General features: G+C 41.9%; 3 protein-coding genes across 3 annotated transcripts; all 3 read left to right on the forward strand.

Annotated features, from left to right (window-relative positions):
- The first annotated feature begins 1712 nt into the window (after positions 1–1712).
- On the forward strand, positions 1713–11028 carry LOC307109641 (tripartite motif-containing protein 64-like). The gene is made up of 7 exons (XM_079788463.1): positions 1713–1792; positions 3988–4408; positions 4981–5076; positions 6658–6888; positions 7616–7638; positions 8565–8662; positions 10367–11028. The coding sequence occupies exons 2-7, from the start codon at positions 3998–4000 to the stop codon at positions 10858–10860; spliced, it is 1353 nt and encodes a 450-aa protein (XP_079644589.1). The 5' UTR covers positions 1713–1792; positions 3988–3997; the 3' UTR covers positions 10861–11028.
- A 16722-nt stretch (positions 11029–27750) lies between these two features.
- LOC307109642 (tripartite motif-containing protein 64-like) lies at positions 27751–34372 on the forward strand. The gene is made up of 7 exons (XM_079788464.1): positions 27751–27852; positions 28869–29280; positions 29856–29951; positions 30257–30487; positions 31243–31265; positions 32142–32239; positions 33704–34372. Exons 2-7 carry the CDS (start codon positions 28873–28875, stop codon positions 34195–34197), a joined length of 1350 nt encoding a protein of 449 aa, XP_079644590.1. The 5' UTR covers positions 27751–27852; positions 28869–28872; the 3' UTR covers positions 34198–34372.
- Positions 34373–52953: 18581 nt separating this feature from the next.
- Positions 52954–54051, forward strand: LOC307110160 (speckle-type POZ protein-like; the record flags this gene model as incomplete). Its single annotated transcript, XM_079789178.1, has 1 exon — positions 52954–54051. One exon carries the CDS (start codon positions 52954–52956, stop codon positions 54049–54051), a length of 1098 nt encoding a protein of 365 aa, XP_079645304.1.
- Positions 54052–72089: the final 18038 nt, after the last annotated feature.

The following is a 72089-nucleotide window of genomic DNA, read 5'->3' on the forward strand; positions in this document are numbered from 1 at the left end:
CCCACCTAAATGGGCAGTCGGACATCCCTCTCAAAATCCAGGACTGCTGGCTCCCAACTGCTTGCCTGTCTGCCTTCCTGATTGCCCCTAACCGCTTCTGCCTGCCAGCCTGATCACCCCCTAACCACTCTGCTGCCAGCCTGTTTGCCCCCAACTTCCCTCCTCTGCCGGCCTGGTTACCCCTAACTGCCCTCTCCTGCAGGGTTGATCACCTCCAACTGCCCTCCCTTTCAGGCCTGGTCCTTCTCAACTGCCCTCCCTTGCAGGCCGGGTGCCTCCCAACTGCCCTCTCCTGCTGGCCATCTTGTGGTGGCCATCTTGTGTCCACATGGGGGCAGGATCTTTGACCACATGGGGGCAGCTATATTGTGTGTTGCAGTGATGATCAATCTGTATATTACTCTTTTATTAGATAGGATAGAGGCCTGGTACAGGGGTGGGGGCCAGCTGGTTTGCCCTGAAGGGTGTCCCTGATCAGGGTGGGGTTCCCTTGGGGCGTGGGGCGGCCTGAGCGAGGGGCCTCTGGTGGTTTGCAGGCAGGCCACGCCCCCTGGCACCGCAAGCAGAGGCCCTGGTATCTGGAATTTATTTTCCTTCTACAATTGAAACTTTGTAGCCTGGAGCAGAGCCAAGCCAGGGGCTCCCTCCGAGGCCTGCAGCCATTTGTGTTGGGGTTATAATTGAAACTTTGTTGCCTTAAGCGGGTGGGCCCGGCCAGGGTGTGTGGAAAGCTTTGCTTCCCCTGTTGCCAGCAGCAACCCTGGCCTGCTCTCTCAAGCTCCATTCTGCTGCCATTTGTTTGAATTTGTTTACCTTCTATAATTGAAACTTTGTAGCTGGAGTGGAGGCTTAGGCTTGCAACTGCTGGCAGAAAGCTTGGCTTCCTCTGTTACCTAGGAAACCTTGCTCGCTGTGGCTGTAGCCATCTTGGTTTGGGTTAATTTGCATACTCGCTCTGATTGGATGGTGGGTGTGGCTTGTGGGCGTGGCTTGCGGGTGTGTTGGGGGTGTAGTCAATTTGCATATTTCTCTATTATTAGATAGGATTTACTTTTCCTGTTTCTTGCTAGGTCAGATTACTTTCATAAAATCAGAGCTAAATTCCCAAAGATTTGATCATTTAGGGAAATAAATTACATGACCAGGGCATCACTGATTTGCTAACTTATGATAGGTATCAACAAAATACAAATAACATGGCACCTCTGTTAAAAATGATTTTCTAGCCCTAACCAGTTTGGCTCAATGGATAGAGCATCAGACTTCGAACAGAAGGGTCCCAGGTTCGATTCTGGTCAAGGGCATGTCCTTGGTTTCAGGTACATCCCCAGTGGGGAGTGTGCAGGAGGCAGCTGATTGATGTTTCTAACTCTCCATTCCTCTCCCTTCCTCTCTGTAAAAAATCAATAAAATATATTTAAAAAATATGATTTTCTACAGCATCTATAAAATGGTGACTATAGTTAATAATACTTTATTGCCTAATTGAAAGTTTCATGAATCTTATCACAAAACACATTTACATTCTTTTAGGGTGTAGCCCTAAGGATAGTTTTCTATAAGTTCTAAATTTATCCAGCCAACCTACTATTGGTGTAATCCATTCAATTGGTTAATCCCTTTTGAAGCCATAATCTAATATCAGCAAGTGGGTGTGGCCTTAGGTGAGTATAAAAGGCGCATATTTTCAGAGCTCCTTCATTTCTTCTCCAGGATAGACTGAGTGACGTTGGAGCCGCCAGTTGATCGCAGAGAGTTCCTACTAACCCTGACATCCACAGAACTTTCAGAGGTGAGACCATTCATAAACTCTGATGAGGATGGAATTTAAAGTAAATACCTTCATGCCTACGTTCTCATATACAAATACTATTAATTTACCTGTTGGCGTGCTTGGATGTACTTCAAGCAAACAAGTAGATTTCTTAGTTAATATAAATGATATCAATATTTAAAGTATCTGAGATTTGAAAACTTATAATATATTGATATTTGCTATAACAGATTACTTGATTATTTTTATTTTATTACCATTTGCTACTGGAACTTTATTTCGGTCTTAAAAGAGATTTCTCTATTTTTCGTGTGAAAATGTGGAAATCTAAAACCACCAATAATGTTCAACACAATGCACACATACAAGTTTGCATATATATTAATCTACAAGTACGTGTGCAATTAATTAGAAATACCTTGTTAAGGTCCTATTTGCTCTTTCCTTAAAACCTAAGGTTTCCAAGCTCCATTTGGAAACTTTGAAATAGATCTGAACAACTGTAGGGCTTCCCAGGAAGTGGAGATGGATATAATGGGAGAAATCAGAAATAAAGATGAACCAGTCATGCTTCCATTAACTGCATCTCTGGATTTTCTAGTGTAGAGACAATATCCAATGTTGTTTATTTTCTCATGTTTTTTTTTTTTAAATTGATTGCAGAGAGATTTAAGAGGATAGATCGAGATAAAGAGAGGGAGAGAAACACAGATGTGAGATAAATATGGATCAGCTGCCTCTAGCATGCACCCTAACTGGTTATAGAACCCACCACCTGCTCATCCACTAGGTCTAGGAATCAAACCCACCACCCTCTTGTATATGAAACAACACTCCAACCAATTGAGCCTCACCCATTGGGGCATTATTTAAAAACAGAAAAACTAAAAACAAGTGATTACTTTTTGATGATTATTACTGTAGCTTGCACATTGACCAATTCAAAATGTGAAGGTGCTAGGATGGATTAAATCAACAGACTTGGAAAATTTTGTTTTCTTGAACAAGATATAACAGAAAATTTTATGTTTTCTTGTTTAAAAGGTAGAGTTTTGTTATTAAAGTCAAGGAATAAATTCAACTGTTTATAGTTTAAGGAGTTCAAAGTTAAAGTCAACACTTTGACTAAACTGAACCAGTAGAGTTTAACCGAGTAGATTTGACTGGGGTACATAGAGACTATTAGTATAGATATTAAGGGTGTGTTTATTTAAAGTCATGGAATCAGAGAGACAAAAAGAGAGAAACTGGTTCATCTTACCTTATAATAGACAAATATGCAAATTGACCACACCTTCGCTATGCCCAAGCCATGCCCACCAACCAAGCCACGCCCACCAGGAAACCGTTGCAGGGACGTTGGGGTATGGCAGAGCCCAAGGCCGGGAAAGCCTCGGGCGGAGGCTTTCCCGGCCTTGGGCACCAGCGGGGAGCCTGCACAGATCGCAGGAAACCACTGGGGGTCGGCTCCTGCGATCCTTAGCAGGGATGCTGGGTGTGGCCGAGCCCAAGGCCACCGCCCGGGGCCAAGCCCTGACCCTGAAAGAAGGCAGAAGGCGGTGGCCAGAGCCAAGGCCTGGGTCCCCGGTGCCGGCAGAAAACTGGTGCAGGCAGCCAGGTGAATGAAGGTCTATTGCACGAATCTTCGTGCAAACGGGCTACTAGTTAATTTATAGTCTGTATATGCACTAGTGAACCAAACAATAAGTGAGGTATGATTGAGATCATGGTTCATTTTATTTTATTTTTAAAAATTCATCGATTTTAGAGAAAGAGAGGCAGAGGGATAGAGAAAGTGAAACATCGATTTGTTGTTCTACTTATTTATCCATTCCTTGGTTGATTCTTGTATATACCCTGACCAGGAACCAAACCCCAAACCTTGGCATGTCGGGATGGCGCTCTAACTAATTGAGCCTACCAGACAGGGCCCAGATCATTGTTCATTTTAAACAAAAAGCACGATGAGGACTCTCTTATCTCATTTTCTCATTTATATCTTAGCATAAACCCAACATGTCTAGATTTGTTATGTCTAGGATTTTATTGGAGTTAAATTAAATGGTAGATTAGATACCAAGTTAATTGGTAGATAGAACTCAAGCAGACATACTTTTATCCAAAGGTCTTTTTTTTTTTTTTTTCTCATCTGGGAGGAAGAATAACTTTATGTATCTCCCTTTCTCATTCTGTCTGTCTTTCTTTTATTTCAGTTTCAGAAACATGGAGTCACACACCTTGCAAGGCTTACTGAGGGAACTCATCTGCTCCATCTGTATGAACTACTTCCTAGATCCGGTCACCTTAGACTGTGGGCACAGCTTTTGCCGTCCCTGCCTGTGCCTCAGCTGGGATGCGGCCCAGATTCCAATGCGCTGCCCTTATTGCAGACAAGTGTCAGAGAAGCCAGATTTCAAAACCAGCATCCCACTCAGGAGCCTGGCTTCCCTAGCGAGACAGGCCGGAGCTGACTCTGTCAACAGCTCTGAGGAGCAGTTCTGTGTGGCACACAAAGCAGCAAAGCGGCTCTTCTGTGACTTTGAAAAGAAACTATTCTGTAGGCACTGCTCTGATTCCCCGAATCATGTGGCTCACAGCCACAGTCCGACACAACAGGCTGCTGAGGAATACAGGGTAAGTGGTGCCTTTCATGCAATTTGGTAGATGTAGGCTCCTAAGTGAGAGAAAGAAGATAATAATGAAAAGGAAATTGATTGATGATAATGGAGCTGGTGGAGCTGGTAATGTTTCAATGCAAAATTCAAAATTATAAGTGTATCCTGGCAATGCTGTTGTTCAACTTGGACAATATAATCAGAACTGTGTTGAGCTTTTACTAAGGTAGATTTCTATAGATCTTCTGTCCAAATATATAGAATTGGTGCTATTGTGGGAGAGGTGGCAAGCACCAGGAACACTGGCTTCTGATGCAAGTCGGACTTCTTCATAGTCAGGATACATGAAAATCTGGGTGCCAGTTTCTCAAGAAATGATCTGTAAGGTCTCCCCAAACTTCTGATTATATGTCTCTGTCACTTCTGATGATCCAAATTTGGGAATCAAATCAGATGAATGTGAAAAGATCAGGCCTCCTCATTCTAACTCAAGGTGACAGTGCTTTCAACATCTGCCTTTAACCATAAAAAAGAGGATAAAATTCACAATAACCATCTTAGGTGTCAGTAAAGCTCCTGGTTATTTTGCAGGAGGAACTTCTCAAGAGAATGGGCTCCTTATGGAATATGGCTCAAGAAATGCAAAACAATGTGAAGATAGAAGATGAGAAAGCCGGGTCATTGCAGGTAAGAATGAACATGTTCTGCTTAGTTTTACTATTATATATTTATGCAGATTGAGAAATGCTGCCTTATAGTTTTAGGTACATTGGAGTTAAAGAATATTGGTTAAAGAATAATAGCTTCTGCCCAGGAAAAAGCAGTGGTTTAAAAAATATATCAGCAATCACAAATATAATGACCAAATATACAGTATATATGGTTTAAAACAATGCATGCAGTCCACCCTCTGCACTCAGGGAAGCTAGTGGAAAGAATGCTAATACAGTTGAGTGTGAGGAGTGTGGGAGGCTAGGGTTCTAACTGTTTGCAGTCAAATATCCACATATAACCTTATACTTGCCCACAATTTTCTTATTCTTTCTTATATATAAGGCATTGTTTGGTGGATCCCCTGGATACCAAATTCTGGGGGTGTTCAAATTATTTTGTAAAATGTTGTAAAACAAAGCATAAAGTTGACCCTTTGCATTCATAAATTCCAACATCAGATCAAAAATATGGTCTTGGATCTGCCAAGGGATTAATATTTGAATAGGAAATATGCAGCCATAGATGGTCAACTGAGTATTTATTGAAAAAAATCACAGTCCATATGGATGCTGTTCAAGAGTCAATCAACTGTGTGTATGCAGGCTTTGAGAGGTATTCCCAGTTCAACTTCAAAGGTTTGATGAATTTTTTCAGAAATGGAGTAAAAGACAATACCACACTAAGTTTAACTGTGGAAAAGATGAGAGAAATAAAGTAGCACCAAGAAAAAAAAATAGAGTATTTTTTAAAAATCTGTATAATAAGGTGTATAGTTAAATCTTTAAAATACCTAACACAATCAAGCAAAGGAGCAATAGAAAAAGAAGGTAGTGAAGAAGAAATGATTGATGGAGTAAGAACTGGGAAGCAACATCACAGGGACTCTTTATTTTTTAATTTTTAAAATATTTTTATTGATTTCAAAGAAGAAGGGAGAAAGAGATAAAAATATCAATGATGAGAGGGAATCATTGATCAGCTGCCTTCCTTATATCCCCTCAGGGGATTCAGCCCTAAAGCCCAGTATGTGTCCTGACCTGGAATTGAACCTGAACTTCTGGTTCAGAGGTGGACACCCAACCACTGAGTAACATCAGGTGTGCTAGTCTGAGACCCTGTAGAGGGCTTGATTTAACAGAAAAAGGGACCAGGAACATAGGGTCAGGATGTACAGAAGGGCTTGCAAATACTCAAGACACTTTGAGGTATGAGGCAAAAAGTTTCTCAAATATTTTCTTTTTTTAAAAAAATATATTTTATTGATTTTTTACTGAGAGGAAGGTAGAGAGATAGATAGCTAGAAACATCAATGAGAGAAACATTGATCAGTTGCCTCCTGCACACCCTTGCACTGGGGATGTGCCCGCAACCAAGGTACATGCCCCTGACCGGACTCGAACCTGGGACTCTTCAGTCCACAGGCTGACGCCCTATCCACTGAGCCAAACTGGTCAGGGCTAAAATATTTTCTTGATGAAACTAAGGAAAAAATGGAAATTTGACAATCTCTTTAGAGTGAGAATGTGTAATCCCTTTGATCCTCTATCTGTGCAGGAGTACGTGGCCCTTAGGAAGGTAATGATCAGAGCTGAATATCAGAAGATTCATCAATTTCTCTATGAGGAGGAGTGCCTCTATGTGGACACAATGGAGAGAGAAGCAAATGAGATCTTCCAACAACTGCAGGAAAGCAAAGTCAGAATGACCCAACAGACAGAAAGCCTGAAAGAAATGTTTAGAGAGCAGATGGGCATGTGCCACAAGCCAGATATGGAGATGCTCCAGGTGAGAGGGGAGGGTCCATCCTCAGAGAGAGGAATCCTATTATGGACAATGTGGTTATGATTCCTGCATACACCATTACCTTCAACTGAATGATTATGCTCCTGGTCTTCATCATCGTGCCTGTCCAGTCAGTTACTTATTTTCTTTAAGAGCTTTTTGCCTAAGTAGCTGACGTAGGATAAAGTGATTTCAGTGTAATGTGAAGCTTGACCTCCACAGACAGATTGTCCAAATTCAGTCAATCCCTGAGCAAGGCAACATTAACTTTGCTGTGATCACTCATTATTTACATTCCCCTAATCCACTGTCACTCTCTGTTATTGCCATAAAAGCAACTTGCTAAAGACATTGAGGTTTTGACACTAGCCTAGGCAAGATTTCTAGAATTTGGCAATCAATTCTAAAGCTCTCTGTGTTTTTCATTGGATCCCCTGTTTTGCTTTCATTGTTGTAAATGGTCAGATCTCTCCTTGGGAATAACAGGGCAATGAGTGATATTGGAAACCTAGACCTGGTTGCATCACTTCACTTCCCTGCCTGACCTCCTTCCATCCTCGGAACACCTTGAGGAAGGTCTGCGTGTTTTAGTTTAAGTGGTATTATTAAGATGACCTCTGATTGTTCCTTAAAGGGGAATAGGAAAATGTACATTAAGAAAACAAATTCTAGAAAATATATAAAAGGACATAATTTGCTCGTTTACCTTCTTTTTCTGTTTGTTTTGCAGGATTTGGGAACTGTGTTGGAAAGGTGAGTTTACACTAATATTTTATGAGAAAGTCATTTTCTTCTTGATGAGGGTGCTGTACATGTTTTGAGCTAGAAGTCTTTTCCTCTGTAGCTATTTTCCGTTTTCTTTCAAAAGTGACCCTGAGGCCTTCTCGTCTCAGAAGTTTCCTTTCCATGTGACTGAATTCATATGTACCTGAAAACATCTGAGTTTCTGAGTTTTCTTCCAGCTCCTCTCCCCTATCCTCTCCCTATTTAGCACAATAAACATTACTGGAGTGATTTTTGAAGGTATCACAGAAAAGGTACCTTACACTGCACAGTTGGAAGGTGAAAAGGGCAGGAAATCAGGAACTTTGCTATAAATGTGTGAAGGTTGATTTTGTTCCCAGGACTAGCAATGACTCAGCATGTTCCCTCACTGCAGGTCAGACCTCAGGGGGAATGACCTCCTGGTGCCCCCTAAGAAGTTAGACCTTCAGGAGCAAAGCTGCCAGGTGGGAGTTAGGTGTTCCTGCTTGAGAAAAAAAAAAAAAGCGCAGAGCTGTCTGGCTCTGTGGACTCTTCCCCTCTCATAAGCTGAATGCCTCATTGGTGACAACTCTGAGACTCAAGTCCCAAAGTCTCTGCCTGGATGTTCTGCTCCCTGTCAGATACCCAGGGGTTTGCTTTCCCTGAGGTGGAGTAGATGGAGGAAATGATTCTCAATCATTTTAGAAATGCAATAATATCTGAGAAGAATGGGGAAATAGGTATTGAAAATAGTTTATAAATTTAGAAAAGAAGGTAACATTTCTTATATTTCCACAAGGGTAGATTATAATGTGTACTTCATTAACTCAGAAAGAGAGGATCCTGATGAAATATATTGGATGAAAAGCTATGATATTTAGACTTTTTTGTGAGTAACATTTTCCTCCAAATGCCACTGATGTCATTCTTCACAGGACCGAATTGGTGCAGAATCAAAAGCCTCAACCAGTGAATCTGGACCTCACTTCCTGGTGCTGCACTGGACTCCTGGAGTTGCTAAACAGGTTCAGAGGTAGGAGCTTGCTCTGTGGCATTAGGCCTCAATTTCTTTCTGGTTCTTAGTTTTATAGGTTCTTGTTCTATTTTAACTTTATGTTTTCTGTCATGAAGGCAGTCCATCACTTTCCAAAATTGTATCTTCTTTTCTTGTGTAGTCATATCACAATGAACTTTGCAACTTATATTGAAAATAAAAGCAAGATACCTATTTTTATTGACATTTGGTATACATAGAGGAAGAGAAGAGCAATGAGGTTGACCATGTGGTCATGAGGAGATAGAATATTTAGTACTGAGAGTAGCCATCAATATTATATGTTTAATCAGTTACCCCACTTTTGAATGTTTAAATATGGCACTGATGGATTTAAATCTGTTGTATTTTGTAAGTGCATTCATCATGCATTGCACTAAGAATATTTATTACTTATAAAATCAGAAAGTCCAAAAAAGGACTGAAAATGTCATAAGCAGAATAATTTTAGTGCTGTTAGAACAATGTCAGAACCACTGACAGAGAAGAATCTGTGACCACGGTCCAATCATATTAGGCTCATAGTAGAGAGCAGGTCTAAACCCCAGAACTGAGATTGAGATTAGACTTAATGCAGGGTCTGAACAGATAATGAAAATCCACAGCACTCTCTTCAGAAATTACTAATTTATCCATAATATGTATTTCAATCAAATATTCTTGAAAAAGTAACAGGTGCCACTTATACTCCAATAACAACTCACATAATAGCAAAGTGCTTTCTATATATTAAATAGGACAATCAACACAAAATGAGATTTCTAAAGGAAAGAAAAGGTTTTATGTGTGACCTGAAACAAATTACCCAGAGGTTGACATTAAATCTCTGCTTCACACTGTCACACTCTTCGTGACATGTGTGGAGGTTTTGTTTTTTTCTACTGTGTACTGTGAAGGACTTCTGTGTAAAGGTAGTGATAACACTTGTTCTTTGTAGATGAGAAATCTGCACTCTCTTTGCTGTCTTTATTTTGTACTAGAGGCCTAGTACACAAAACTCCTGGAAGGTGGGGGGAGTGTCCCTCAGCCCAGCCTGCACCATCTCCAATATGGAACCCTTCAAGTGATGTCCAACTGCCCGTTTAAGCCCGATCCTACAGGGCAGTCGGACATCCCCCTCACAATCCAGGACTGCTGGCTCCAAATGCTTGCCTGCTTGCCTTCCTGATTGCCCCTACCTGCTTCTACCTGCTGGCCCGATCACCCCCTAACCACTCCCCTTCCAGACTGATTGATGTCTAACTGCTCCCCTGCCACCCTGATTGTCCCTAACTGCTCTCCCCTACAGGCCTGGTCACCCCTAAATGCCATCCCCTGAAGGCCTGGTCACCCCTAACTTCCCACCCCTACAAGTCTGGTTCCCCCCAACTGCTCTTCCTGAGTCCTCCCCAACTGCCCTTCCCTGCAGACCTGGTCAAACCTAACTTCCTTCCTCTGCCAGCCTGGTCATCACTAACTGCCCTCCCAGAAGGCTTGATTGCCCCCAACTGCCCTCCCCTGCTGGCCATCTTGTTGCAGCCATCTTGTGTCCACATGGGGGCAGCCATGATATAGTGATGGTCAATTTGCATATTACTATTTTATTAGATAGGATTTCCCTGGAGGAGGGGCAAATGAAGAGACTCTGCCCCCCAGGCCATGGAAATTCCATTTACTGACATTTTTTTTTGCCTCTCTTTGCAGTGGATAATGTCCTGAGTGATGGAAACATCAGTCTCTTCATGTGTATTTCTGAGGATGTGAGGAGTGTGTTGTTTCCAGCTTACCATTACAACATGTCCAGGGAGCCCCAGAGACTGCGGAGTTTTGTGATTTGGGGAACTCATACCTTCACCTCTGGTAGACATTACTGGGAGGTTGATGTGCCACACTCCTCGTGTTGGATTCTGGGAGTCTGCAAAGATATCCTCATAATGGAAAACCTTTTCTTTATTGACTGGAGGGAAGCATCTGTTCTATTTTCCTTGAAGATGAATGATCATTATTATCTCTACACTAACCGCCCACTCATAGTTCATCATGTGAAAATGCCTGTGGGTAAGATTGGAGTGTTTCTGGACTATGACAAAGGAATTGTGAGCTTCCATAATGCTAGCAATGGTTCCCTCTTATGTAGTTTAGCTTCTTCCTCCTTCTCTTCCCCTCTGAAGCCTTTCCTTTGCTTGGAAGCTTCATGAAAAGTTAACTTTTGGCCATTTATTTGATGATTTCCATAACTGTGTACACTATTTTCAGGAAATGTCCTGTGAGGTATCAGGGTGATACCTAGCACATTGTAATTTAAGGGTACATAATTATTGTATGTTTATAAAAATGGCATAACCACAGTAAATTTATAAATATGTTTATAAATTGTCTTTTATTTTATATATATATTATTGTTGATAGTATTAAAGATGTCTCCTATTTTCCCCTATACATCCTGCCTCTCACCCCTACCCATTCCCCATTCTGCAGGTCTTCACCACCATATTCCACCTCTGCATGGGCTATGCATATAAGTTATTTTGTTTTCTCTTCTCATTCCCCAATCCCCTCATCAATGAATGTCAGCCTGTTCCATTCTTTTATGCTTCTGACCTTATTTTATTGGTGAATTCATTTTTTTTGATTCCACACAAAAAGTGAGATCATGTGATACTTGTTTTTCTCAGATTTGCTTATTTCACATAGCATAATACTCTCCAGGTCCACCCACGCTATCCCAAAGGGTAAGACATACCTGTTTTTCACAGCTGCATAATATTCCATTGTGTAAATACCACACAGCTTTTTAGCTATACATCTACTGATGGGGACGTGGGTTTTTTCCAAAGCTTAGCTATTGGGCAAAGGCAACTTGGGCCAAAATACACAAATGAGATTACATCAAAATAAAAAGATATTGCACAGCAGAAACCACCATCAAAATGAAAAAGGAACCCACTGTATGGGAGAACATATTTGCCAATGATACACCTGATATGGGGTTACTCTCTAAAATATATAAAATATTCATACAACTCTCAAAGGTAGACAAACAATCCACTTAAAAATTTGGCAGAAGGCCTGATTAGATATTTCTCCAAAGACGACATACAAATGGCTAAGAGATATGAAAACTTTCCCAAAGTCACTAATCATCCGAGATTCAAATTAAAACCACAATGAGATATCACCTCCCACCTGTCAGAATGCGTATCATCAAAAACTCAACAAACAGTAAGTGCTGGCAAGGGTGTGGAGAAAAGGGAACACTAATTCACTGCTGTTGGGAATGGGCATTGGTGTAACCACTATGGAAAACATTACAAAGTTTCCTCTAAAAATTAAAAATAGAATTTCCATTTGAGCAGACCATCCCACTTCTGGGAATATAGCCTTAAAACCCGTAATACCAATCAGAAATAATATATGCACCCCTATGTTTATAAATTTTCTTTTAGTAAAAATGTTTATGATGGAACATTTATTCCTATATATAATTAATGAATCAATGGCTTTTAAGAAAAAACACAATCATACTAAGGTAAAAGGTCAATACTATAATAGTCATCCCTTTACTGTATTTAATTCAGTAATTTTAGTAATATCAGAGGGTTTTGTAACAACCAAAACTATCTAATTTCAGGACAGTTCCATTACCCCAAAAGGAACAATTAATTATTAATATTCACTTCCTGTTCACTCTTTTGCCCTCCTTGTCAACCCAGAATTGACTCTCAATCTTTGTGGACTTGTCTAGTATATACATTTCAAGTATAGGGAATCACACAATGTGTGTTTGTTTTGCATCTGGTTCCTTTCACTTGCCATAATATTTTCTGATGTGTGTTACTTGACTATCTGAACCAGATTTGATAGCAAAATAAAGAGGTGTATATTTCAGGTTAATAAACAAAAGAAATGGTGCTAAATCTCTTCTTCAATCTGACCTAGTTGGGTAGATCCCACTGCCTGAGGTACTTTATAATTTCCCTAAATCTAGTTACTTATGACTTTTCAGCTTAAATAATAGTTTTTTAAAAATATATATTTCTTTATTGATTTCAGAGAGGAAGGAAGTGATAGAAACATCAATGATGAGAGAGAATCATTGATGGGCTGCCTCCTGCTCGCCCCCCACCGGGGATGAAGCCCGCAAACTGGGCATGTGCCCTTGTCCAGAATCGAACCTGGGGCCCTTCAGTCCACAGGCCAACACTCGATCCACTGAGCCAAACCATCCAGGGCTTAAATAACAGTTTTTGAAGGACGTCCTCCTTGACTCCACAGACCTGTGTAGTTTCTCTTAACCCAAACTTTCTGAGCATGTTATACTTATCATAATAGTCAACAAACTTTCATCAAATTGGTAGTTATTTATTGCTACTAGACTGAAATTCCTAAGAGTAAAGACAGTATTTGTGTCTTTTCCCACTATTCAATGCAACACTTAGAAAATAAATCACAATAAATATAAGGTGAAAAAATGAATAAATAAATCTGTAGTATGCTTACTCCCATGTAACTGTGAATATTTTCCTAAATGGGGCACATAATTTACTAATCATAAACTGGAATGTATTCCTATTTTAGTAGCTTGTATGCATTGAGACACCATTGAAAATGCATGGCAATAATGGGAGAAGATATTTGACATATCTGTATTCAACAAATGACTCTACAGAACGAACAGAAAGAATTCTAAAAGTCAATAAGAAAAAGACAAGTCAACTAGACCTAAAAATATTGGAAGGGGTAATTTGAACAGGCATTTTACTTAAAAAAAAAAAAAAAAAGGCATCCATGGGTTTGTACCGGTAGTCCTATGAAAAGTGTTCAAATGCATTTGTCATTAGGTAAATGCAAATGAAAACCACACTGTCAAACACAAAATGACACAGATATTAAAATAGGTAAGGAACTGTGGTAACAGAAGAATAGAGGAAGCAAAGCTACCATCTATTGCTTAAAGTAAACTGACATAGTCACTTTGGCAAACTCTTTGTTAGTACAATACACTATAATCCAATGATTTCAGTCCATGTTACACACCCGATAGCAATGCATGTGTATGACCACAAAGTGGATATGTGTACTGCCTTCATGGAAGCACTTTTCATGCTTACCCAGTTGGAAATGAGCAAGTTCACCAACAGTAGCATGAACAAATTGTGGTACACTCATATAGTGGAATACTCTGAGACAAAACAATAAAAACAATTGTTATATACAGGGAAATATAGCAATATTACCAGCATACTTTTAAACAAAAAGAATCATACACAGAGGGCATATACCATATGATTTTATTTATATAAATATCAAGATATGATCATTAGAATCAGGGCTTATTAATCACCAAGATATGATTACCTTACAGGAGAGGGAGTTAGACGGGGGACAAGGTAGGCAATCCTGGGAGCTAGATGTAGGAGTATGTTACTTTTGTGTTATGCAATAGAACACTCTCTTGACAATTTATTCATCATTATTTCATAACTAGACGCCCAGTGCACGAATTCTTGCATGGGTGGGGTCCCCTGGCCTGGCCAGCATTCAGGGCTGATGGGGGTCGTCTCACCCATTCCTAATCGGGCCAATCGAGGCTGGGTGGTTGGCTGGCCAAGGGGAGGGACCATGGGAGGTTGGCTGGCAGCAGGAGGTTGGCTGTGGGAGCACACGGACCACTAGTGGGCAGATCCTGCATTGAGCATTTGGCCCCAGGGAGTCAGTGCATGTCATAGAGACCAGACAAAGGATTGTTCACTTGGCTGGTTGTAATGGTTGCTTAGGCTTTTATATATATAGATGTTTAGAGATCTGTGGACAGGATAGATGTACTTTTGGGTCAGTAACGTGAAATGTACCCTTTCACTGTGTTTCTAAACATTATTTCAGTTATGGTTTCCTACATTATGGATTCCAGGGAGATTTCAGAGCATCATCTTCCTCATGTCATCTATAAAAATGTTCATGGATTAGTAGAATCAGCATCATTAAAATGTCCATACTACCCAAAGCAATCTATAGATTCAATGCACTCTCCATTAAAATACCAACAGCATATTTCACAAACCTAGAATGAACTCTCCAAAAATTCACCTGTAATAAAAAAAAGACCCCAAATAGCTGCAGCAATCCTGTGAAAGTTGATCAATGTAGAAGGGATCTCAATACTAGACATCAAACTGTATTACAAAGTCACTGTTCTCAAAACTGCCTGGTACTGGCATAAGAACAGACATATAGACCAATGGAATAGAATAGAGAACCCAGAAATTGACCCAAACCACTAAGCTCAATTAATATTTGATAGAGGAGTTAAGAACATACAATGGAGTCAAGACAGTCTCTTCAATAAATGGTGTTGGGCCCTAACTGGTTTGGCTCAGTGGATAGAACATTGACCTGCGGACTGAATGGTCCCAGGTTTGATTCCAGTCAAGGGCATGTACCTCAGTTGTGGGCACATCCCCAGTATGGGGTGTGCAGGAGGCAGCTGATTGAGTTTATCTCTTATCCATGTTTCTAGCTCTCTATCCCTTTCCCTTCCTCTCTATAAAATAATCAGTAAAATATATTTAAAAAAATAAATGGTGTTCGGAAAATTGGACAGATACATGCAAAAAAATAAAACTAGACCACCAACTTACATCATGCACAAAAATAAACTAAAAATGGATAAAGGGCTTAAATGTAAGACGGGAAACCATAAAAATATTAGAGCAATCCACAGGCAGCAAAATCTCAGACATATGCTGAAGATACAGCTCCTAGGGCAATGGAAACTAAAAAGAAAATAAACAAATGGGACTACATCAAAATAAAAAGCTTGTGCACAACAAAAGAAACCCTCAACAAAACAACAAGAAAGCCTATTTGCCAATGTTATCTCCGATAAGGGTTTAATCTCCAACATTTAAAGGGAACTCATACAACTTAACAAAAGGAAGATAAGCAATCCAATCAAAAAATGGGCAATGGACCTAAATAGATATTTTTCAAAAGAGGACACAAGGAAGGCCAAGAGACATATGAAAACATGCTCAAAGTTACTAATCATTGGAGAGATGCAAATCAAAAGGACAATGAAGTACCATCTCACACCTGTCAGAATGCCTATCAACAAATCAACAAAGGACAAGTGCTGGAGAGGATGCAGAGAAAAAGAAACCCTAGTGCAGTGCTGGTGGGAATGCAGACTGGTGCAGCCCCTGTGGGGAACAGTTTGGAGTTTCCTCATAAAACTAAAAATGGAACTCCCATTTGACCCAGTGATTCCCCTTCTAGCAATATATCCCAAGAAACTAGAAATACCAATTAGAAAGGATCTATGCACCCCTATGTTCATAGCAGCACAATTTACAATAACTAAGAATTGGAAACAGCCTAAGTGCCCATCAGCAGATGATTGGATTAAAAACTGTGGTACATCTACACAATGGAATGCTATGCTGCTGTGAAAGGAAGGAACTCCTACCATTTGCAACAGCATGGATGGAGCTGGAGAACATTATGCTAAGTGAAATAAGTCAGTCAGAGAAATGAGTCAGGATCTCACTCATTTATGGATTATAATGAACAACATAAACTGATGAACAAAAACAGATCTAGAGACAAAGAAGCATCAATCAGATGCTCAAACATCAGAGAGAAGGTAGGGAAGGGTGGGGATAAAGGGGAGAGATCAACCAAAGACTTGCATGCATGCATATAAGCATAACCAATTGACAGAGACTGCAGGGGAATGAGGGCATGTATGGGAGTAGGGTGGGGGAGGCAATGGGAGGATATGGACACATATATAATACCTTAAGCAACAACAACAACAACAAAATAAATAGAAAAATGTAAAAAATTGACATAAAACTGCTTTAAATGATGTGAGAAGTCAACTCAAATAACCTCTTAATTTTTAAATTACTTTGTGAAATACATTTATTTCCCCGATTGAACATGAAGCTTTCAGTACAATGTTACAAATATGCTCATTTTCAAAGGACACTCATCTCTTTTGTTGTGTCGCCTAGCATTAGCTACAGTTTGTGACTTGCTTTTCTACACAACTCTACAGGTTATTCAAAACTTATCACATCATACAATTAAAGCTGGTAAGTCTATCAAAACAGCTAAATAGAAAGCATGTTACCATTGTAAAAAATGTAGAGAAAGATGAAAATAAAGAGAAAGGGGAATAAAAGAATAAGAGAAAATGGAAAGAACAGATCACAGATATCATAGAGTTTTGGGGTTTGTACCTGATTCTGGGCTTTCTGTATTTTTCACGCTGATAAAATCACACACACACACACACACACACACACACACACACACACACACAGAATAAAAACCAGGCTACAGCTAGGGCCTCTGTAGCATGGCCACCACGAGGGGGTTCAGATGCTCCTGCAAGTGGAGCAGGGGGAAGGGACACCATTCCAGGTGTTCAGACACATCACCAAGGGCTCCTCCTGGATCCACTCTGAGCCCTGGAGAGTCCGAAGGCACTTCACCTGGAGGGGTGGCTAGTGGAAGTGAAGTCTGGCCACGGAGGTGGAGAGCATATTCCACAAGTTGTGTGTGTTGCAGAACCTGCTTCAGGTCAGTCAGGAGGACCCTGAAGGTGAGGCTGAGATCTTGGTATTTGGGCAGCCTTCTTACCAAAAGGATGTGACCAAGATGATCCTGACCTTGGCTTACTAACACAGCCAACTCAGGGTGCAAAGCTGAGAGAACAAGGCTGTCCAGGAGACAGAGGCCCAGAGCTCCCCTGGCTGCTGTCCTGGAGGCACAACCCAGAGAGCTCCCAGACACTACCCAGCCAGGTTCCCAGGTTATGAAGGCATTTATGGGCCCTGGAGTGAGAACCAGGCAAGGTTCAAGAGGAAACCCCTATCTAGAGCCCTATTGTTCTAGGTCCTGCTTCTGCAGCAGAAACTGGGGAAGGATGGTATGAGTTGTTCTGGTCTCCCCTCCTGAATTCTATTCCTACCAGGATCAGCACGTTGGGATGTGGTAGTGTTTTTGAGATGTTCTGAAACTAAAGACTCAGAATTACTTTAGGCAAAGCACGATGTACTAAAAATTGGGTAAGTCTATCCATAAGTACTTCAGGATTATTTAGAATATACTTTAGTTAAACAAATCATTCTGAATCAAGAAAAGTGACTAGAGGAATTTGAATCAGATGGATGAAGTCTCAATGGTTAAAATGGTGCTACTACTGGGGACAGTTCCTGCATCTGGTGTCCTGAGCCTTGTAACTTAAACTTCCATGTACTCCCTTAAATATTTCTTTCATTTCATTTAGTGGTATTTCATTCACTGAGCTATTTAAACAAGAAATGTATGAATTGTCTTTGGTTCCTCTCATCCCATTGTCATTCAAAACCAATCTCATATCAAGACCTGCATACATTTGAATTTTTATTTAATTTTTTGCTGCTTCTGTCCCTTCACTCTAAGCATATGGGCTGCCATATCGCTCAAAGAAAGACCCACTTCTGACATCCTGAGTGGCAACTGTGCTGCTGAGAAATGCTGATGCTCCTTCCCTGCCAACTCATTAGTGCAAAATCCCCATCTGACCATTGTCGGGCCTTCACAATGTGACCAAAGCCTCCTCCAGCTTTCTCTCTTGTGCTTTCAGTATCTCTCCATCAGACTTCAGGCAGACTCTTATTCCTGAACACACCTTCTTTCTCCCACTCCTTAAAGTCATTACCTCCACAAAGAATTCTTTTCTTCACTTCCATGTGGGAAAATTCTATTTATCTGGAATAACAAATATTGTAAAACCATCATTTTAGGATTATTTCTGTATAAAGTCACACAAATAAAACATAATTTGAACATATTTTTAAGATGAGGAAAAGTAATATTTAAACATGAAGGATTTTTTTAAGGTACAATTTTGTGGGTGAACATCTGTGTTATCTTAAACACCTTATGATCACACAAATATCAAATCCTTGGGGATCAGTGCACAATTACATAGAAAGAGCTCTGCATTGAAAGGTTGCTGGTTTGATACCCAATCAGGGCACATGCCTGGGTTTCAGGCTCCATTCCAGGTAGCAGCTGACAGAATATCTGTTTCCCTCTTTCTCTCCCCTCTCTCTAAAAAATCAATAAAAATATTTTAAAAACTACATGGAAATATAAGAATAGATGGTCTGGAAAATTAGCTAGTGCTCTATAAGGATGTATTTGTAATGAAGGATACATAAAAGATCAATGGGGAAAGAAAGACATATTCAAACATAATGTTGTATAAGTTTCTTTAGCAACTGATAGAAAAGTGAATTCCAATCTCACTTCACATTGCATCCAAACATAAGCAACAAGTGTGGAAGAACTCTTTGGTCAAATTTTAAAAATTGGAAGTAAAATTTCAAGTTTAGAAGTCACAGGGAAATGACAGTACAACCAGACTTGAGCACAAAGCAGTGGTTAATTATATGAAAACTAATGATCAAATACAAAGATAAAAGAGTGGGAAACCTCTTCTGAAGTCCCTGATGGACAGTCTGTCTCCTCACTAATGCCAGAGGATGGGAGAGGGGGAGCTCACATTCTCCTAAGCGTCCCTGCTCCTTCCCCTACCCCAAAGACAGGAAACCTCCTTTTCAGCAAATGTGGTTACAATAAAACCATTACAAAAACATTTTTTTTGGAAAATCAATAAAAAAATCCAAAAGCTCAAGGTTCGAAATACTACTGGCCATGACCATTACCAATATAAACAAATCTAAAACAGGATGCCACCAGTATAGAAACAGGTATTAAAAATATTCAAATTCATTAATAATTCAAAAATACAAATGAAAATAATGTTCTATTATGTGGATTTCAAATTAGTAACTATTTTAAAAATATATATATTTGTATTGATTTCAGAGAGGAAGGGAGAGGGAGAGAGAGAGATAGGAACATCAATGATGAGAGAGAATCATTGATTGCTGCCTCCTGCATGCTCCCTTCTGGGCATCAAGACCACAACCCAGGTATGTGCCCTTGACTGGAATTGAACCCAGGACCCTTCAGTCTACAAGCTGACACTCTAACAACTGAGTCAAACCAGCTAAGGCTAAAGTCTTAATATTAACTTCAGAAACACAAGAATTCAATTTCAAAGGCTTTAGAAAAAATTCCTTATGAAGGTGTTACTATTACATTCTTTGTTAGACTGGTAATTAGAGCACTTTTGATATCATTTCATCATTTCACCCCGGACCCAGTGCCTGGATAATTGGACAGAAGTAGCACATGGGATTGTGGATAAATGAGAGTCTCATACTCATATTAATCCAAACGTAGTAAGTAAATAGCACTTATTTCCCGTTTAATGAAATGCAGGTTCTTTTACTATTCATGGGAGCAATAAGCCTTTAGATTCCCATTTTCCCCAGACAGAGAAGAGCCACTCTAGTGCCTTTGTCCTAACACCTTTGAGTTTTTGTCAGGAGCTAAAACACTGGCTGCAGTATCACCACAGGACTCCTTATCCCATGCCCATAAAAAGGTCTCAGAAGGTGCTTTAACCCTATATTTGGCTCAGTGGATAGAGCATCAGCCTGCAGACTGAAGGGTCCCTGGGTTCAATTCTGGTCAAGGGCACCTGCCTGGGCTGTGGGCTTGATACCCAGCAGCAGGTGTACAGGAGGCATCCCATCAATGATTCTCTCTGACCATTGATATTTCTCTCTCTCTCTCTCCTTCTCTTTCATCCCTGAAATCAATAATATATATATATATATATATATATATATATATATATATATATATATATATATATATAAAAGAAGGTTCTTTACTCTGTTCTTTCACGTACCAAATTTACTTGGCTGGTCACAGGTAGGCGGGTAGAAATGGGGTAAAAATTTTGCAACTCATAATAATTTTACACCCAAGTAGGCTAAGATTGTTAGTGTAAGGCAAGGCAGAAGCACCCGAGCCAGCAGTCTGCTCCAAGGAGGCCTTGCACTCTGAAGTCCTGGCAAAAGCCATCCCAGCGGCCTTGTGTCTCCAGCCAGGTGTGGGACTGCCCCATGAGCCAAGCTCACAGCAAGGTCACCAGGCTCTGGCAGTCTTTGTCAATGGTGGCTCCCCACTCCTTCAGTGCCCACATCTGGCATGGCCACTGTCTCTCCAGCAGGAACCCTGTGAAAGTCAGGAGCGCCAGCACTGGGCCCCAGTTGGGGCCTGGGCAGTGTTGACATAGCTCCTGCATGGCCTGTGCCACCAGCTCCACATGGTTTCTCTGATTTGGGAGATACTGGGTCCAGGAGAACTGTACCTGGGAGGCGATGGGGCACATCAGGGCAGTCACAGGCCTGCACAGCAGCCCCGGGGCAGGGGCAGGCCTCCAGGGACAGTCTCCAGGTAGTGGGTCATCTGCCAGAGGGTGCGTAACCTCAGCTAGTTCTCCATAGCCTGGTGTCTAATCAGCTCAATATTCATAATTCAATTCCAACTCCCTCCCCTAAGGGTGAGAGTGTGGTGTGTGTGTGTGTGTGTGTGTGTGTGTGTGTGTGTGTGTGTGTTCACATTAGGAGATAAAAACAACAGGAATAAGAACATAAAGCCAAGCCACAAAGAAGTATAGAATGAAAATGCAGACTGTTAAGACCTCTACCCTTGAAATTCAGTCCCAGCCATTCTAGTAAGATAGAATTATATCTATTACCAGGGGATGCAAAAACTATCATAATAATTAGATTAAGACAATAAGATTGCCAGCTTAGATGCAGAGTCAAGAGGATTATGGAACAAGAATAAATTAGGAGGATGAGAGGATCAGGTCACAGAAAGGGTTAATGTAGTGACCCAGAGTTGAAAGGACACCTTTACCAAGAGACACTACTCAGCCTGACCCATCTCATCGAAAATGTTTTGATTGCTTCTTGTTTTTCATAGTTAAGGAAGTTTAGATAATCTTCAGGGAAGCTCATCAGCCCTCTGTAAACTTTTGATCTATGAAATCATTGTGCTCTGCGATTTCAGAATTTTTCTAACTCACTACAACTAATTTATGCTTCAAGATACAGGTCCCATGACCCACAATGGTTGTAGTTTCAGACCAATAACTCAGCACCCATAAATGGTACTGCTATTGAGTAGTAAACATGTCATCAAAGTCATTCAAACTCTTCTTGTTTTGTGACATGTTTCTAACATTAAAAATATTCACAAACTAAAACAGTTCTTTTAAATAAAACTTATAATTCCAAGTGCTTACAAACCACTTCAACTTAAAGGACTATTTTTTGAGAGAACTCAGAGTTTTTTATTTTCATAAGAAAATATTTATTTTTAATTGCCTTATAAAAATATTCTCCACTATAAAAATATTTATAATCAAATAATGAATTCAAATGCAGCAGAGAGGATTTTTAGGGTAGTGAAATTATTCTGTATGATACATTATGGTGACTATATTTCATTATAAATTGTCTAAACCAATAGAATGTATATTGCCAAGTGTGAAACCTAAGGTAAACTATGGGTTCATCTATGGGACTCTGGGTGATAAAGATGTGTCATGGTAGATTCACCAATTATAACAAATATACCACTCTAATGGGGGATATTCAGAATAGGGTGGTCAGTGGGCATATGGCAAAACTGTATTTTCCCCTCAATTTTACTGTGAATATAAAACTGTTCTAAAACGTCTATTTGAAAAAAAAAATCTATGCAAAAGACCTATTGTAGTTAATATATTTTATGTTTAGAGTGAAAGGTCATTGAAAGTCATACATGGTCACCTTATGTGGGTCTAAAAAATGTAAGATCAAGCAATGGAATGAAACCATCTGATCTCATTATCTACCGCCCGCAGGTATCTGTTCTTTCCATTTTAAAAAGAGAAAAAGATTACGCAAATCCCATCATATTGAGAAACTCCTGTTTGCACCTATCATAACTTCATCTCTGCTTAAGAATGTAGTTCAAAACATTAAGAAAATTATCTAGTCTTTGGAAATTCTACAGAAGAACCAAGGAATGAAATTCAGTCCTCCACATTTTCCAGAAAACAAAGACCCTCACTGGGGGTTATTAGGATGCAGAGTTACATCGTCCCATGAATCATGCTCTATATAGCAACCATGCTGGCTAACTGTGACAAAGTTTCCTCCAAAACTATTACCATAAGACCATTTATATTGGCCTTCTGTGGAATTTAGAGAGTGTGGGTTTCTACCTACCCTCCCTTACTCAGAGTACTTGAAGTTGTTCTGTCAGCTAAGGATTTGACAACCAGGTGTCCCCATGTGGATGGGTGATTTGCCTAAGTTGGTTTTGTCTAGTTGGGTGGTCACAGCAGATCTTGAGCACTTGAAATGTGAGTAGTCTGAATTGAGTTCTGTTGTAGGAGTAAAATAAATGCAGAATATCAAAAACTGTAGGAAAAAAGGTAAAATATCTCATTAATATTTTTAATAGTAATGATATGCTGAAATGATAATGTTTTGGATGTATTGGGTTAAGTATATTATTAAAATTTATTTTAAATGGTTTTGTTATGTGGCAACTAGAAAATTAAAAAATACATATGGGATTCAGAATATATTTTTATAATAAATTTCATTATTTCAATATTTAAATGAATTAAGCATTAAGTTCTATTTTATTAAATCTTGTCATTAAATCCACCATGTCTCCCAAATGATTTGGTGTTTGCCTCATCCTTCTTATTATACAATTATTCTCCTTGGGAGAGACCCCAGTTATCCTATTTTGGTTCACCCCAGATGCATAGAACCATGCTAAGATGAAAACAAGTGTTTCATATAAATGGGTTGATTGTGTTAAATCAACTGGGAATACAGGTAGTGAAATGAAATTCTTCATATATCTTTAAAAAATTTAGTTTGTAGATATAGGTTAAAAAAGACTTTCAAACTTACTGATTCAAAGCTCACAGTTATGCATAAATCAAATCTCTGACAAGCCCTATCTGGTTTGGCTCAGAGCCTCAGGCTGAAGGTCCCAGGTTCAGTTCAGGTCAAGAACAAGGTATCTCATTTCAGGCTCCATACCCAGCTCCTGTTGGGGCATGTGTGGGAGGCAACCAATTGATGTATCTCTCTCACATCCATGTTTTTCTCTGTTTCTGCCCCTTCCTTGCACTTTCTATAAAAATCAATTGAAAAAATATCCTCAGGTAGGTATTACAAAAAAAGTGACAACAAAAAAAAAGAGGAGAAACAAAATATGTTTTCATCTTGGAAATACAAATAGGGTACACTGAATTTACTTTTGAACAGATTATAGCTCAGCATTTATTTTATTCTTTAAGGTATAATTTGTTACACAGTGCTGTATTTCATTATAATTTGTCTTGAGACTTAAAAATATGGAAGGGAGCCGAAACCGGTTTGGCTCAGTGGATAGAGCTTCGGCCTGTGGACTGAAAGGTACCAGGTTCGATTCCGGTCAAGTGCATGTACCTTGGTTGCAGGCACATCCCCAGTAGGGGGTGTGCAGGAGGCAGCTGATCAATGTTTCTCTCTCATCAATGTTTCTAACTCTCTATCCTTCTTCCTTCCTCTCTATAAAAAATCAATAAAATACATTTAAAAAAATATGGAAGGGGGCTAGATTCTCTAAGAATCTAAACAACAAAAAGAAAATTAATCAGGACATTTAAAAGAGGGGATATAATGCAAGGAATTGGTTATACTGGTGAAGGAAGAGTTGAGAAGCCAAACAAGAGACAGGGAAACAACCAGACACTAGCAAAAGCAGGGAGACACTACCATCCCAGAACATGGAATAAGAGTGTAAATGTGTTACCAGCCCTCAGGGCCAAAATCCAGGAAGGAACCAGGAACTTTGAAGGAGATGGTGCTCCAGGTAGAGAGGGAGTGGAGAAATACAGTGCCTCTCTCTTCCTCTCGTCCTCTAATGTCCTTCCAGTGTCTGCTAGAAACCACTTGGTGAAAAGCTTGGGAGTCTCAGCCTGTACTGTGGGACTACCTGTGGTAAGGAGCAATGGAGGTGAGGAGAGAGGCTGAGCTCATACAAGTCCCAGCCTGGCACAGTCCATCCTTGTTGGCACAACATTTATTCTATGTGGTTCTCATGGAACTGCATGGATTAAAGGAAAAACAATGATGCAAATATATGTTGGAAATATTTTTAATTGAGTAAAATTAAGGATGATCCAAACAAAATTTTGAGTTGCAATTAAAGCAATGCTTAGAAAAAAATGTGGGGTACTAAATGAATCCTATCTAATAAAAGAGTAATATGCAAATTGACTGTCACTCCAACACACAAGATGGCTGCCCCCATGTGGACACAAGATGGCTGCCACAAGAAGGCCCGCAAGGGATGGCAATTGGGAGGGACCAGGCCTGCAAGGGAGGGCAGTTGGGGGCTATCAAACCTGAAAGGGAGGACAGTTAGGGGTGACCAGGCCAGCAAAGGAGGGAAGTTGGGGGTGACCGGGCCTGCATGGAAGGGCAGTTGGGGGGATCACACTTACAGGGGAGGGCAATTGGGGGGGACCAAGCCTGCAGGAGAGGGAGGTTGGGGGTGACCAGGCCTGCAGGTGAGGGCAGTTGAGGGGACCAGGTCTGCAGAGGAGGGCAGTTTGTGGTGACCAGGCTAGCAGGGTAGGGCAGTTAGGGGTGACCAGGCTGGCAAGAGAGGGCAGTTATGGGCAATCAGGCTGGCAGGGGAGCAGTTAGGCATTAATCAGGCTGGCAGGCAGAAGCAGTTAGGGGCAATCAGGAAGGCAGGCAGGCAAGTAGTTGGGAGCCAGCAGTCCCGGATTGTGGGAGGGGTCCCAGATTGGAGAGGGTACAGGCAGGGCTGAGGGACACAACCCCCATGCACGAATTTCATGCACCGGGCCTCTAGTATATTATAAAAGAAGAAAAGCCTCTCTCAAGGAGGTGCGGAAAAGCAAAATTGCCTGGCCAGCATGGCTCATTGGTTGAGCGTCAGGCTATGAACCAGGAGGTCACAGTTTGATTCTAGATCAGGGCACATGCCCCGTTGCAGGCTTAATCCCCGCCAGCAGGGCATACAGAAAGCAGAAAATTAATGATTCTCTCTCATCATTGATGTCTATCTCTCTCTCCCTCTCCTTTCCTCTCTGAAATCAATTAAAAGAAAAAAAGGAAAGGAAACCCATGCCAAATAAATTAGGAATAAAATTATAATAATAACCACAGAAAATACTGAAATTGAAAAAAAATGTGATAGTTAAAATGAACAACTTAAGAAATTGGCTCTTTGTATAGATAAGTTAAATTAATAAACATCAGAGAAAAAGGAGGTGTTCAAATAAAGAACCTAAGATCAATAATAAGAAAGCAAATATTAATGAGGTAATATGAGGATTTTATGAACAATATTTTGCCTATGCAATTGACAATTTAGATGATTATAAGCATATTCCTTGAAAAACATATCTTACAAAAGCTATCATTAGTTGGGGTTTTTGAGTACCTCTGAAATATACATCTATATATAAATTTGTTATTGTTGAAAGTATTACATATGTCCCTTTTTTCCCTTATTGTCCTCTCCCAGCCTGCACCTGCTCCCCAGCCCTGGCCTTCACCCCTACACATTGTCTGTGTCCATTGGTTATGCTTACCATATATGCATACAAGTTCTTTGGTTGATCTCTTCCTCTCCTCCTCAACTGCCCCCTCGCCCTCTGCCTAATCTCCCTGCCTTCCCTCTGAGGTTTGATGGTCTGTTCAATGTTTCTGTGACTCTGGATCTATATTTGTTTATCAGTATATGTTGTTCATTATATTCCACAAATGAGTAAGATCATGTGATACTGATCCTACTCTGGCTGGCTTATTTCATTTAGCATAATGCTCTCCAGGTCCATCCGTGCTGTTGCAAATGGTAGGAGTTCTTTCTATTGTACAACAGCATACTATTCCATTGTGTAGGTGTACCATGGTTTTCTAGTCCACCCATCTGCTGATGGGCACTTAGGCTGTTTCCAAATCTTAGCTATTGTAAATTGCACTGCTATGAACATAGTGGTACATATGTTCTTTCTGATTAGTGTTTCATGTTTCTTGGGATATATTCCTAAGAGTGGAGTTACTGGAGTTTCCACAAACAAATTAAAAATTGACCTCCCATTTGACCCAGTAAAACCTCTGAAATATGTTCAATTGAATCCCAAGTATGCTAGTGAGCAGTAAGTATTTGCATAACTGATCTGTTAAGAGATATGCTAGGATTTACTGTGCTCTGAAGAGATATGAAATAGCATCTGAAGGTGCCGTAACATACTTTCCAATGTTCAACTGAAACCCAGTCCTGATAGAGCTTGAAGCTCCTGCCTTCAGGCTGTTGCTACCAGCATATTGAGGACGCCAGGTTCATAACTGGCTTAAGGTCTGTTCTGGATCTTCCAGTCAACAGTGGCTCCTATCAGCTGAAAATCAGATGACCAGGTGAACCTGATGGGGGCTGTTTTTCCTAAGTATCTGTTCATGTCTCTCTATTTTCCCAAGGAGTCCTGAGAGCAATTTTATAACTTGTTCACTCATCCCTCCAATCACGCTAATATCAACTGGAATTCATCAATGGTTGTTAATAGCAAAGTCAAGCGGCTCTGCTCAGGGTGTGCGGGTGAAGAATGTGAAGGGAGCCTTGCATTGGACATGTTAAAATCCTTGTTCTAGTTCAAAGGGCTGTGTTGCTGCTTCTGCCCTGGGTTCTCAGAGCACTCCCCACCTGTCCCCTCCCTGCCATGTGAGGTGAACTGAAGGTCCCTTTTTATTGACCTGGTGCCATGGAGCTTGGTTCTTCTGTTAAAAATGATTTTCTAGAGCATCTATAAGATAGTGACTATAGTTAATAATACTGTATTGCATAATTGGAGTTTCATGGATATTATCTCAAAACACATTTACATTCTGTTAGGGTGTCAGCCCCCAAGTGTTGTTTTCTGTAAGTTCTAGACTTAATCAGTTATCCTAATATCCCCGTAATCATACTAACCCAGTAACCCTACTATCCCAGTAATCATACTATCCCATTACCTTTTGAAGACATAACCAATCTCAGCAAGTGGGTGTGGCCTTAGGTGGTTATAAGAGGTTAGTCTTTCCAGAGGCCACTTCACTTCTTCTCCAGGGTAGACTGACTATCGTTGGAGCTGCAAGTTGAGCGCAGAGTTTCTACTGACTCTGATTTCAAAAGAACTCCCAAAGGTAAGTCCACTAATTTTAAAATCTGGTGAGTATGGAATTTAAAGTAAATATCTTCATGCCTATGTTCTCTCATGAAAATACTTCCAATTTATCTGTTGGAAAGCATGGATTTTCTCCCAGCTAACAAGTAGATTTCCTAGTTAATTGAATTGACATCAATATTTAAAATATCTGTGATTAGAGCATTGCAATATATTGATATTTGCTATAATAGATTGCTTAATTATTTTTTATTTTAGTACCATATGGCTACTGGATTTTTTTTTAGGACCTAAAAGAGATTTCTTTAGTTTTTATGCATTTATGGAAATCATAAACTACCTAAAATATTCAACATAATGTATGCATGTAAAAGTCTTCATATAAATTAACCTAAAAAATGTGTTCAAATAGTTAGAGAAACCTTGTTAAGCTCCTATTTGCTATTTCTTTAAAACCTAAAGTTTCCAGGCTCCATTTGAAAACTGTGAAATAGATCTGAACAACTGTAGGGCTTCCCAGGTAGTGGAAATGGGCACATGGAAGAATATCAGAAATAAAGATGAACCAGTCATGCTTCCATTAACTGCATCTCTGGATTTTTTAGTGTAGAGACAACATCACAATGTTTTTTGTTTTTTTCATTTTGAAAAAAAAAAAAAAGATTCCAGAGAGATTGAAGGAGAGAGAGAAACAGACAGAAACATAGATGAGAGAGAAACATGGATTGGCTGCTTCCAACATGCACCCTAACTGGGTATCAAACCCACCACCTGAGCACGTACCCTGATTGGGAATCAAACCTGCCACCTTCTGGTGTTTGGGACAATGCTCCAACCAACTGATCCTCACCAATCAAGGCGATATTTTTTTTTAAATCAATTGATTAATTTTTGCTGATTATCAGTATAGTTTGAACATTCACCAACTCAAAAGGTGAAGGTGCTATGACGAACTAAATAAACTGACTTGGAAAAAAATATTTTCCTGAACTAGAAATAATAGTTCATTTTGTCTGCCTTTTATTTTAATTTTAGAAACATGAATCCAGACACCTTGCAAGTCTTGCAGAAGGAACTCACCTGCTCCATCTGCATGAACTACTTCCTAGATCCGGTCACCTTAGACTGCGGGCACAGCTTTTGCCGTTCCTGCCTATGGCTCTACTGGGAGGGGTCCCCATCTCCAATGTGCTGTCCTAATTGCAAACACGTGTCTGAGAAGCCAAATTTCAAAACCAACATCCAACTCAGGAACATGGCTTCCCTACGCAGGCAGGCCAGAGCTGACTCCATCAACAGCTCTGAGGAGATCTGTGTGGCACATGATGCAGCAAATATGGTCTTTTGTGACGCTGAAAGGAACCTGCTCTGTTGGAACTGCTCTGATTCCCCGGAGCACATGCTTCACAACCACCGCCCAACAGAATGGGCTGCTGTGGAATACAGGGTAAGTGGTGCCTCTCATGCAATTTGGTAGTTGTATGCTCCTAAGTGAGAGAGAAAGATGAGGATGATGATAAAAAAATATTGATGAGAATGGAGCTGGAGGAGGTGGTGATGTTTCAATGTAAATTGCAAAATATAAGTATATCCGGGCAATGCTGTTGGTCAACTTGGACACTATAATCATAGTGGTGTTTTCCCTTTGCTAAGGTAGATTTCCTTAGATATGTTGTCCAAATATGTAGAATTGGTGCTATTGTGGGGCAGGTGGCTAGCACAAAGAATACTGGCTTCTGATGCAAGTTTGACTTCTTCATAGTCAGGATAGATGAAAATCTGGGTGCCAATTTCTCAAGAAATGGTTATTTTCTGTAAGGTCTCCCCAAACTCATTGTTATGTTTCTGTCACTGCTGATATTCCAAATATAAGAATAAAATTAGATTAATATGAAAAGATCAGACCTCTCCATTTTAACTTAAGGTGACAGTGCTATCAACATCTGTCTTTAACCATAAAAAAGACGATAAAATTTACAATAACCATCTTAGGTGTCACTAAATCTCATGGTTATTTTGCAGGAGGAACTTCGCAAGAGAATGGGCTTCTTATGGAATATGGCTCAAGAAATGCAAAACAATGTGAAGATAGAAGCTAGCAAAGCTGAGTCATTGAAGGTAGGAATGACCATGTTCACAATCCTGGACTGCTGGTTCCTAATCGCTCACCTGCCTGTCTGCCTGATCATCCTTAACTGCCCCTCCCCCTCCATTGGCCTGATCATCCCTCATTGCCTCTGCATGCTGGCCTAATCTCCCCTTACTGCTCCCCTGCCAGCCTGGTTTCCCTCAACTGCCCCCTTGATGGCCTGGTTGCCCCTAACTGCCCCCCCATAGGCCTTAATGCCCCTCATAGCCCCCCACTGGCTTGGTCGTCCCACCCAGCATGCTTGTGTAATCCCTTTGAGTCTCTATCGGTGCAGGAGTATGTGGCCCTTAGGAAGGTGATGATCAGAGCTGAATATCAGAAGATTCATAAGTTTCTATATGAGGAGGAGCGCCTCCAGCTGGACACGACAGAGAGAGAATCAAAGGAGATCTACCAGCAACTGGAGGAAAGCAAAATCAGAATGACCCAACAGACAGAAAGCCTGAGAGAAATGTTCAGAGAGCTGTTGGAAATATTTCAAAAGCCAGATGTCGAAATGCTCCAGGTGAGAGGGGAGGGTCCATCAGTTGAGTCTGGAATCCTTTTCTGGACAATGTGGCCATGACACCAAAATGATATCTGCATATACCATTACCTGCAGCTAAGTGATTATGCTCCTTGACGCTCATAACCATGTCTGTCCAGTCAGTCACTTATTTTCTTGTATCCTGGTAATCTTTGGGAACTCTTTGGCCCAAGTAGCTGACGTAGGAGAAAGTGATGTCAGTGTAATCTGAAGCACCTCCTCCACAGACAGATTGTCCAAATTCAGGCAATCTCTGAGCAGGGCAACATTAACTTTTCTGTGGTAATTTTCTATTTACCTTCTCCTAATCCACTGTCACTCTCTGCGATTGCCATAAAGCAACTTGCTAAAAACATTGAGGTTTTGACCCTTGCCTAGACAAGATTTCTAGAATTTGGCAATCAATTTTACAGATCTCTCTGTTTTTCATTGGATTCCCTGTTTTGCTTTCATTGTTATAAATGGTCAGATCTCTCCTTGGGAATAACAGGGCAATGAGTGACATTGGAAACCTAGACCTGGTTGCATCACTTCACTTCCCTGCCTGACCTCCTTCCATCCTCGGAACACCTTGAGGAAGGTCTGCGTGTTTTAGTTTAAGTGCTATTATTACGATGGCCTCTGATTGTTCCTTAAAGGGGAATAGGAAAAAGTACATGATAAAAACAAACTCTAGAAAATATGTAAAAGGACATAATTTGAACGTTTACCTTCTTTTTCTGTTTGTTTTGCAGGATTTGGGAACTGTGTTGGAAAGGTGAGTTTACACTAATATTTTATGAGAAAGTCATTTTCTTCTTGATGAGGGTGCTGTACATGTTTTGACCTAGAAAATTATCCTCTGTAGCTATTTTCTGTTTTCTTTCAAAAATACCTAAAACATCTGCCCTTCTGGGTTTTCTTACAGCACGTCACTCCCATCCTCTCCCTATTTAGCACAATAAACATTACAGGAGTGATTTTTTAAGGTATCACAAAAAAAAGTACCTACACTGCAGAGTTGGAAGGTGAAAAAGGCCGGAAAGAGGGAGTATTCCTATGAATGGATTGGGGTGGCTTTTGTTCCCAGGACTAGCAATGACTCAGCCTGTTCCATTACTGCATGTCCCCCTTGTAGGCAGAGCTCAGGGGAATGACCTCCTGGTGCCCCCTAAGAAGTTAGACCTTCAGGAACAGAGCTGCCAGGCAGGAGTTAGGTTTCCTTGTTTGAGAAAAAAAAGAGCAAACCTATATGGCTCTGTGGACACTCCCCTTTCAGACTCTGAATGTCTCATTGGTGAGGACTCTGAGACTCAAGTCCCAAAGGCTTTGCCTGGATATTCTGCTCCCTGTCAGATACCCAGGGGTTTGATTCCTTGAGGTGGAGTAGATGGAGGAAATTATTCTCAATCATTTTAGAAATGCAATAAAATCTTAGAAGAATGGGGAGGTAGGCACATGATATAATTTATAAATTTAGAAAAGAAGTAAGGTAACATTTCTTATATCCCCAAGAGGGTAGACTATAATGTATACTCCATTAGCACAGAATGAGAGGATCCTGATGAAATATCTTGGATGAAAAGCTGTGATTTTTAGACTGGTTTTGTGACTAACCTTTGCCTCCAAATGTCACTGATGTCATTCTTCACAGGACCGAATTGGTGCGGAATCAAAAGCCTCAACCAGTGAATCCGGACCTCACTTCCTGGTGCTGCAATGGACTCCTGGAGTTGCTGAACAAGTTCAGAGGTAAGAGCTTGCCCTGTGGCATTAGGCCTCAATTTATTTTTGGTTCTTAGGTTTATAAGGTTGTTTTTTTCTATTTTAACTTTATCTTTTCTGTCATGAAGGCAGTCCATCACTTTCCGAAATTACATCTTCTTCCCTTGTGTAGTCATATCGCAATGAACTTTGTAACTTATATTGATATTTTCAATATAAGCAAGATACCTATTTTTATTGGTGTTTGGTATACATAGAGGAAGAGAAGAGCAATGAGGTTGACCATGTGGTCACAAGGAGATAGAATATTTAGTTCTCAGAGTAGCCATCAATATTGTATGTTTACTCAGTTACCCCACTTTTGAATGTTTTAATATGACACTGATGGATTTAACCTGTTGTATATTATCAATGCATTTATCATGCATTGCACTAAGAATATGTATTACTTATAAAATCAGAAAGTCCAAAAAAGGACTGAAAATGTCACAAGCAGAATAATTTTAGTGCTGTTAGAACAATTTCAAAACCACTGACAGAGAAGGATCTGTGACCATGGTGCAATCATATTAGGCTCATAGTAGAGAGCAGGTCTAAACCTCAGAACTGAGATTGAGATTAGACTTAATGCAGGGTCTGAACAGATAATAAAAATCCAAAGCATTCTCTTCAGGAATTACTAACTTATGCCTAATATGTATTTCAATCAAATACTTATATTCTTGAAAATGTAACAGATTCCACTAATATTCCAACTAGAGGCCCAATGCATGAAATTCCTGCAAGGGGCTTGGCCCTCCCAGCCCTAGCTTTGTTTGGAAGGTCGTCTGGATGGTTGTTCTGCTGTTCAGTCTAATTAGCATATTAGCTCTTTATTATATAGGACTAGAGGCTGGATGTGTGAAATTAGTGCAAGACTAAGGTTTCCTTCCCCTGGCTGCTGGCACCAGCTTTCCTCTGGCACCAGGGACCGAGGCTTCCCTCTGGCCACTGGCAGGCACCTAGGACCCGGGCTTTCTTTGCAGCCCCAGCTTCGTCTGGAAGGTTGTCTGGAAGGACGGCGGAAAGACGTCTGGTCTAATAGCATATTACTCTTTTATTATTAAAGATAACCCACATAATAGCAAAGTGCTGTCTATTTCTTAAATAGTGTCAAGGACAATTAACACAAGAAGAGTTTTCTAAAGGAAAGAAAAGGTTTTATGTGTGACCTGAAACAAACTACCCAGAGGTTGACATTAAATCTCTGCTTCACACTGTCACACCCTTTGTGATATGTGTGGAGGTATTGTTTTCTTCTTCTGTGTACTGTGAAGGACTTCTGTGTGCTGTAGACATAGTGATAACCCTTGTTCTTTGTAGATGAGCCAATCTGCACTCTCTTTGCTGTCTTTATTTTGTAATTTTTTGGAGGAGGGACAAATGAAGAGACTCTGCCCCTCAGGCCATGGAAATTCCACTTATTGACCTGATTTTTGCCTCTCTCTGCAGTGGATAATGTCCTGAGTCATGGAACCATCAGTATGTGCATGAACCTTTCTGAGGATGTGAGGGGTATGCTGTTTGGAAATGGCAATCCCAACCCGTCCGGGGAGCCCCAGAGAGTGCGGAGCTTTGCGACATGGGGAACGCATACCTTCACCTTTGGTAGACATTACTGGGAGGTGGATGTGCCACGCAATTTGTGTTGGGTTCTTGGAGTCTGTAAAGATATCATCAAAAGAGATACCAATTTCATTATTGATTTTGAAGAAGCTTCTTTTCTATTTTCATTGAAGCTGAATGGTCATTATTATCTCTCCACTAACCGCCCACTCTTAGTTCATCATGTGAAAATGCCTGTGGGTAAGATTGGAGTGTACCTGGATTATGACAAAGGAATTGTGAGCTTCCATGATGCTGGCAATGGCTCCCTCTTATGTAGTTTAGCTACTTCCTCCTTCTCTTCCCCTCTGAAGCCTTTCCTCTGCTTTGAAGCTTCATAAAAAGTTACGTTTTGGCCATTTATTTGATGAATTTCCATGTCTCTGGAAACTACTTTTATGAAATGTCCTGTGAGGCACCAGGGTGATACCTAACACATTGTACTTTAAGGGAACATAATCACTGTATGTTTATAAAATGGCATAACCAGAATAAAGGCATAAGTGTGCTCATAAACTGTCTTTTCTGTTGTTTTTTTTTAAACATATATATAATAAATTAATTATATTGTTGACTAAAGGCCCTGTGCACGAAATTCATGCACGGAGGGGGGGTTGTCCCTCAGCCCAGCCTGCACCTTCTCCAATCTGGGATCCCTCTCACAATCCAGGACTGCTGGCTCCCAACTGCTCGCCTGCCTGCCAGCCTGATCACCCCCTAACCACTCTGCTGCCAGCCTTATTGATGCCTAACTGCTCCCCTGCCAGCCTGTTTGCCCCCAACTTCCATCATCTCAGGCCTGGTCACCCCTAACTGCCCTCCCCTGCAGGGTTAATAGCCTCCAACTGCCCTCCCTTGCAGGCCTGGTGCCTCCCAATTGCCCTCTCTTGCTGGCCATCTTGTGGTGGCCATCTTGTGTCCACATGGGGCAGGATCTTTGACCACATGGGGGCAGCCATATTGTGTGTTGGAGTGATGGTCAATTTGCACATTACTCTTTTATTAGATAGGATAGAGGCCTGGTGCACGGGTGGGGGCCAGCTGGTTTGCCCTGAAGGGTGTCCCGGATCAGGGTGGGGGTTTCCTTGGGGCATGGGGCAGCCTGAGCGAGGGGCCTGTGGTGGTTTGCAGGCCAGCCACACCCCCTGGCAACCCAAGTGGAGGCCCCGGTATCTGGAATTTATTTACCTTCTACAATTGAAACTTTGTATCCTGGAGTGGAGCCAAGCCTCCTGCTCACTCTATGGCCGGCAGCCATTTCTGTTGGAGTTTATTATCTTACCTAATGATAGACAAATATGTAAATTGACCGTACCTTCGCTATGCCCACAGTCAATCAGAGTGAGTGAGTATGCAAATTAATGCACCAAAGATGGCGGTTAATTTGCATATGAAAGCAGGGCGGGCAGCACCATGGCCTGCTTCCGGGGGTATGGGTCCATCGGGGCCAGAGGAAGCCCTGTGGGCAGCGCCAGACACCACCCACAAGGTACCAGTCCATTGGCTGGGGAGGCGGTGGAGTGGGCAGCGCCAGACGGCACAGGAAGGGTCCGGGTTCATCGCAGGCCCCAGGAGGGACAGCGGCCTGCCTAGCCGCTCCCCGGGGTCCCTGGGAACATCACCGCCCCGGGAAGGCGAGGCCGGCCCCGCCTAGCCGCTTCCAGGGGTCCCTGGGAACATTGCAGGCATGTGGTTGCTGAGACCCAGACCTGGCCTCTGGCCACAGATTCATAGCTTCACGGAGACCGAGGGGATCTCTCTCATCTGCAGAGAGATAGAGGTTCTGCAGTGCCCCCAAGACACGGGTTGGCCCAGCCAGGGATCAAGGGGCATGGAAGGACTCCCGGGCCGCGGGGCAAGGACCCTCACCCCTGAGGTGGGGGTTGAGGGGTGGTGCCACCGCACTGCAGGGTACTGGACTGACTGATGTGATTCAGAGACGCTCCCAGTGCTAAGGGGCCTCGCTCAGGTGGCCTTCACACTTCAGAGGCAGTGACTCCTGCTCCTGCCTTGACCCAAAAGCAAGCCCATGGTGCCCTGCCCCATGGCTGAGCATGCCTAGGCAGTGAGTGCGAAGCCTTCCACCTGCTTCAGAGAAGCAGGGGCAGTAAAGAATGGGGGGCAGGGGACAGGGAGAGGAAAGAATGTGGAGCATCCACAATGAAGAGGTGCTCGAGAAAGAGGCTCTGAAGCCTGACTGGAAGGTTTGTTCTGTTTGCCGGGCGGCTGCCCCTTAGGAAGGGCAGAGAGCATGGCTCTGAGGGCTTCCTGTGTGCTGAGTCAAGTTCCACAGCCAACTGGAATTGGCCTCAGTTTCCTGGTCTATAAAATGGATGAAGCATGTCCCAGTGCCTTCACTGAGCTTTGATGGCCAATTGAGATATTATATAAAGAAAATGAGGGAAGAAGTGAGAAAGAAAAGGAAGGACGAGCAACACAAAAGAAAGACTGAAAGGAACCTGTAAACCCATTGTCACTTAAATAGGGAATATAGTCAATAGTTTTGTAATGATGGTATGATGCCAGGTGGGTACTAGAAATATTGGGGAACACTTTGTAAAGTATATGATTGTCTAACCACTATTCTGTAACTAATATAAAACCTGAAACCAATACAAAATAATATTGAATGTAAAGACATGAAAATTGGAGTGAAATTTTTATAAATTTTAAAGTTTAAATAAAAGATGTAAAGGAAGGAAGGGGAGAATAAAAATAGTGTTTTTCATTTTACCACTTCATTAAAAAGACAGTTGTCTTTATATGGTGTTTTTATACTTTTATACTTTTCTAAGTCATTATCTCATTTTAATTTCCAGGCAACTTAAAGACAAGATAATTATTCCCTCCACTATTCAAAGAAAGGGAAATCTTGGTGTCTGGTCCTAATGATTCAATCATCAAACCCTATTATAAAGCAGGGTTAGTAAAATTTTCTGTGCATATCTATACTAATAAAAGCCTTGGGGGTGATCAGGCCAGCAGGGGAGGGTATTTGGGGGCAATCAGGCCTGCAGAGGAGCAGTTAGGTGTCAATCAGGCCAGCAAGGGAGCAGTTATGGGGCAATCAGGCAGGCAGGTGAGCAGTTAGGAGCCAGTGGTCCCGGATTGTGAGAGGGATGTCCAACTACAGGTTTAGGCCTGATTCCACAGGGATCGGGCCTAAACCTGCAGTTGGACATCCCCCAAGGGGTCCCATATTGGAGAGGGTGCAGGCTGGGCTGAGGGACACCCTCCCCAGTGCACGAATTTCATGCACCGGGCCTCTAGTCCTTCTATAATTGAAACTTTGTAGCCTTAAGTGGAGGCCTGGGCCGACCAGGGTGTGCGGAAAGCTTTGCTTCTTCCATTGCCGGGGGCAACCCTAGCCTCCCTCTCTTTCCAGCTCAGTAGCTGCCGCCATTTCTGTTTGGATTTGTTTACCTTCTATAATTGAAACTTTGTAGCCTTGAGTGGAGGCTTAGGCCAGCAAGGGCAGGCGGAAAGCTTGGCTCCCTCCATTGCCTGGGAAACCCAAGCCTCCCTCCTGCTCTCTGTAGCTGTAGCCATCTTGGTTGGGTTTATTTGCATACTTGCTCTGATTGGCTGGTGGGCGTGGCTATAGCAGAGGTATGGTCAATTTGCATATTACTCTTTTATTAGGTAGGATAGTATTACAGATGCCTCCCATTTCCCCCTTACTCCCAGCTTCCCGGCCCCTATCCACAACCACTTCCCCGGTCTTCACCACAATATTGCCCCTGTCCATGCGCTATACATATAAGTACATAAGTTATTTTGCTTTCTCTTCTCCTTCCCCCACCCCCACCCCCACATCGAGGTATGTCATTCTTCCATGCCTCCATGCATCTGGTTTTCTGTTGGTCAATTCATTTTGTACGTTAGATTCCTCAAAAAAAAAAAAAAAAAGTGAAATCATGTGATATTAGTGATATGTTCACATCATTTGTTCTCCTCCCAAACAGACATGGTTGTAGAGACACAATAGCAAACAAACAAACAAAAAAACAACAACCCTCCCATACAAAGCAAACAATGGCAATTTAGAAATAATTTTCTAATTTCCCTTCATCTATCTATATTCTACATGTTCTTGTCTCAGTTTAATAATCCATAGTTTGAAGTAACGTTATTTAATAACCTGTTCTGTGTATTTCTTTATAATTGTCACCACATTTATACATACTTCAATGTTATTCGTATTCTCTACTAGATGAAAATTCACAGGATGTTCAGACCAGTACTCTCCTCATCTTCCCTAGTATCTCGATTTAAAGCTAAATTATTCATACATTATACTGTCTATATACTAAGTACATGACGTTATATCATCATCATCATATCTCAGTATTCACCCCCTGCCTTTCCCTCTGTTAGTCTAGCTGTGAAGGCCTCTGTGTCATTTCCCCACACTTATCAAACAATCTACTCTCTTTTCAGCTGTGATTTATCTGCTGGTTAAACTGTTTACCAAATATCAAGTCTTTATAACATTTTTAAAATTTATATAAACTCTATTTTTTCATCAATATGGTGGCCACATTCCACCTAATTTTTTAGTTGTGTGAAAACTCAACTTCAAAATAAGATTGTATTTTTGTAATTCAAACAATGAGGCCCCTGTCATATTATAATGTTAAAAAGCCCATTTTAACTTAATTAATTATATTTAATGTATTTTTCATTATGTGTTAATATAAATAATACATTTTACATTTTTAGTTAAACATCATTATTCATTACCCATTTCATTGAATATGCTGTAGCTATTCCCTCTTGTTTGAAATACCAGCAGGTTAAAGAACACATGGGTGTTTATAAATACAAAAGCTTTTAGTATATTTTAATTTCAATACCTATTGCTGGTATTTCAAAATAAGGTTCTAATTTACTTGATATTTTTTGTTTTTCTTTACGATTTTATATTGCTTAAGTTATAATGTACAAACTGTGCTTTAATAAAAATACTAGTGGTCTGGTGCACGAAATTTGTGCATGGGCAGGGGGTGTGTCCCTCAGCCCAGCCTGCACCCTCTCCAATCTGGGACCCCTCGGGAGATGTCCAACTGCAGGTTTTGGGCCTCAACAAGCAGTCGGACATCCCTCTCACAATCCGGGACTGCTGGCTCTTAACCGCTCACCTGTCTGCTGGCCTGCTCACCCCCAATTGCCACAACCTGCCAGGCTGGCAGTTGGGGGCGAGCAGGGATGCCCCCAACTGCCCCACCCTGCTGGCCTGCTCACCCCCAACTGCTCCCACCACTGGCCTGATCACCTCCAACTGGCTGCCCCTGCTGGCCTGCTTTCCCCCAACTGTCCCCCCTGCCAGCCTGATCACACCCAACTGCCCTCCCCACCTGGCCTGATCGCCCCTAACCACCTCTGCCTTGGCCCCACCACCATGGCTTTGTCCAGAAGGACGTCCAGAAGGTCTCCCAGTCTAATTAGCATATTACCCTTTTATTAGTATAGATACAAGTAAACAATATACACCAAAAGCTCTCAACTTTCTCATCACTGGTGGTGTTTAATTCATATTTTGGTCAAGTGTTTATGTCAAAGTAATTAATCTGTGGTAATTTTAGTCTCATTAGATTTCAAAAAGAGTAATTTTATTGTGCAAAATACAAAATAATAAAGATAATTGGGACTGTGCCAAACACTGTCAGTTTTTAACTGAAAGTTGATTTTTATACTATCTGTAAACATCAATACAGCCATCATAAATGTCCCCATCCACAGACAGCTTTTCGGTAACTTGAGGCCTTTTTCAGTAATCTGGTCAACCTCTGGCTAGGGCAATGAAACCCTTAGTTACCACCCAGTAGCGGGTGACAGTGCTGAGAAGAAAGAGAGGCAAACCCAGGTTGACCCCTGGAGAATTTCCTGTGGTGGTTTTGCAGCCAGGAGCCATAGCCCCATGCCACCCAGAGACAGGAGTTGGAGGTGCCCAGTTGTTTGTTCCTGGCTCCTCCCACTGCAGAAGCCAGCAAAGAAACCTGAACTTCAGTCCCCTGTAAAGCTGCTGGTAGAACTGGTGTGTGTAGGGTGCAGGAATAACCCTGAGGACAATTTGTTTGAAATTCCACCCCCCTCCTCTGACCACACCACCACTAACAGGAGTTTTTATCTTTTCTCTAATCCTGCTGCCTACATTCCTATGCTGTCAGGGTATCCATTACCTCCACCATTGCTGGCTGTGGCCACACTGTCCTCCCTCCTGAGCTTTTCTGGTCACTATGACTATACCCTCCAGAGTCCTTATTTTATAAGGACACTGTTCCCATAAGAATGACAAATGCCTCCAGATGGAGCTGCCCTAGCTGCTGGTCCTGGAGAGCTGCAGGAGCCCTATATTCTCTTTCTCTCCCCTTCCCTGGGTCTGACCTGTGTCCACCTCACCACTCTTCTCATTCAGCGGGTGGTTTGGGGAACCTGCATAGAAGCCCCAGCCAACCATCTCAGTCTGTATCAGGGCAGCCCAGTGATAAATTCAAAACCTTATATCCACACATAAGCTGAATAAATAAATAGGAAATAACTTAAAAGTTTCTGAAATATGGGGGGTTTATTTCATAAAATATACCCCATTTTATTAACCCAATAAATGACATAATTACTGATTTAGTCCATGATATTTTGTATGCTTTTAACTAATGTATTTTACTAATATTCTAAAACAAATACTTCCACATGACAAGCAAAATCAGTGCCACACAACTCACAGTAATGAATGATATTAAATTAAAAGTAAAAAACTCACTGATATTAGTCCAATTCACAGTGTGTGAGTGATCTTAGAGGTCAAATATCTCAAATTATTATCAACACAATAGGAGGAGTTTATGACTATAATAATCAATTCACTGAGTTAGAGAAGGTCTACTAGGAAATTCACTTTGTAGATGGCATCTTTATACTAGTATATAAAAGGCTAATATGCTAAGTATCTGTCTGACTGATTGGTATGATGTGCACTGAGCACCAGGGGGCAGACGTTCAATGCAGGAGCTGCCGCGACATGCACTGGTCATTTACAGAGAAAAGGCACCCAAGGACGGGGTGCCCACAAAACAACACTCAGCTTCCCCCAAGTGGGACACAGGCCCCTCCCCCACCTCAGAGCGACAGCCCACCAAATTGCAGCTGATGCTGCCAAGACCCCATGGTGCAAAATGCAGCCTACAGTCCAGCCCAGCCCAGCCCAGAAACAGTCACTGTGGGCTCCGGGTAATGACATCGTGTAGCAATGCCCAGGCTTCCTCTCGTTAGCGATGACTAGCCTCCTTGCAGTTTCTTCAGCCCAGGAACATGACTTGCTTTATAGCCAGGTACAAACATTTCACACTTTAACCTAATATCTGTGAAGCATTTTCCCATGCCTCATCTCATTTGATTCTCACAGAAGTCCTGGAGTAGTTATATAGGAGACTAGATGGAATCTTATTTTCTGCTCATTAGCTAGAAAATGGAAATTTAGAAAGCTTAGAAACTTGACCTGACTGAAAAGAAAGAAGTAAGAAATGGAGGAGCTTGAAAATGACTTTAGGTTTTCTCACTGCGCAGAATATAGTCAAACACTGCTGCAGTTAAATATTTTACCCTTTGTTCTCCCTACATGATCTACAATAATAATCTGCTTCATGTTGATATTTACTGTTGTGTGGCTGACAATTACCTGAAAGAGAACTTGGAGTGCTTCACTGGGCTGGAAAAAGTTTAGCTGCATCAGAAAGCAGGTCTAATTAAGCAAGTTTATTCTACCATCTTACTTAATAACAGATGAATATGCAAATTAGCCAGGACACCGTAACATTGTGACTGCGTGAAGCTGCCTGCCTGCGTCCCCACCCAACGCTGACGTGACGCTGCCTGCCTGCATCCCTGGCCTGGGACATGGCACTGCCTGCATGTATCCCTGACCTGGGACGTGGTGCTGCCTGCGTGCGTCCCCAGCCTGGGAAGTGAAGCTGCCTGCATTCATATACATTTTACTATGTTCCTTTCATCTCTGACACTTCTATTATAGAGAAAGGGCAAATAGCAATATTAAAATATTTCCTCTAATTAATTCCCTTTTAATGTGCACGAATTTCATGCACTAGGCCACTAGTCATATTTAATAAAAGAGAAACATGCAAATTGACTGTACCTCCGCTACGCCCACAAGCCAATCAGCAGCAAGTATGACAATTAACCCAACCAAGATGGCGGTTAATTTGCATATCCAGGTGCAGAGTGAAGACTGAAGACAGCTTAGAATGAAGCCAAGCACTGCAGAAGGGAGCAAAGCTGCAGAGAAGCAAATGAGGCGGCAGAGAAGAGAGGGAAGTAGGCGGGGTGGCAGAGAAGGGAGGGAAGCAGGCGGGGTGGTGGAGATGGGAGGAAAGCAGGCGGGGTGGCGGAGAAGGGAGGGAAGCAGGCGGGGTGGTGGAGATGGCCTCAGGAAGCCCTATTCTTGCAGGAATCTTCCTGCAACAGGCCTCTAGTATATATATAAAAGACTAAATTGACTCATGCATGCACAATACAAAGTTCTTGCTGGCACCAATCACACGTATGTGTTTTGATCTGTCATTGTCAATTGTGAATTTGGTTGATACTTCTATTATAGAGAAAGGGTGAATAGCAATATTCAAATATTTCTTCTAATTCATTTCCTTTCAATGTGCGCAAATCTATGTACCGGGCCACTAGTATAAATATAATGTAAACATCATGGCATTTAACCTAAGGATGGTTTCTGATTGCCAAGGTGGCCAGGCAGAAGGAGCAGAACGGGAATGAGGGGAAGCCATCTTGAAGCTTATACACACCTTCTCTTGGTTATTTAATGTAATTGAAGAGCCAGGGTGAAGGGATTTTACAGATGAAAGTAAAGTCCCTGATGTTGATTTTTAAAAATATTTTATTGATTTTAGAGAAGAAGGGAGAGGGAGAGATAGAAATATCAATGATGAGAGATAATCAATGATAGGCTGCTTCCTGGATACCCTACACTAGGGATCAAACCCACAACCAGGGCATGTGCTCTGACCAGAAATCAAGCTGTGACCACTGAGCCCTTAGGTTGATTTGAAAGTAAACAGCCCTGTAGGGAGCGACTCTAGGGTCAAGCCTCGGGCTGACCTGTGGCAAGGCCACAAACAAGTCCCAGCCTGGAGGGCAGAGCTCTCCTAGCATAATTAAGCCTGACCTTGTAGCTCTCCCTAATTCCTTCCTAAGTAGCTAACGGCTGTGGGAAGTACAGCAAGTGTTGCCAAAACAAGAACATTTGTATACATGTTAATCTACCCTTGTTTTAATCAGACTATAAAATAAAGCTTGCAGGCTGGTCTTTTGTGTCTTCATCCAGGCACTGGAGATCCACCGAGCCCCAGCTGTATTCTCTAGTTTGTCTTTTCTTCAATCCTTCACCGCCCCTCCTCAGGTTCACCCTTGGCTGTGCTGGTGTGGCACACAGCCCAAACCAATTTATCTTCACAGCTGCTACCTGAGGGGCAGGCTGCTAGTTTAACTAACACCTAAGGGCCCTCTGTAATCCAAGAGACCCTGGAGTTGGGGAGTGGTAGGCCATTCAAAGCTCCAGTAGATCCCTTACAAAACTGAGCACATCTATCCAAGGCCCTGTTTATTTTTGTGTGACAGCTGCCTTTTTGTAAATTACAGAAAGTTGAAGGTATAAAGTGATATCACTTTACAGTAAACCCTTGATTTTGTGGACCTTGGTTTAACAGACTTAGAATTTAACAGACAAGGTTTCACATATGTTATATGTAAAAGTTAACACCCTGTTATTATTTTAAATATATTTTTATTCATTTTCAAAGAGGAAAGGAGTGCCTGCAGAGGCCTCTGAGCAGAGCTCTGTGCTCCCCCACACAGCCCTGGGTGCAGAAGGGCCCCTCTCAGCCCGCACAGGACAGAAAAACTGCAGCTGCCAGGACACCAGGGCATGAGTGGGAGAAATGCCCAGGAGGCCGCTGAGCCTGACTGAGGTGAAGAGCAGAAAACAGCAGGTGCCTGGAGAGTTCTCTCCTTCCCAGAGCTGCTGGTTTTGGCTCGATCCCCACAGGCCAGGCCGAGGGACCTCACCTGCCGCAGGGACCCTGCTCACTCCACAGATGTCCTTTGAGCCCTGGTGCCACCCCAGGTGCGGTTGGCTGGGGAGGGACTGAAGGGGATTGGCTCCCGGGCATGTCCTGGGCATCTTGCACAGTCCCGCTCCACTGGCCACCTTCTAATTAATTTCCTTTCAATGTGCACGAATCTGTGCACCAGGCCTCTAGTGTTGAATAAGTGTGGTGAAAATAAGCATCTCTGTCCTGTTCCTATTCTTAGGGTAAATGGTTTTAGCTTTCACACATTGAGTATGATGTTTGCTATAGATTTGTCATATATGGCCTTTATTATGTTGAGATATGCTCCCTCTATTTCCTCTCCAAAGTTATGGATTCATACTCTCTCTCCAATCTCAGGGTTTCTTTTCTTTACTTCTTTTCCTCAGTTTTCTTTTACTTTAACATGTTACAGTTTCTTCTACTTAAAGCAATAGCATTCTCTAGTTTCTGCACTCTCACTTCTCACCATAGTAGACACACACCTTAAGTTGCTGTTCTCAGGTCCTTTTCCTGTCATGTCTATGTCAGCCTGGTTCACAGGGAAGTACAGTCTCATACTTACCATCCAATAGACAGGTATTCTGCCATCTTTACTGAGAGTTTGTTTTTAATTTCTTGAATCTTTTCTCATAAAGATCTCATTTGATTTGAGAGGTTTCTCTGTAAAAAAAATAAAGAAAATTGAATTTTAGCACCATAGAAGCAAACACATTTAAGTTTCAGATCCTAAGCAATGGAGATAATCAGGACAGGTTACATTAAAGTACTTTAGGTAGAGAAGGATCATGACGTTTTCCTACATTCCCTCACTAATGATAAATTTAAGGTTTTAGCCTATAGAACCACACAATGCAACGTAGTCATTTGTCCTGAGAAACTTACCAGAAGTTTACTTAGTATGGCTACTTCCCATACTAAGTAAGGGAGGCATCTTGCATCATCATTTAGAGCTAGTGATACTAGTACTTATCCCCTGCTAATTCCAATATACATTATCCTATTCCTTTTGTGGAGTGTTAGCAAATATGTACCCCATAGTAAATCCCTTTGCATTTGTAGTTTTCACACCACCAACTCTTTCACAAACGAGGCCTTTCTAGTGCCTTGAGTACAATGCTGCTTCATCAAAGTAACGATGATCATTAATTTAATTACTCTCCCATTAAATGCAATGTCCATGAAGATAGGTAAACCAGTGCATTTTCTCAAAAATCATTATTGATTGTGAAATAGGTATCAATACAGTCAGAAAGGAGAAGATTGAATCCTCATCTCTTTGCTGTACTCTCCTCCAGCATTCAAGGTACTCTGAGGGGCACCCCTCACCCTGTGTTCCTCAGCAGCCTCTTCCACGGAGCAGTGTTTGTGGGCCTCGTGCTCCTGAGAGCTAGAGCAGGGCCAACAGCAGGCTCCTGTGGTCTTCACAGAAGATCTGCTTCATTTCCTTGTGCAGCTCACACCTATTGTCCTCAGAGCTCAGGAATTGCCACAGACTGGCTTTTCTGGCCATGGACATCAGATTTCTCAGGATAATATTGGTTTTGAAGATGTTCTGCTCTGATGGTTCGCTGCACACGGGACAACAAGTAGGGCTTTCTGCGTTCTCCCAGGATACATAGAGACATGAACAACAGAAGCTGTGCCCACAGCCCATGGTGACTGGGTCTATACAGTGATTCAGGCAGATGCCACAGGTGAGCTCTTTCTGGAAGTTTTGTGGGAGGTCCGAGTCCATTTTTCTGAGGAAAGAAAGTCAGGAGTTTACTCCTCTGCCCTGGAGACACAAAGGTCTAAGCAAAATGTGCCTCAGGTTGTGACTCAATGACTCTGTGTCTAGAGCAGAACAGGCTTGGTAGGCATGTGACACACATGGAAAGCAGACACAGGAAGCTCCCACAACCGGTGGAAACCATTCTTAACTATTTAACCAACTCCATCCCCCTCCCACCCCCTTTTCTTCTTCATAAAGAACAACACCTCTTCTGCTGACATCCTTCCTTTTCCAAATAGTTTGAGTTTCAGGTGTTTCTCCCAAATCTATAGCTCCAGGTGCTGGGACCTGAAGGCTCTAATACCCCAGCTAACACTCCCAGCCAGTCACTCACTTGGCTCAAGATATTTGACTTTGATTTTCATTATGTCATGCAAGTTCAGGCAATTTAACTTTAATTGTACTTTTTGATCTCAATCAGAATCTGTATCTCAGAACTTTTAAAAAAATCTTTTAATTTTGATAAAGAAACATCTATGAGAGACAAACATTGATTGGCTGCCTCCTGCACATCCCCCAGTGGGGATGGAGCCTACTCCCTGGGCAAGTGCCCTCACCAGGCAAAAAAGGCCTTTGACTTTGTTTTGAATAATTATGCACCCCCAGGAGAGAATAATTGTGGTTTTGGAGATAAAGACCATTTTTACCGATCAGAACTGTACAAACTCATTAACATCACCTACTTTAAGTATATGTACATATGTTGGAAATGTTTAGAGCAGTGGTTTCCAACCTTTTCTTAACCATGTCCCATCTAAGCATCTCTAACATTCTGATGCCCCTGCTGTGAAATCTTATTTTTAAAAAGTGAACTCCTATTCACATGGAGGAAGCCTAAAAGGCCATTATCTTGGTCTAAACAAGCTTTCAAAGAACATGCCATTCAGGAAAGAAAAATAAAGGACAGATGAAGTACTGAGGAAGAAATCACTAAGAAATTGTTTTAAAAAAGCAATAATAATAGGAAGTGATATAAAAAAATAGCAAATAAAGTTTCAAAACATATAATAGAGAACTGAAATGCATAAATATGTTATAATATATATTTATATACTGTATATGAGGCCCTTAGAACCATAAGAAATGAAAAAAACTCACTGGAAATAACTCATTCCCGAATTGCCCCCCTTAAAAATGAAATTGCCACCATCTGGAGCATGTGCCCCACATTGAAAACCACAGGTTTAGAGTCAAGATAACAATTCCTGTTTCTTACAAAAATCTCTGCATTCCCACAGCTGGCTTATTTAGTGAGAAATATATCAGGGAAGGGATGCATTTAGCTTTAAATAGCAAGTTTTGGCAGAGTCCGGATAGGAATTATTTGTTTAAAAATATTCTTTCTTTGTCATTTTCCCCCATTCAGGTGGGTTTCCATCTTGTTACAGTGAGTCATAAACCAAGTAGGTAAAGGAGACCAAAGTGATTTTCAAAGTAGCTGCCTTGGGAGCAGGCAGCAGGCTGGAGAGAGGTGGTGTCAAGGGAAAGCTTCACTTAAGGACACATGCAGGGAGCACCCAGATAGCTAATTTGACTGTAATTTTAACAACATGTTAACAATATCTGTGATGTCAAGGCCATGGCCACAGCCACAGCAGGACAGAGCAGTGATTTTATTATTTCAGAGAGGAAGAGAGAGAGAGAGAGAGAGAGAGAGAGAAACAGGAACATCAATGATAAGAGAGAATCATGGATTGGCTGCCTCCTGCATGCCCTCCCCTAAGGTTTGAGCCTGCAACCCGGGCATATGCCTTCACCCCAAATTGAACAATGACTTCCTGGTTCATAAATTGAGGCTCAAACACTGAGCTATGTTCAAAGCACCAGAGCAGCAATTTTAGAGCAAGAATCGTGATCTCAGGACAATAATTTTATTTCTGGTCAGGGCACATACCCAGGTTTTGGGTTATATCCCTGGTTACAGTGAATGCTGGAGGCAACCTATCAATGTTTCTCTCTCACATAGATGTTTCTCTTTCTCTCTCTCATCAATAAACATACTCTTGAGTGAAGATTTAAAAAAAATAGTAGTGGCCAAGGTATTCTTACATTAAAATAAGAAAACAACCCTGGCTGTTTTGGTGCAGTGGTTACTGAATCGGGTTTGATTCCCAGTAAAGGTCAAGCACGTTGATTGAAGTTTTGATCCCTTGCCACCCTCCATTCTTTTAAAAATAATCTATGGAAAATTTCGTAAGGTGAGAATTAAAATAATAATAATAAAATTATAGCAACAAATAAAGCACTTCCTATGTAACAGAACATGGTTAAAATATTTCCAAGTAAACACAATAAAATAATTTTCAAGTTATTGGACATTTGCTATAGTCACTAGTTTATGAAATAATCCATTGTATCTGTTTGTGAGATAAAAATAGAAATCTTTTTTTTTTTTTAATCCTCACCCGAGTACATTTTCCCATTGGTGTTTTAGAGAGAGTTGGAGGCAGGAGGAGAGGCAGAGAGAAACATCAATGTGAGAGAGATACATCTGTTGGTTGTCTCCTGCAGGGGCCCCAAACAAGGTCTTGGATCCAGCCTGCAACCAAGGCATGGGCCCTTCACCTGAATCGAACCAGAGACACTTCAGTCTGAAGTCCTACACTCTATCCACAGAGCCAGACCAGCTAGAGATAAAAGTAAAAGTTCCTGATGGCCAGAAATGTAGATATAAAGGATGCTGGTGAGGGTTGCTTTGTTGTGAAATTGGTGACTTAATGAGATTATGTTGGTAGAGGCATATTTAGGGAGATTAGCAAATGTGTTAAACTAATCCTTTTCCCCTTAGAAAAGAGCAGCTCTTTGAAGACCTCTCAAATCTAATCACCTGGAAAAATGGGTGTGGTCTTCAGAGACTCAATATAAGGAGCCAAACTCACAGTTTCCAGAACACAAGGAGTGTATGTGGATCTTACCTGGTCGGGGAGACTTCTGAGAGCTACTGCCACCAGGCTAAGAAGGCTTTGATGCCTGAGCTGACCTCTTTGTATTAGTACTTCTCAAGCAAGCATTGGTGAGTTTTCATTTATCAGCAAACTAAGGTTGTTTCTATAATATCATTGATTCCATGACTGTTTTGTTCGGTATTGTGTTTTGTAATTAATATGATGGCTAATTTTACTTCTCCTATTTATATAATCACTAGAAGCCCGATGCACAAAGATTCGTGCTAGAATGGGCTTTCCTTTCCTTGGCTGCCAGCACTGCCTTTCCACTCTGGCCCAGCCCCTTTCCACTCAGGCCCCGGAGCCGCCTCTTTACGCTCCAGCCCTGCCTTCCCACACTGCCCAGAGGCCCTGAGAGACCAGGGGTGGGGCATAATGCCTGCATCATTGTCATGGCATGCATCCTGCCCCTGTCACTTGGTGCCTGTGTACGTCATCTTTGTTGGATTAATTTGCAAATCACTCCTGATTGGCTGGTGGTGTAGCAGAGGTATGGTCAATTTACATGTTTGTCTATTATTAGGTAAGATTAGTTATTCCTAGGAATCAGAAAACGATGGCCAGATATCTTGTAATTTTATACATGATTGTGTATTTAAAAAAATTTAAGAGTAATTAATTCTATATGTAGTACACATTACAGCCTACTCTAAACATGGTTAATACTTCTGTGCACAAGAGAGATAGATGCTATTCTATAATATCTAGTCAGATAAGCATTCAATGATTTGAAAAAAATATTTTACATATATCAATATTTCACTTTGAAGTGAAATAAATGTTTCTTAAGAAACGTGAGCTTTCTGACTTCAATTTAAAATTCAGAACAGTCCTGTAGTCTGTCAACATAACCTTTAACCCAGCTATATCATCTTTAGCAGTCTTTCTAATAGAATTTCCCACAAACAAAAATATACACAAAATGTGTATTTTGTAGCATTTTAAGTAGCTGAATAAATAAATAAATGGGAAAAATATTCAGAAATATATAGTATAATTTAAGAAATATACCACATATTATTGGTCTGTTATTCAACTGACAATATTCTATAATTATTGATTCTATAATTATTTATTTAGTCTATGTTATCTTGTATGTTATTAACTAATGGAATTTATCAACATAATAAAACAAATGCTTGCTTCCACATGAACAGAAAAACCACAGTACTGAATAATACCACATTAAACATAAAAACTCACCAATATCAGTCAAAATCACAATGAGTGACCTCATAGGCTAAAATTTTAATTTATTGCTAATAAGAAATATTTATTAACACTATCAATTCATTGAGTTAGAGAAGATACATCCAGAGCATTTACTCTGTGGATGATGCAACATGGTAAACCTAGAATGGAACAAGGAGACCTATTCTTATATTTCTTAAATTGAATGTCATATCACCTTATGATAGCTTTTTAATGTGTTGACTTGATTAGGCGGAACTACAAGGATGGAAATGAGGGCAGCAAGCTTTTTGTTTCTTTTTTTTTTTTAACAAACATACCTCTTGCCTAGTTATTCAATCAAAGGCTAAACTACTTGGTGCTGTGACAAGATAGCAGGTATAACTAAAGTCCCTTATTTTGATTGTGAGCTAAAGAAATTCTCAAGTCCTGACTTCATTAGTAGAAGTCGGTTCTCAACCTGTGGGTCACGATTTCTCAACCTGTGGTTCCCACAGGTTGAGAACTGCTAGCAGGGTTGCCTAAGACCATTGGAAAACACAGATATTTACATTATGATTCATAACAGTAGCAAAATTACAGTTATGAAGTAGCAACGAAAATAATTTTATGTTTGGGGGTCACCACAACATGAGGAACTGTATTAAAGGGTCGCAGCATTAAAAAGGTTGAGAACCACTGGCTTAGACAATCCTTGAACACTCCAAACATCAAATGGGCCTGTATTGCTCCAGAAATGTCTCACTGTTTAGCAAATGACAAATGCTTTGTCCCATGACTATTGGGGTCCAGCCTGCTGGTGATTTCTCTTCCCAACTTACTCTACCACAGATCTCACACTTGCTTAACTAGTCCCTATGATCATGTAAGCCATTTCTTTGTAATAAATCTGTACATGGATCTCTTCATATGTGCTTCCATATTACTGGTTCTGCTTCTGTAATTGAGCCTTGATTGACAGCACTGATAGATTCTTCTTCAATGCTAAGACAGTTTTGACCATAAATCTTGTGGTCCATCCGCAAAGAAATTCTTCTCTCAGAAAATCTTATGTCCTGGCCACTGTGGAGCAGTTAACTGGGCATAATCCCTTGCAATAAAAGGTTGCTGATTTGATTCCTAGATGTTCCTGGGTTTCGGGCTCAGTCCCCAGTAGGGGGGGATATGCAGGAGGCAGCCAAAAGATGTTTTCCTCTTTCTCTCTCTAGGCCTTTCTCTCTCTCTAAAAATATGAAAACATACTTAAAAAAAATAAAAAGGAAATGCTGGGATAGCTTCTACCCAAATTTTGTTCCTTTTTTTTTTTTAATTTTCATATGAAAACATAAAGATATGGCATATCAAAAAAATATAGTCAGTCCTTCCTCTTTATTTTCAGATTCTGTATTTTCAAATTTGCATATTCACTAAATTATTTGTAATTCTAAAAGTTATACTCATGGTGTTTTCCTAGCCATATTTGGACTTGCACTGAGGAGAAATTTGATTCCTGCCAGTTGAATGTTCCAAGCAGAGTTTGAATAAGAAGAAGCTCAAACAGTGTCTTTTCCATGGTATATTATGCCAGGTTTTTGGCATTTTGGTACCCCTTGTTGGTGACTTCACTGTTTAAAATAGCCCTCAGCGTTCCATAGCACTGGGCTATGCTTTATGGAGATAATGTATCTGTTAGATAAGCTTCCTTAAGGAATGAACTATAGCACTATAGGCCATGAATTCAATGTTAATAAATAAACAATATAGAGGTAAGATGTCTTTAAATAGAAACACACATAAAACAAGGTTATTTACTAACTGATGAATGGGCATGCTATGACCAGAGGCTAGAAGGAGACTAACTCTGCATTTAAGCCAGGAATAATGCTTCAGTACTTGCTAGTAGAGCGTTTGTGCCACTTTATAGAACATGAAGGGAACTTACTATAAGTGTGTAATATCTGTCCTTTTAATCAGAAAGTAATTTGTTTTTAAAATGCAATGAAGATTCTATACTTACAGATAATAAAAGTAATAGATTACCCAATAGAAATATAATCAATTTTATGAAGAGCTTATTTATGGCAAAGAAAATTAAAGAGCAAAGAAACAGGAAAAGATGCTAACTCTAATTACCAATGGGGATAAAGCAGTTCTATTCATAATAATTAATTTTTACACATGAGATTGACAACATTTTTGTAAATTTGATCATAGTCCCCAAGTATTGGATAATTTGTGATTTCTTTTAAGTGTTGGAAAGGAAAAGTAATTGGATTTTTAGTGTTCCCTGTGGGTCTACTCCAGGGACTATACTGTAGTGTAAATACATTAGATTACAGGGATGAGGAACCTTTATTCTACCAAGGGCCATTTGGATATTTATAACATCATTTGAGGGCCATACAAAATGAACTGCAATTATTAACAATTAGCCTGCTACATTTGTTCAAACATTTAACTTACCCCTAATGCCTTGGGAGGGCCAGACCAAATGATTTTTGGGGCCTTATATGGGCCTCAAGCAGGATGCTCCCCACCTCTGGATTATAGGATTGCTTTAAGAAAGGCCTACCACTCACAAAAAAACTCAATAAATATTATTAAATGAATCTTAGGTAATTGTGAGCATCTGTCTACTATGATAGTATTTATGTTTTATTTATTTTATTTCTATTTCAGAGAGGAATAGAGACATAGAAACATCAATGAAGAGAGAGAATCACTGAATTGCAGCCTCCTGCCAGCCCCACACTGGGGATCAAGTCTGCAATGTGGCCATGTGCCCTGACCTGGAACCGAGACCTCCTGCTTCATAGGTTGACACTAAACCACTGAGCCATGCCAGCCAAGCAGCATTTATGTTTTAGATGCATCATTCAGATAATTGTTTTTAGAAACAAAGCTTTGGTGTTGTAGAGAGTATGCAGGGAATGCAGAAGGACAGATACCTCCAGCTGTAGGCCCAGCTCTGTGAGATTTGCTGTTAGACAAGACAACTTCATCTTCCCACTACTGACTTCACTTGGGTGAAAAGAGAACAGAAGTCTTTGCCCTCTGGTTTGGAAATTTTGTTTAACCTTCAAACTGGCAATGCCAAGGGTTCCAAGTCCTCTACCTCCAAAAGAAATGTCCAGTGGCCCTGTAGCTGAGAGCTGGTGCCACACAAAGATCCAGGTAGTGAAATTCTCCCACATGTGGACCATCAGTAACTTTAGCTTTTGCAGGCAGGAAATGGGTGAAGTCATTCAAAGTTCAACCTTTTCATCAGAAGCCAATGATCAACTGAAATGGTGTTTGAGAGTATACCCAAAAGGGCAAGATGAAGAAAGCAAAGATTACCTGTCACTTTACCTGATACTGCTCAGCTGTCCAAAGAGTATATTTTTGGCAAAATTCAAATTCTCCATCCTGAATGACAAGGGAGAAGTAACCAAAGCAGTAAAAAGTCAGAGAGCATATAGGTTTGTACAAGGCAAAGACTGGGGATTCAAAAAATTCATCCATAGAGATGTTCTCTTGGATGAAGACTACAGGTTTCTCCCTGATGACAAGCTGACCCTCTTCTGTGAGGTGAGTGTGGTGCAAGATTCCGTCACCATTTCTGGCCATAATACCAGGAAGAAGGTAAAGGTTCCCGAGTGCCAGCTGGCCGATGAGCTAGGAGGACTTTGGGAGAATTCCTGGTTCACAGACTGTTATTTCTGTGTGGCTGGCCAGGAAGTCCAGGCTCACAAAGCTATCTTAGCAGCTCGCTCTCCAGTGTTTAGGGCCATGTTTGGACATGCAATGGAGGAGAGCAAAAAGAATCGGGTGGAAATCATTGATGTGGAGCCTGGAGTGTTTAAGGAAATGATGTGCTTCATTTACACGGGGAAGGCTCCGAACCTGGACACAATGGCTGATGGTTTGCTGGCTGCTGCTGACAAGTATGCGCTGGAGCGTTTGAAGGTCATGTGTGAGGAAGCCCTCAGCAGTCACCTGAATGAGGAGAATGCTGCAGAAATGCTCACCTTGGCTGACCTCCACAGCGCAGATCAATTGAAAACTCAGGCAGTGGATTTCATCAACTCTCATGCTGAGGATGTCATGGAGACCTCGGGGTGGCAGACAATGGTGGCGTCCCATCCCCACTTGATGGCTGAGGTGAACCCCTCAGGACCCCCACACAAGCGCCTGAAGCAGTCCTGAGATCCTGCCTGTTGTGAGACTCCCTTGACTTTCCAGAAGCAACAGCCACTGTTGCTGCCATTGAGCACCAGGTAGACAACGCAATCTGTGGAGTTTTTCATCTGCTGTGGCGGGAAGTCTGCATCTTGGCCCCAGATTTTTAGTTTTATTATTTTCTTTAAAGGAATCACATTTTTAAAAATATATTTTATTGAATTTTAAAGAGAGGAAGGGAGAGGGATAGAGAGTTAGAAACACTGATGAGAGAGAAACATCTATTAGCTGCCTCCTGCACACTCCCTACTGGGTATTGTGCCTACAACCAAGGTACATGCCCTTGACTGGAGTCGAACCTGGGACTTTTGAGTCCGCAGGCCGACGCTCTAGACACTGAGCCAAACCGGTTAGGGAAGAATTATATTTTTTAATGTATATTTATTGAATTCAGAGAGGAAGGGAGAGAGAGAGAGAGAGAAAGCCAAGATAGATGCATTGCAAGGGATAGAAACTGCAACCCAGGGATGCCCCTTTGAGTGGAATCAAACCCCTGATCCTTCATGTCTGAGACAAAGCTCTAACCAGTGACACAACGGCCAGGATGAGAAAAATCTTATATTGGACCATTTGAATTTTTAAAATGTTCAAATGTGTGTCTTTAGGGATTTGCTTGTTCTGCAGATGTTGTGGTCATCTCTTTATTATATGTGACAACCAAAACTGCTCTTGTTGTTGTGACCTCATAATAAAGTGACATCATGAAAGACCAACTTTTGCCTCGTGACTTTATTTGCAATGTGTCCACATGATTTCTTTTTCTTTTGCAGTGACTCTCACTTTGCAGCCAGGAAGAGCTAATAGTCTTGTCTTCCTACCTCGAGGTTTGATAAGCCTCTGTGTGAGATGTGGTCCTCACGGTGCACATGGGTCTCTCTTGGTTCTGAGTGTTTTCATGACCGGGGTGCTCAGACTTTTACCTCTGGGAGACATTACTGGGAGATAGAAGTGGGAGACACTTGGAATTGGGCTTCTGGAGGATGTAGTGATGATTGGAAAGAGTGGAATATGAATGTCCAGAAGGGACTCTTTCTTCTTGGCTGTGCTAAAACCCATATCCACTGCAATGTCTTTTTTTTTTTTTTTTTTTTAACTATCAATTACTTTATTTTTTTTTTTTAAATTTCTTTATTGATTAAGGTGTCACATATTTGTCCTCATCCCCCCATTCCCATCCCACACCCCTCCCCTTGGATGCCCCAACCCTCTGTTGAACTTAAGCATTGGTTAGGCTCATATGCATGCACACAAGACCTTTGGTTGATCTCTCCCCCCTCCCCCCACCCTCCCCTATCCTCCCTCTGAGGCCCGATAGTCCGATCGATGCCTCCTTGTTTCTGGTTCTGTTCTTGTTCATCAGTCTATGTTGTTCATCATTTCCCCTAGATGAGCGAAATCATGTGTCACTAGAGATATACTTATAAGAATTGAATGTGCGACGAGCAATAATAGTTATGCTGACAGGCAAATGAATCAGTCTGTAGTGAGTTTCTTTCTGGACCAACAGTTCTTTTGAGACCCAATATCAATGTCCACCAGTTCGCTATGAGTACATGTCGGCACTGACCCCTCAGCTCTGGATGGTGGACAAATGGTGGTAATGCAGGTCCGACTCCCACTGGTTTGGTCTCGGCCGGACCCAGGGGCACTGATTCACCCGGATCCAGGGGCCCACGGCCTCACCCGGACCCGGGGCCAGGCTCACCCGGATCCAGGGACCCACGGCCTCACCCGGACCTGGGGCCAGGCCCACCCGGATCCAGGGGCCCGCGGCCCCCCCCGGACCCGGGGCCAGGCCCACCCGGACCCAGGCTCACCCGGATCCAGGGGCCCGCGGCCTCACCCGGACCCGGGACCCAGGCTCACCCGGATCCAGGGGCCCGCGGCCTCACCCGGACCCGGGACCCAGGCCCACCCGCATCCAGGGGCCCGCGGCCTCACCCGGACCCGGGACCCAGGCCCACCCGGATCCAGGGGCCCGCGGCCTCACCCGGACCCGGGACCCAGGCCCACCCGGATCCAGGGGCCCGCGGCCTCACCCGGACCCGGGACCCAGGCCCACCTGGATCCAGGGGCCCGCGGCCTCACCCGGACCCGGGACCCAGGCCCACCCGGATCCAGGGGCCCGCGGCCTCACCCGGACCCGGGACCCAGGCTCACCCGGATCCAGGGGCGCACGGCCTCGCCCGGACCCTGGATTCAGCCTCACCCGGACCCGGGGCCCAGCCTCACCCTGACCCAGTTCCCAGCCTCACCCGGACCCAGGGGCACGCGACTTCACCCGGATCCGGGACCCAGCGGAGTTTCGTCTTCTTGATCCCAATTCCTGTTGGTCAATTCCCTCTCAGCAATTCCTTCGGCCATTTTCTCAGAGTTCCAGGGCAGCCACCGCAGAACTCGTTGGGCAGCGGGCTCGGCAAAGCTCCGGTGTGCCCGGTGCGCGGCGGCGGGCTGGTCCGGGGTGGCTGCGTCGGCCCTTGGGTCTGCAGCGGTGGCCGGTCGCCGAGCGTGCGCACCTGGCCGCTTCCGGGGCGTTGAGATTCTTGAAGGACTCGGAGGTCAGCAAGCGCGTAGTCTCCCACCCCATGTCTCCCAGGGGCTCGTCTGTCCGTGCTCGGCAGCGAGTGAAGCCTTCCCCTCAGCCGGAGACCGCTGGGGGAACTGCGCCGAGCACGTTCCAGGCCGCCATTGTGTCGCCTGAGCCGTAGTTTTTAAAGTGTGGTCTTTGGGTCACCGGCATCAGCTTCATCCCGCGTACCCCTCTCTTTTATTCTAGTTGTATAGCATCCGCTCAGTTAGCCCTCCGGTGGTTCTGGATGGTGTCCGCTCCACTCTCCCGTTGTAGTCTCAAAACCGTTGTGGTAGGCAGCAATCAGGCTTCTGCCCTATGCCTCCATCTTGGTCCTTGTTTGTATAGTTAAGTCTTGATTGTTGTTGGTGTCACTGGGAGGAATTGTCCTCCAGGCCTATTGGCCGTGCGGACCCTCTGTGTCTATAAAGGAAGAGTTGCTGTGCGGGAGACACGCCTATGTGCCGGGTCTTGGTGCAGCAAGGCTTCGGCGCTCACTGCGTCTGCCTCTTGAATGTGTCCCTTATGGGAGTGGTCGAAATCTGATGTCATCTCACACCGACCACTAGATGCCTTCGTTTCTGGGTCTCCAATGGAGTGTAGGTCAGCTACTGCCTGTGGCCCCTCAGCAGGAATTACAGCATCCCTTATATTCGTGACCTGTTTCGGTGTCTTCCCCTTTTGGCTGCCTCCCTATCGCTCAGCTTCCCCAATCTCCCTAGGTGGTCGCTCTTGATACCCCCCTTTGTGGGCTGAGTGCAAAGTCTTGGTGTTGTTAAGCCTTGATTGCTGTTGGTACACTGGGAGGATGTGACCTCCAGTCCAATTGGCTGTGAGGATCAGCTGTGTCTATGCCGGGAGACAGCCCCATTCAACTAGACTTGCAAAATTGTAAAAGCCTCTGTGTTCAGCTTGGATGGGGCGGAGTTACAGGGCGGAGCCTACCGCCTTGGCTTCCCGTCAGCCCCGCCCTATGAGGTTCCTGTGTCTCAGTGTCCCTCTGTACTCCCAGCAAACACCTCTGAGAGAAAAGCGCCCTGGAGTTTCGCGCGCTGCCAAACAGTCTAGTTTCTCCCCCAATGAATTTGGATTCCCAGATTCTCTCCCGGAACTGGGTTTCCGTGTAGTCAGAATTGGGGCTCACCTCAGTCTGGCGCTTTTGTCTCCTTCCCTCCAGGGCGACTCAGCGGCACAGTCAACAGCCCATCCTCCACGCACAATCCTGTGTGCGCCTCCGGTGCTCTGCTCTTCGCCGCCTCTCTGCATCTCTGCCTTACAGCCCAGCTTTCCCCAGTATGAGCATGGCTTCCCCGGGTCTTTCCCGGAACTGGGGTTCAGTGCAGTTGGAACTGGGGGTTCAGCACAGTCCGGAGCTTTTGTCTCCTTCCCGCTAGGGCAATCCAGCGGCACAGGCAACAGACCCTCCTCTGCGCACATTCCCGTGCGCGGCTCCGGCGCAGCTCCTCTGTGTCTCTGTCCCACAGCCCAGACTCCCCCAGCATGAGCCCGGCTTCCCAGGGTTTCGCCGGGCACTGGGGTTCAGTGCAGTCGGAGCTGGGGTTCAGCACAATCTGGCGCTTTTATCTCCTTCCCGCCAGAGAACGCCAGCCAGGCGGCCAGCCGCCCCTTCCTCTCCGGCTCCGGCTTCCCCGCACGCGCGCGGGCTCGTGTCTCCGCCCGTGTCTCCATACCTCAAGCTTTTACGGCTTCTCTGATTTTCCTTGTGGTTTTCTTTTTCCTTCTAATTGTGCGCATTTCAGTCAGCCAGCTTTCCTGTGGTTCTGGATGATGTCCGTTTTGACTTTTAGTTGTGTTTTTGATATTGTTGTGCCCGGCTGTAGGTTAGGTGTTTAACCTATGCCGCCATCTTGGTTTCTCTCCACTGCAATGTCTTCACCACCTCCCCACTTTTACTGCAATATGTGCCCAAACCTGTTGGCCAACTAGGGGTATTATTACTGGATTATGAAGGTGGAAGTGTGACCTTTATAAATGTAGCTCAAAGTTTCTTTAAATGTAGAATCTCCTCTTGCTTTTTCTCTTCCCATCTTAAGCCTATCTTTTGCTTTAGTCACTGCTGACTAGAAATTGATTAGGTATCTTTCTATATGCTGGGCAACTCCAATATCTAAGGAAGGCTTTTTCCTGGTAAATTATCAATTAAGACAAATATGTTATTCTTTTTTGTTTTTAGTTTCCCTTTATGTCATGAAAATCCATTTACTGTATTGTTAAATATGATGAGAATATTTAAAACATAAGTATCTATTTGTGCTTTACTCAGTTTGGGAAAATCATCACCCATGGTGCATGGCATAGAATATGTTCTCTGGATTTTGCTCTATTTCTAAACTTTCATCAGGAAGTATGATAATAGATGACAGGGGTGTCTGAAAAAGGTAAAATTAAATGCAAGAGGTTGCTTATTTCACATAGCATATTCTTTAGGTCTGTTCATGCTGCTCCAAAGTTTAAGAGATCCCCTTTTATAGCTAAATAGTATTCCATTGTGTAAATATCCCACAGCTTTTTTATCCATTTGCCTACTGATGGGCACTTGGGCTGTTTCCTAATCTTAGTTTTTGGGCAATGGAAACTAAGGAGAAAATAGACAAATGGAACTATAGCAAAATAAAAAGCTTCTGCACAGCAAAAGAAATCACCATCAAAATGATCAGGAAACCCACTGTATAGGCAACCATATTGTCAATGTGATCTGATATGGAATATCCAAATTATATAAAGTACTCATACAATTCAACAAAAGGAAGAGAAACAATTCCAATAAAAATGGGCAGAAGGCCTGATTAGACATTTCTCCAGTAGAATGACCAAGTTGTGGTACAATCATAGAGTGGAATACTTTGAGACAAAATAATAAAAATAAGTGCTACACACAGGGGAGTACATAAATCTCACCAAAACACTTTTCTTTATTTCTTTAATTTCAAATATATTTTTATTGACTTCAGAGAGGAAGGGAGAGGGAGAGAGAGAAAGAAGCATCAATGATGAGAGGGAATCATTGATTGGCTGCCTCCTTTAGGACCCTGACCAAGGATCGAGCCTGCAACCCGGGCATGTTCTCTTGACTGGAATCGAACTTGGAACCCTTCAATCCACAGGCTGACACTCTATCCACTGAATCAAACAAGCTAGGGCCATATTTGACTTCTTCATAGTCAGGATAGGTATAAATCAGGGTGCCATTTTCTCGAGAAATGGTTATTTTCTGTAGGGTCTCTCCAAACTCATTGTTATATGGTTCTTTCACTGCTGAAATTCCAAATATAAAAATAAAAGATTAATGTGAAAAGATCAGCCCACTCAATTCTAACTCAAACTGACCTTTTTTTTTTTTTCCAACAGCTGCCTTCAACCTTAAATAAGAGGACAAAATATAGAATATTATTTAAGATGTCACTAAAGCTCATGGCTATTTTTGCAGGAGGAACTTCTCAAGAGAATGGGCTCTCTATGGAATACGACTCAAGGAATGCAAAACAACGTGAAGCCAGAAGCTACCAAAGCCAAGTCATTGGAGGTAGGGATGAACATGTTCTGTTTATTTTTACTTTAATATATTTATGCAGCTTGAGAAATCCTGGCATATAGTTTAGATAAATTGAAGTTAAAGTGTAATGGTTAAAGGATAATAATTTCTGCCCAGGAAAAATGTAGTCATTTTAAGAGATATATCAACAATCACAAATATAGTGGCCAAATATACATATGGTTTAAAACAATGCATACAATTAACTCTCTGCACACATATGGAAACTAGTGGAAAGAATGCTAATATAGTTAACTCTTGAACAGGGGGTGAGGGGAGGCCAATTCTAGGGTCTTACCTGCTTGCAATCAAATATCCATGCATAACTTTTGACTTTCCCATAGTTTTCTTATTCCTTCTTATCTATGAGGCATTATTTGCAAACTCCCATGGAAACCAAATTCCAGGGATGTTCAAGTCCTATATTTATATAAAATTGTATAAAACAATGCATATAGTTGACCCTCTGCATTAATGGATTTGCAACATCAGGTCAAATATATCATCTTTGGTCTGCCCGGCATGATTCTTTGAAGGAAACACACACACATAGATGTTGTTCAAGGGTCAATCTATTGTGTGTGTGCAAGACTTGAGAGGTATTCCCAGTTTAACTAAATCTTTTCAGAAATGGAATATAAGACAATACCACACTAAGTTTGACTATGACACAGAGGAAAGAAATAAAGTAGTGCCAATAATATGGTGTATATTTAAATATTTTTAAATATATAATAAAAGAAAGCAAAGGAGCAATAGAAAAAGGAGGTAATGGAGAAAAATAATTGATGGAGTAAGAACTGTGAAGAAGCATCCCAGGGAACCTTTATTTATTTATTTTTTAAATTATTGATTTCAGAGAGAAAGGGAGAGAGAAAAATATCAGTGATGAGAGAAAATCATTATTCAGTTGCCTACCTTCATCTGCCCTCTACTGCAGATCAAGCCCTAAACTTGGCATGTGCCATGACCTGGTATTGAGTCATGACCTCCTCGTTCATAGGTGGACACTCAACCACTGAGCTGTATCAGTTTGGCTAGCCTTGTACCCATAAGAGAGTTTGATTTAATAGAAAAAGAGACCAGGAACATAGGGTCAGGGTGAACAGAAGGGCAAATACTCATGACATTTGAGGTATGAGGCAAAAAGTTTCTCAAATACTTTCCTTATGAGTTTAAGGAAATAATGGGAGTTTGACATTCTGTTTAGTGTGAGAGTATGCAATCCCTTTGATCTGCTATCTGTGCAGGAGTATGTGGCCCTTAGGAAGGTGATGATCAAAGCAGAATATCAGAAGATGCATCAATTTCTCTATGAAGAGGAGCGTCTCTATCTGGACATGATAGAGAAAGAATCAAAGGAGATCTTCCACCAACTGGAAGAAAGCAAGATCAGAAGGACCCGACAGACAGAAAGCCTGAGAGAAATGTTCAAAGAGCAGATGGGCATGTGCCACAAGCCAGATGTGGAGCTGATCCAGGTGAGAGGGGAGGGTCCATACTCAGAGAGAGGAATCCTTTTCTGGACAATGTGGCTATGATACCTGCATACACCATTACCTTCAACTAAATGATTATGCTTTTGGATTCCCATCATAGTGTCTGTTCAGTCAGTCACTTATTTTCTTTGGGAGCTCTTTGCCTAAGTAGCTGACATAGGATAAAGTGATTTCAGTGTAATCTGAAGCACTACCTCTACAGAGGGATTGTCCAAATTCAGTCAATCTCTGAGAAGGGGAACATTAAGTTTGCTGTGGTGATTTTATATTTAGACTAGTGGCCCAGTGCACAAAATCCATGCACATTAAAAAGGAATTAATTAGAGGAAATATTTTAATATTGCTATTTGCCCTTTCTCTATAAGAGAAATGTAAGAGATGAAAGAAAATTAGGAAAATGTATATGAAAATCTTCCTCCTGTCAGAGTCTGGGGCCCACTGCAGGACCCAGAGTCAAGTCATTGTCCACCCACACATGCCTCGAAATCATGCGAGACCCAGGCCTGGCCAGCTCCACCCCCGTCAGGCCCCGCCGAATGGAGGGTGCAGCCTCAGGTCCCCTGGCCCAGCGCTGGGCCAGGGGCACAGCCTCAGGTCCCCTGTCAAGTCCCACTGGGTGGGAGTTGAAGCCTCAGGCCCAGCACCACTCATCTTCAGGTCCCTGCTGATTACTCATTGAGGCTCGTTATGGGAACTCAGCCTCCGATGTGGGTGCAGCCATCTTGTGTTACAGAAACCCCACCTCTGCTGTGGGTGACGCCATCTTTGTGATGGTGTGATAGTCAATTTACATATTCCCTTTTTATTAGATAGGGCTAGAGGCATGATACATGAAATTCATACAACAGTAGGCCTTCCTTCCCTTATCTGCCGGCCGGCACCGGCTTCCCTCTGGCACCTGGGACCCAGACTTTCCTCCCACCAGCCACAGGAAGGCAGCTGGGACCCAGGCTTCCCTCGCAGCCCTGGCTTGGGAGGATGGAAGGACGTCTGATATAATTAGCATATTACGTTTTTATTATTATAGATTCCCTTAATCCACAATTACTCTGTTATTACCACAAAAGCAACTTGCTAAAGACATTGAAGTTTTGACCCTTGCCTAGGCATGATTTCTAGAATTTGGCAATCAATTTTAAAGCTCTCTCTATTTTTCATTGGATGCCCTGTTTTGCTTTCATTGTTATAAATGATCAGATCTCTCCTTGGGAAGAAGACTTGGAAATGACTGACATTGGAAACCTAGACCTGGTTGCATCATTTCACTTCTCTGCCTGACCTCCTTCCATCCTCAGGACACCTTGAGAAAGCTCTGCATGTTTTAGTTTAAGTGCTATTATTAAGGTGGCCTCTGATTGTTCCTTAAAGGGGGAATAGGAAAAAGTACAATATTAAAACACACCCTAAATATATATGGAAACAATTTGCATGTTTACCTTCTTTTTCTGTTTGTTTTGCAGGATCTGGGAAATGTATTGGAAAGGTGAGTTTACACTAATTCTTTCTGAGAAATTCAGTGTCTTCTGGATGAGTGAGCTGTACATGTTTTGAGCTAGAAATCTTTTCCTCTGTAGCTATTTCCCATTTTATTTTTCAAAAATGGCCCTAAAGCCTTCTGGTCTCAGAAGTTTCCTTCTCATGTGGCTGAATTCAAACATATCTAAAAACATCTGATCTCTGGGTTTTCTTCCAGCTCCTCTCCTCCATACTCTCTCTAATTATCACAATAGACATTACTGGAGCGATTGTTATAAGATATCCCAGAAAAGGTACCAACACTGCAGAGTTGGAAGGTGAGAAAATCAGGAAAGAGGGAGCTTTCCTATGAACAGATGAGAATTGCTTTTGTCCCTAGGACTAGCAATGACTCAAGCCAGGTTCATCACTGCATGTCCCCTTGTAAGCAGACCTTAAGGGGAATGACATCCTGGTGTTCCCTAAGAAGTTAGACCTTCAGGAGCAGGGCTGCCAGGCGGGAGTTAGGTTTCCTTGCTTGGCAAAAAAAGGAGAGCAGAGCTATTTGGCTCTGTGGACTCTTAGCTTTCACACACTGAATGTCTCATTGGTGATGGCTTGCAGAATTAAGTCCCAAAGGGTCTGCCTGCATGTTCTGCTCCCTGTAAGATATCCAGGAGTTTGCATTCCCTGAGGTGGAGTAGATGGATAAAATGACTCTCAATCATTTTAGGAATGCAATAATATCTCAGAAGAATGGGGAAGTTGACATTTGATGTAAATTAAATTTAGAAAAGAAGGTAGCATTTCTTATATTCTGAAGAGGGTAGACTACAATGTATAACCCATTAGCTCAGAATGAGAGGATCCTAATGAAACATCTTGGATGAAAAGCTGTGATTGTGTGACTAACTTTTGGCTGCAAATGCCACTGATGTCATTATTCATGAGACTGAATTGGTGCAGAATCAAAAGCCTCAGCCAGTGAATCTGGTTCTAACTTCATGGTGCTTCATTGGACTCTTAGACATGCTGAACAGGTTTAGAGGTAAGAGCCTGCCCTGTAGCATCCAGTCTCAATTTCTTTGTGGTTCTTAGGTTTTCAGGTTCTTTTTCTATTTTAACTCTATTTATTTTTTTGTGTGTGTGGCATACTGGCAGTCCATGACTTTCCAAAATTAGTATCTTCTTTCCTTGTGTAGTTATATCAGAATTAGAGGCCCAGTGCACGAATTTGTTCATAGATTGGGTCCCTCAGCCTGGCTGGCAATCCGGGCCAATTGCACAGTCCTGATCTGTGCCAATCTAGGCTGGCCGGCCAGGGGGAGGGACCATGGGAGGTTTGCTGGCCATGGGAGGTTGGCTGTGGGAGCGCACTGACCACCAGGGGGCAGCTCTTGCATTGAGCACAACCATATGGTTCAACCATATTAGGCTAATAGTAGAGACCAGGTCTAAGCCTCCAGAGCTGAAATTGAGATTATACAGAATGTAGGGTTTGAACAGATAATGAAAAGCAAAAGCATTCTCTTCAGAAATTACTAATTTATTCATAGCATGAATTTCCATCAAATGTTTTGATTCTTGAAAATGTAACAGGTGTCACTTATACTCTAATAACAGCCTACATAATAGCAAAGTGCTGTCTATTTATTAAATAGTATCAAGGACAATCAACACAAGAAGAATTTTCTAAAGGAAAGGCAAAGTTTTGTGTGTGACCTGAAACAAACTACCCAAAGGTTGCCATAAATCTCTGCTTCACACTGTCACACAGGTGATTATATGTGCAGAAGTTTTGTTTTCTTCTTCTGTGTAATGTAAAGGACATCTGTGTGCTGTAGAGTTAGTGATAACATTTGCTTTTTGTGAATGAGCCAGGTGCACTCCCTTTGCTGTCTTTATTTTGATTACATTGGAAGAGGGACAAATGAAAAGACTCTGCCCCTCAGGGCATGGAAATTCCATTTATTGACCTGATTTTTGCCTCTCTCTGCAGTGGATAATGTCCTGAGTCATGGAACCATCAGTCTCTGCATAAGCCTTTCTGAGGATGTGAGGAGTGTGCTGTTTGGAACTGACCATCCCAGCATGTCCAGGGAGCCTCAGGAGTGTGGCGTTTTGCTGCATGGGGAACTCATACCTTCACCTCTGGTAGACATTACTGGGAGGTGGATGTGCCACACATCTTGAGTTGGATTCTGGGAGTGTGTAAAGATATCATCATAAGGGATAATGATTTTTTTTATTGATTTTGAAGAAGCATCTCTTCTGTTTTCATTAAAGCTGAATGATCATTATTATCTCCCCACTAACCGCCCACTCTTAGTTCATCATGTGAAAATGCCTGTGGGTAAGATTGGAGTGTACCTGGATTATGACAAAGGAATTGTGAGCTTCCGTGATGCTGGCAATGGCTCCCTCTTATGTAGTTTAGCTTCTTCCTCCTTCTCTTCCCCTCTGAAGCCTTTCCTTTGCTTTGAAGCTTCATGGAAAATTAAGTTTTGATCATTTATTTGATGAATATCCATGTCTCTGGAAACTATTTTTATGAAATGTCCTGTGAGGCACCAGGCGATACCTAGCACATTGTAATTTAAGGGAACATAATGGTAGGTTCATAACCACATTAAATGTATAAATGTCTTTATAAATTTTCTTTTCTATTTTTTAACATATATATAATAAATATATTTTATTGTTGATATTATTATAGATGTCTCCCATTTCCCCCTTATTCCCCACCTCCAAGCCCCTAACCTCTCCCACACCCCAGGTCTTCAATACCATATTGTGATGGGCTATGCATGTAAGTTATTTTGTTTTGTCTTCTCACTCCCCCATCTTCACATCAAGGTATGTCAGTCTGTACCATTCCTCCATGCTTCTGGTCTTATTTTATTGGTGAATTCATTTCATTCGTTTGATTCCACAAAAAAGTGAGATCATGTGATACTTGTCTTTCTCAGATTGACTTATTTCACGTAGCATAATATTCTCCATGTCCATCCATGCTATCCCAAAGGGTAAAGATATACATGTTTTCCACAACTGCCTACTATTCCATTGTGTAAAAGCCCCACAGCTTTTTATCCATATATCTACTAATGAGCACTTGGGCTGTTTCCAAAGCTTAGCTATTGGGCAAAGGTTATTAAGTAGAAAATACACAAATGAGATTACATCAAAATAAAATCTTCTTCATAGAATAAACCACCATCAAAATGAAAAGGAGACCCACTGTATAGGAGAACATATTTGCCAATAATACATTTGATATGGGGTTAATATACAAATTATACGAAGTATTCAAAGAACTCAACAATGGAAGACAATTTAATTAAAAATGGGAAGAAGGCCTGATTACATATATCTCCTAAGAGGACATACAAATGGCCAAGAGACATGAAAAAATTCTCAAAGTCACTAATCAGCAGAAACATTCAAATTAAAACCACAAAATTTGACTCAGGTTGTGACACAATGACTGTGCCTACAGCAGAACAGTCTTGATAGGCATGTGACACACATGGAAAGCAGACACAGGAAGCTCCCACAACCTTTAGAAGCCATTCTTAACTTTATGACCAACTTTATTCCCCTCCCCCACCCCCCATCCCCTTTTCTTCTGCATAAAGAACAATCCCTCTTTTGCTGACATCTTTCTTTTTCCAAATAGATTGAGTTTCAGGTATTTCACGCAAATTTATAGCTCCAGGTGCTGGGTCCTGAAGGCTCTAATATCCTAACTAGCACTCAATGCCAGTCTCTTACTTAGCCCAAGATATTTGACTTTGATTATTATGTCACGTAATTTATGGAATTTAACTTTAATTGTCCTTTTTCATCTCAATCAGAATCCATATCCCAGAACTTTTAAAAAATACTTTCATTTTGTGAAGTACAACTTATCTTTATTTTGCTGTTACATGTGTTTGTTTGTGTGGTTTTTTAAAATTGGTTTCAGAGAGAAGAAGAGAGAGAAACACTGATGAGAAACAAACATTGATTGGCTGCTTCCTGCATGTCCCCCACAAGGATGGAGCCCAAACCCTATGCAAGTGCCCTCACCAGGAGTCCAACCTGCAAGCTCTGGGACATGGGTTGATGCTCAACCACTGATCCACACTGGCTGGGATGGAGTCATTTATTTTTTTTTTAATAAATAATATTTTTGTACTTCACTAAGGAAAAGTTGGCACTAGAAAAATTGGATAAGAAATAAAAGAAAAAAAAGTCCTTTGTCTTTGTTTTGATCAATTATGGGCCTCTAGGAGAGAGTAATTGTGCTTTTGGAGTTAAAGACTCTTTTCAATAATCATAACTGTACAAACTTACTAACATTACCTACTTTAAGTATCTATACTAATAATAGAGGAACTTGCAAATTGTCTGGGATGCCATCACAGTAACAGTAATGACCAAACAGCTGGCTGGTGAGGCAACAAGGCCAGCTGGGGGTTAGTGAGGGAGGATCAAATGACTGAACAGCAGATTGGAGGGAGGTGGTTAGGGGTGATCAGGCTGGCGGGGACAGTTAGGGGTGATCAGGCAGGTGAGCAGTTAGGAGCCAGCGGTCCCGGATTGTGAGAGGGCTGTCCAACTGCCCATTTAGGCCTGATCCCTGGGACATCCCCCAAGGGGTCCCGGATTGGAGAGAGTGCAGACTGGGCTGAGGGGACTCCCCCTGCTCCCCCTGCATGAATTTTGTGCCCCACGCCTCTAGTACATATATATGTTGCAAAAGGTTTAGAGCAGTGGTTCCCAACCTTTTTGTGGCCATGCCCCACCTAAGCATCTCTAAAACCCTATTGCCACTGTTGTGACATCTTATTCAAAAAGTGAACTCCTATTCATGTGAAGGAAACCTAAAAGGCCATTAATTTGCTCTAAACAAGCTTCCAAAGGACTTGGAATCCAGGAAAGAGAAAAATAAAACACAAAAGGACAGATGAAATACTGAGGAAGAAATTACTAAGAAATTGTTAAAAAAAAAAATCAATGGAAGTGATATGAAAAAATAGCAAATAAAGTTTCAAAACATATAATAGAGAACTGAAATGCATAAATATGTTACAATATATATTTATATACTGTATATGAGGCCCTTAGAACCATAAGAAATGAAAAAAAATTCACTGGTAATTACTCATTCCCGAATTGCCCCCCTGAAAAATCAAATTGCCACCGTGTGGGTCCTATGCCCCACATTGGGCACCACTGGTTTAGAGCCAAGGTAACAATTCCAATTTCTTACAAAATCTCTGTGTTGCCACAGCTGGCTTTTTTAGTGAGAAATATATCAGGGAAGGGATGCATCCAGCTTTAAATAGCAAGTTTTGGCAGAGTCCACATAGGAATTATTTGTTTAAAAATACTCTTTCTTTGCCAATTTCCCCCATCGAGGTGGGTTTCCATCTTGTTTCAGTGAGTTATAAACCAAGTAGTTAAAGGAGACAAAAGTGATTTTCAAAGTAGCTGCCTTGGCAGCAGGCAATAGGCTGCATAGAGGTTGTGTAAAGGGTAAGCTTCACTTAAGGACTTGTGCAGGGAGCACCCAGATAGCTAATTTGACTGTAATTTTAACAACATGTTAACAATATCTGTGATGTCAAGGCTACGGCCATGGCCATAGCCACGGCAGGACAGAGCAGCAATTTTATTTTTTAAATGATTTTTATTTATTTCAGAGAGGAATGGAGAGAGAGAGAGAGAGAGAGAGAGAGAGAGAGAGAGAGAGAGAAAACGTCAATGATGAGAGAGAATCATGGGTTGGCTGCCTCCTGCATGCACCCCACTGGGGATTGAGCCTGCAATCCATATTCCCTTACCCTGAATCAAACCAGGACTTCCTGGTTCATAAGTTCCGGCTCAAATACTGAACTACGTATTCTCAAAGTGCCAGAACAGTGAAAACAACCCTGGCTGTGTTGGTGCAGTGGTTACAGCATCAGCCCAGGGTGTGATTCCCAGTAAAGGTCAAGCACATTGCTTGAAGGTTTGATCCCCTGCCCTGGTCTGGGCATGTAAGGGAAGCAACCAATCTATACATCTCTTTCAGGTCTATGTTTTTCTCTTGCTTTCTTGGTCTCTCTCTGCCTACACCCTACCCTCACTCTTTAAAAAAATCTATGGAAAAAATACTCTAAGGTGAGAATTAAAATAATAATAATAAAATTGTAAGAAATATAAAGCACTTCCTATATAACAGAACATAGTTGAAATATTTTCAAGTGCACACAGTAAAATATTTCCACGTTTTTGGACATTTGCTATAGCCACTAGTTAATGAAATAATCCATTCTATCTGTAAGATAAAAATAGAAATTCTTTTTTCTTTTTCTTTTTTTAGATCCTTACCCAAGGACATTTTTCAGAAAGTTGAAGGCAGGGGAGAGACCGAGAGAAACATCAATGTGAGAGAGACACATACTTCGGTTGTCTCCTTCTGGGGCCCTGAACAAGGCCCGGGATCCAGCCTGCAACCAAGGAATAGGCCCTTGACCTGAACTGAACCAAAGACACAGTGACACTTCAGTCCGAAATCCTACGCTCAATCCACAGAGCCTGACATGCTAGAGATAAAAATAAAAGTTCTTGATGGACGAAATATATAATAATAAAAATGTAATATTCTAATTAGACCAGAGGTCCTTCCAGACAACCTTCTAGACAAAGGTGGGACTGACAGGGAAGCCTGGGTTCCGGGTGCCAGAGGGAAGCTAATGCTCACAGCCAAGGGGAGGAAGACCTACTCTTGCAGAATTTCAGGCCTCTAGTGTAGATATAAAGACAGCCTGTGAGGGTTACTTAGTTGGGAAATGGGTGACTTAATGAGATTATGTTGGTAGAGGTATATTTAGGGAGATTAGCAAAGGTGTTAATCCTTTTTTTGTTTTTTATTTTTATTATTTTTTTAAATATATTTTATTGATTTTTTTACAGAGAGTAAGGGAGAGAAATAGTCAGAAACATTGATGAGAGAGAAACATCGATCAGCTGCCTCCTGCACATCCCCTACTGGGGATGTGCTCGAAACCAAGGTACATGCCCCCGACCGGAATCAAACCCGGGACCCTTCAGTCTGCAGGGCGATGCTCTATCCACTGAGCCAAACCAGTTTCGGCGGTGTTAATCCTTTTCCCCTTAAAAGAGAGAAGTTCTATGAAGAACTCTCAAATCCTATCACTTGGAATAAATGGGTGTGGTCTTTACAGACTCAATATAAAGAGCCAAGGTCACTGTTTCCAGAACACAGGGAGTGTGCTTGGAGCTTACCTGGTTGGGGAGACTTCTGAGAGCTACTGCCATCAGGCTTGGAAGGCTTGATCCCTGAGTTGACCTCTTTGTATTAATACTTCTCAAGCAACTATTGGTGAGTTTTCATTAATCAACAAACTGAAGTTGTTTCTATAAAATCACATTGTTCCATTACTGTTTTTTTCAGTATGTGCTTTGTAATTAATATGATGACTAATTTTAGTTCTCTTATTTTATACTAGAGGCCTGGTGCATGAAATGTGTGCAGGGGTAGGGTCCCTAGGCCTGGCTGGCAATCAGGACCAATCTGTGGGGTGACCAGCATGGTGATTGGATGGCCCCCACTGACACTCACCTTGGCTGGCCTAGCACTGCTGCCTGCTCGCTGGCCCCACTCCCCCCTGCCACCACCAGTCACCTCCCTCTGCAGGGTGAACAGTGGGGTGATCCAGGGGCCCCCACTAGCACCCACCTTGCCTGGCCTGGGGCCTGCTGGCTGGGGGCAAGTCATGCGTTGAGTGTCTGGCCCCTGGTGGTCAGTGTGCGTCATAGTGACTGTTCTACTGGTTGTTCCTGCCTTTGGCCAATTTGCATATTAGGCTTTTATTATCTACACTAATAAAAGAGAAACGTGCAAATTGACCTTTGTTATGCCCACCAGCCAATCAGGGGCAAGTATGCAAATTAACCCAACAAAGATAGTGGTTAATTTGCATCCACAGGCCTGAAGCAAAGACTGAAGACAGCATAGAAGGAAGCCAAGCAGTGGAGAAGGGAGGGAGCGAGGCAGCGGAGATGGGAGGGAGGGAGGAAGTGGAGAAGGGAGTGGAATAGGGATTCTCTGCTTCGCCTGAGAAGGAAGAAGAATGGGGAAGAAAAGGCATGGGCATGTTACATGGAGGGTGAGCATACCAAGAGATTTTTTTTTTTAAACTAAAGAAAAGTGAAGAAAAAAAAAAGTACAATCTTAAAAGAAATATAACTAATGCCATTGTAAATGGGGGAATTCTTAGAAGAATTCTCTTTAAAATCATAGATAAGAGCAAGGACAGTCATTACGACAGCTTCTGTACAATATTGTCCTGGAAGTCCTAGCTGGCACAATTTATAAAATGATGGCTGGGGAGAAGAGAAAAGAAATTAGAGGATTGGAAAAAAAACCACCCTGTTTCTTTTAGAATATTGGTAGAAGATTACTATATTATATAAAAACATTATATACCAACAAATCATTGGAAGAAAACAGGAAAGAAGTAGGAAAATGTGTGCCATGCCAGCATGGCCAAGGGTGAACCTGAGGAGGGGAGGTGAAGGATTGAAGAAGACAGACTAGACAATACAGCTGTGGCCTGGTGGATCTCCTGTGCCTGGATTAGGACACAAAAGACCCAGCCTGCTAGTCGCTGCTTTATTTTATAGTCTGATTAAAACAAGGGTAGATTAACATGTTTGAAAATGTTCTTGTTTTGGCAACACTTGAGGTACCTCTCACTGCACATTAGCTACTTAGGAAGGAATTAGGGAGGGCTACTAGGTCAGGCTTAATTATGCTAGGAGAGCTCTGCCCTCCAGGCTGGGACTTGTCAGGTCAGGTCAGCCAGAGGCTTGACCCTAAAGCTGCTCTCTACAAAAACATATTTAAGATTAAAATATTTTTGAAAGCTACAAA

Source organism: Cnephaeus nilssonii, assembly GCF_951640355.1.
Source record: "Cnephaeus nilssonii genome assembly, chromosome: 13".
Lineage (NCBI taxonomy): Eukaryota > Metazoa > Chordata > Mammalia > Chiroptera > Vespertilionidae > Cnephaeus > Cnephaeus nilssonii.

Coding starts and splice junctions, on each gene's coding strand:
- LOC307109641 (XM_079788463.1), top strand. CDS start 3,998: ATGGAGTCACACACCTTGCAAGGCTTACTGAGGGAACTCATCTGCTCC. Junction 5,077..6,657: donor AGAAAGCCGGGTCATTGCAG/GTAAGAATGAAC, acceptor CTATCTGTGCAG/GAGTACGTGGCCCTTAGGAA. Junction 8,663..10,366: donor GTTGCTAAACAGGTTCAGAG/GTAGGAGCTTGC, acceptor CTCTCTTTGCAG/TGGATAATGTCCTGAGTGAT.
- LOC307109642 (XM_079788464.1), top strand. CDS start 28,873: ATGAATCCAGACACCTTGCAAGTCTTGCAGAAGGAACTCACCTGCTCC. Junction 29,952..30,256: donor GCAAAGCTGAGTCATTGAAG/GTAGGAATGACC, acceptor CTATCGGTGCAG/GAGTATGTGGCCCTTAGGAA. Junction 30,488..31,242: donor CAGATGTCGAAATGCTCCAG/GTGAGAGGGGAG, acceptor TTTGTTTTGCAG/GATTTGGGAACTGTGTTGGA.